General features: G+C 53.7%; 1 protein-coding gene across 1 annotated transcript; it reads right to left on the bottom strand.

Moving 5' to 3' along the window:
- Positions 1-16,741: 16,741 nt before the first annotated feature.
- Positions 16,742-60,505, bottom strand: Tbx5 (T-box transcription factor 5). Its single transcript, XM_047562487.1, has 9 exons — positions 59,902-60,505; positions 58,019-58,203; positions 56,076-56,170; positions 53,903-54,022; positions 52,966-53,113; positions 49,496-49,648; positions 42,694-42,785; positions 28,337-28,563; positions 16,742-17,463 (listed from the first exon to the last, which is right to left on the bottom strand). The coding sequence occupies exons 2-9, from the start codon at positions 58,163-58,165 to the stop codon at positions 16,889-16,891; spliced, it is 1,557 nt and encodes a 518-aa protein (XP_047418443.1). The 5' UTR covers positions 58,166-58,203; positions 59,902-60,505; the 3' UTR covers positions 16,742-16,888.
- Between the last annotated feature and the right edge of the window lie 10,190 nt (positions 60,506-70,695).

The following is a 70,695-nucleotide window of genomic DNA, read 5'->3' as shown; positions in this document are numbered from 1 at the left end:
GCACTTCCTTACAATCCCAGTGCTGGTCAAAGCTCTGCTGGACGGTGGGGCCAGAACCCACGGTGGTGTCTAACCCCTCTGGACCTCTGATGGCGTTCCTCGTCCTCCACTCTGCCCCCTGGGGTCTGGCCACCCCGGCCTGCCTTCAGCAGGAATCTTGGTAGTGGGACTACCCAGAATCCCCCTGGCCCCTGAGATTTCCTCCTGGTCCTTCTGCCCGCCGACGCCAGCCTGCCCCTGGGTTGCAAATCCACTTGCCGACGCCGGATTCAGAGTTGAGCTCAGGCCCCAGTGCAGGACCCCATGGCCGAGGTCCTTAAGCCTGTCCCCACGGTCCCCCACCCCGCTTGACGAGACCTCTCCCTCAACAGCGTCCGATCACGTCTGCTTTCTCACTCAACAAACCCTTCTTGAGCCGAGCGGGCCTCTGCGCCATCTCGGCTCTGGGTGCTGGTGACACGGTCCTGGTCCCAGTTTCTTTCCGATTCTTAGAAAACATCTCCCTAGATGGAAGCCAGCCCCGCCGAGACCTCGGTGACGCCACCTCATCAGTTTGGTCTCGGGAACACCTTATTGTGCCAAGCGCTGACTTGGGTTTTATGGAGGAAGCCAAGAGAAACAGGACCGTGTTTGCTGTTGGTTTTACCATAATGGCATCATCAGGAATGTCCCCAAAGGACTGGGGACCTGGCTCAGCGGCAGAGCACTTACCTGCCGTGCATGAGGCCCTGGGTTCCATCCCAGCACCACCAAAACAAAACAAAACAAGAAGCACCAGAAAATCACGCAGGGTGACATCATCTTCACAAGACCCCCAGGGAGATGTCCTTCCTGGTTTTCAGCAAACATCTCGATTTGTTTGTCTTGTATGAACTTTGCAGACTCTTCTAACTGTCCATAATTCTCTCCTTGTTTGGGCAGCTAGGAAGTCCAGGGCCAGATACGTTTCTGTTAACTTCATAGGATGTTCCAGCACCGAAGGCCGAGAAGCTAAATGTCCTCAAACAGAGCGGATAAACCGCCGCGGGCCGAGCTCCTGGATTCTGCTCCTGGTCTCTGCAGCCCCCACAGAACTGAGGCTGGAAATGGCCTGAAGGCTCCTCCCTCCAGTGGCTGGCGGTGGGTGGTGGCTGGAGACTGGGGCTCTGCTCCTCGGGGTGAGGGTGCTCCGCTGGCTGGCTTGGGCTTCCTCACAGCATGGCGGCTGGGCTTCAAGAGGGAGCGTCCCTGTTGGGAGGTGGCTGGGCAGGAGCGGGTGCACCTGTGGGAGCTAGCCTCAGAAGGTTTGCAGGCTGAGAAGGCAACCTCCTCTCCACCCACGGGTCGCGTTCCACCCCTGCCGATTTTTCTTGCCTTTACTGTTCATGGGGTGCTTGCAGTTTTGCAAGATGCCTCCATTTCTTCATGGAAGCAGGCAGGAGGTGGACCGCTGTGGTCAGTGCCGGTTCTGAGCGTTCCCAATGACGGTTCTCCCCGATGTCACTCACTTAATTCAGACGACCTCTCGCTGATATTTTACAAGTGGAGAAACCAGAGCCCCGGAAGCTGATGACATTGACCAGACCCCGCGTCCCTGAGAACTGGCCCAGGTGGGGTTCAATTCCAGGCCATCCGATGCAGCTCTGCATGGACGGGGTCATCCACACACCCACATTCTTGTCCCCAGAGCCTCGCTGCACGTGTCACACGAAGGCCACACCACATTTAGCCCAGTCTCCCCCAGACATCTCCTCGGACCCCCGAGCGTCCTTACGTGCGACTGGCCCTGGGAAGTCCGAGAGCCTTCGGTGACCTCTGTGCGTCTACGGGATGAACATTCTCTGCGACTTAGGTCAGCCGGCCGGCGGGAATGAGGCAGAAGCGCTCTGAGCACCCGCTTCCTGCCAGGCTCTGAGTCAGCATGCCGGCGTCCACGCCCAGGCTTTCCATGTCCCACTGGACCGGGATCTGCTTGAGGGCAGGGACCTTGCGCCCTGGTCACCCCACGGCAGCCGCCTGGGTCCATCCCAGCGGCGACATCCTGGGAGGAGACGGCTGGGAGCCTCCGTGTGGCCTCACCCCAGGTGGAGATGAGGAGGCTTCCTGTGCACGTCACCGGTGGACAAGGCTTCACGGATCTGGACAGCTGCCCCTTCTGCTCCCAGCTCACAGGCAAGTTTGGGACTGAAGCATGACAAGGAGATCAAAAGCTCAGCCCTTGAAAACAAGACTCGGGGAGCCGCCTGGGTCTTGAGCCCCCAGACTCCAACGAAATGGATGACTGGGGAGAGGGACGAGCCCCTGGGGTCCCTGGTCCCCCTCCCCCGCCTCTGGAAGTAGCAGCCTCAATGCAGGGGGCTGGGAATCGGGGATTTGGTGTTTCAAGATGAATGGAAACCTCTTTTAAGAAAAGCAAACACTATTTTTGTAATCTTTGATCCCCCAAGCCAAGGTCTTGGGGCCAAATGTCAGAGTTGGCAGATCTCACCAAACAGTCCATGGATGGCGCTCAGAGGGGCTCCACCCTGGGCGGACCTGGTCGAGGGAGCAGATGGGAGCAGAGGCCTAGAAGAAGAGGAGGCAGCAGCCCCGGGACCAGGTGTGGCTTTATCTCCCCTGGCCCAATTATCACCAACCTCTAGTTCTATTTTTGACGTAGGATGTGGTGGGTGAGTCAGGAAGAAAATAGAGGCTCATTATTTGGTCTTTGCTAGCTCTTGGAAATATCCAGAATACTTGGCCCTCAAGTCAAACCCCAGTTCTGGGCCTAAAAGCTAAATCCAGATATGTTATATATTTATTCAAGGCAGCAATTGGCCAGGAAACGACTATAAAACACACATTTTGAATAAAAGAGGGAGATTTATGGTGTATTTGCGAATCTGAGTCACATCTCTCGGCCTCCCTCAGGCCTGGGTTCCTTAATCACTAACATACCCCAGCTTGTACACTCGGTGGGTACAGAATTGCTTCCTTCTGGACCCGTCCCAGTTAAAGATGTGGCGGGGATTGTGCTACTTTATCTGACAGTCAGTAAATAAATTGCCAATTCATTCTGGGCTTAGATGGGGGCTGCTTTTTTCCTTGGGAAGAAAAAAAAAAAGTGGGTTCCTTTCATATGTATCTTTGATCAGTTGGAACTTGACAAATTATTTTCCGAGGAATTTCTCTATCCTTAATGCCACAGGGAAAAAATGGATTTACTCTCAAAGAATAGCTTTTATGTTTCAAAAATTAGAGCACCGTAAAAGCTTTTTCCCTGGATTCCCCTCTCTTTCTCTCTCTCTCTCTCTCTCTCTGCCCTCACCCTTCCAACTACACGACAGGTAACAAATACAGCGGAGAAAAGGCATTCACAGGAACTGGGCTTCTGACTGGTTATTCCAAATGCATAAAATTAATAGGAAGGTAAGGCTCAACCCCTGTGTTCAGTCTGTTGAGAAAGCAAAGTTAAAGCCTCTGCCCTGCTCTTCCTGGGAATAGCTGGTTTGGTTTGGTTTGGCTGGTTTTCTCCTTTGAACTCTTGTCTCAGTGGCAAACTTAAAAACTAAAGAACATCCAAGCTGGGCTGGGGTTGTGGCTCAGTGGTGGAGCACTTGCCTAGCATGTGTGAGGTCCTGGGTTGCATCCTCAGCACCATATAAAAATTTAAAAAATAAATTAAATAAAGGCATTGTGTCCATCTACAATATATATATATATATATATATATATATATATATACACACACACACACATTTTTTTTAGATAAAAAAGAATATCTGCACTGTGTGTCAGCAGGATTCAACTTCCCCGCAACTCTCTCCTACCCTTGGCCTTGATGTTCAATTACCTGAAGAAAGAGATCTTGGACAGAAGATCTTTAAGTGATGTCCATACTCAGAAAGAAAAGAATGTATTAAAAATACAGTGGCCCAGGACTGCCGTGAATGGTTGGGCGCACTGTGCACTGCACAACTTCAAAGGTATCAGATAGACCATCCAGGTGAATGACGGTCCCTTAGTGCTGTGCTCTGTGGCACCTTTGGAAGGGAACTCACAGAAAGGAAGGGAAGATCAGAAAACCACAATTATAATAAAGGGACAATCTTGGGGACCTAGGTGGAAGAAATTAAAACAATGTCGTGGTTTTGTTTTGTTTAGGGACTAGAATGAATGAGCCCCAGCAGTTTCAACCTATTTATTTCTCCATTTGAGATTCTCTTCCCGGGAGAGAAAGTTGGTCATGTCTTTGTGGGTCAAGTGCCCCACCCCTTGCCTAAGGGTGGGTACTCTTTGATTGGCACCCGCCTCTCCTTTGGGTTTTCCCCTCAGCAGACTCCGAGACCCCAATCAGGACCCGGCAGTTTCTCTGGGTGAAGGGCGGGATGGGAGGAGCAGGGCAGCTGGGTGGACGCGGGGCCCAGCCCTCCTGGGATGCGCTGAGAGACCACACGGGAAGCTGGCCCACCAAGGGGGACAAGGCCGGGACAGGTACCCACCAACTCCCGTCCCTCGTCCCTCAGGGAGTGCTCACTGGGACTCGGATTGCCTGTGCTGGAGGCCCGGCCTGCTCACAGACACGCCCGTGGCCAGAGAAGGACGCGAGCAGAGGGACGTCCACGCGGGGGCTCTGACGTCATTGGGGTTTGACATCCACTGAAACTGCAGGTGACCTGGAGGGCGGGCATTCGAGGCAGGGCTCGGCCCTGGTGGCATCTGCCACCTCCACCAAGGTCACAGTGATGAGGCAGAAATAAATTCCCTCTACCCGCAAAGTATGGAGGCTGCCACTTCACAGGGGGAGGATCGGATGCCGGAGGTCACAGAGTGCCCGAGGGCCGCGTCCGAGGACTCCAGAATGCCATCCCGCCTCGTCTCCACGCCTCTGGCCTTGGGCAGGCCACCGACTCCACTCTGGGGACACTCGGGCCTCTGTGGAGCCTTAGCAGCTGGCATTCCCAGGGCCCCCCGACCCCGGGGTCAAATCTGGCCTCTTTCTTGGTGTCGCCGAGCGCCCGCTAGACCTGTCAGAAAGGGTGCCAGAGTCCAGGCCACAGCGGGGCTTCGAAGGCACGGACGGGTCGCTGAGGCACAGGGGTTCCCGCAGGGTCGGGGGACACGGGTGCGCCAGGCACGGGGGGGCTGGCACCCAGTGTGCCCATTCTGCGGGCGCTGTCCTCCCTTCTCGGCCTCCCTCTGCCCACACGGTGTGGCCTGCCTTGGGTGCGGACGCAGGCCTTCCTCTTAGGGGTGGCGTCCACGCTGCAGCCCTGCCAGGGACTCTCGTCTGACCTGACACCGACCAGCTCACCCGGCCACTTGGCCAGGTGCCCACCTCCCTAGCTTACCTCGCATCTGGGACAGCCTCGTCCTCTGGAGAGCCCTGAGGGCGGGGCCTCGGCTGCTGGCTTCCGGAGACAGCAGGGACCCCTGTGATCACCTTCCTGTGGTGTCACTTGGCGGTGTTGGGGTCCCCAGCTCTCCAATCCACCGAAGGCATTTTGCGGATGTGATTAAGGTCCCTCACGGGTTGACTTTACGTCACTTTAAGAGAGAACACCCCAGGTGACCTGGAGGTATGAAAGCAGAACCCAGGCCTCTCCAAAGTGAAGGAGGAAATCCTGTCTGTGGGCAGCGGCTTTGGCCACCTGAGCGCTCCAGCCACCAGTTAGGGGTGGAATCCGGCCCCCCACGACCCCAGCAAAATTCATACCCGGAAGACCCAACCCCGAAGGTGACTGCTGCGGCTGGTGTCCCCGGAGCAGGGAGAGACACCAGGACGGATTTCCCTCTCTCCCTGCACACAGGGAAGCAGCGCCTGAGGACACAAGGTGGCCACCCCCAGCCAGGAAGAGAGGCCGTGCCGGAAACCAACCCGGCGGCTCCTGGATCTTGGCCCTCCAGCTTCTGCAACCAGGAGAGGATAAGCTTCCAGGAAGATCCAGGCGGAGGCAGGGATGCGGGGAGCGGGCCAGCCTGGGAGTGCTGGGGAGGGAGACCCAGCCCATTCTGCTGCCTCCTCACAATGCAGCACAATGGACCCTGTGTGGGGGCGCATGTGTAATTATGAGGCCCTAATTAAAATAACCATAATAATCACAGGAGAGAGATCAGTGCAGCCGTGCAAGCAGGCCAGGCAGGGAGAGGGGAGGGAGGGAGGTGCCGGGGAAGGAGGCCCATCCGACCGTGACAGGCGTATATGGATATAGCGTAGTGAATCCCACTATTAAGTATGAATATGATGCACCAAGAAAAGTTCATCAAATTGCCGGGCCCAATGGCGCATGCCTGTCACCTCAGTGGCTCCAGAGGCTGAGGCAGGAGGACCTCGAGTTCAAAGCCAGCCTCAGCAAAAGCGAGACCCTGTCTCTAAATAAAATACAAAATAGGGCTGGGGATGGGGCTCAGTGGTCGAGTGCCCCTGAGTTCAATCCCCAGTATCAGAAAAAGAAAAATTCTGTTGTTTGAGCCACGCAGTCTGGGGTGTTTTGTTATAGTAGCCTGGGCCCTTAAGGCACTGCCCTTTCTGATGCCCACCCTATGGACATCACCAAACCAGCGCCCACAACTGCAGAAGGCAGTCCTTGTCATACGCATCTTATGTATGTACGCACGTACATATGTATGCATCATCTATATCATCTATCACCTATCTAGCCGTCATCTGTCATCTACCTTCCATAATCTACCATCTGTCTATAATCTCTTACCTATCATCTGTCCATCCATCATCCATCTATCATCTATCATCTATCTACTATAATCTGTCTATAGTCTATCATATCTATCATCTATCTTCTATTATCTATCACCTATCTATCCACCTATCATCTATCTTCTATAATCTACCATCTATCTACAGTCTCTTACCTATCATCTGTCCATCTATCATCTATGTTCTATCATCTATCTACCTATCTGTCTATCCATCTATCTATCTATCTGTCTATCCATCTATCTATATGTCTATCCATCTATCTATCCATCTACCTACCTATCATCTGTCTACCGATCTACCTATCCATCTATCTACCTGTCTATCCATCTATCTATCTGTCTATCCATCTATCATCTATCTACCTATCTATCTACCTGTCTATCCATCTCTTGATCTATCTATCCATCTATCTATCTGTCTATCCATCTATCATCTATCTACCTATCTATCTACCTGTCTATCCATCTCTTGATCTATCTATCCATCTATCTATCATCTCTCTACCTATCTGTCTATCCATCTATTGATCTATCTATCCATCTATCTACCATCTATCTACCTATTCTACCTATCTACCTGTCTATCTATCTGTCTATCCATCTATCTGTCTATCCATCTATCTTCCATCTACCTACCTATCTACCTATCTACCTATCTATCTGTCTATCCATCTATCTGTCTATCCATCTATCTATCATCTATCTACCTATCTACCTATCTACCTGTCTATCCATCTATCTATCATCTATCTACCATCTATCTACCTATCTACCTGTCTATCTTTCTATCCATCTATCTACCATCTATCTACCTATCTACCTATCTACCTGTCTGTCTATCCATCTATCATCTATCTACCTATCTACCTGTCTATCTATCCATCTATCTACCATCTATCTACCTATCTACCTACCTATCTACCTGTCTATCTATCTATCTATCCATCTATCTATCCATCTATCTACCAATCTACCTATCTACCTACCTATCTACCTGTCTATCCATCTATCTGTCTATCCATCTATCTACCATCTATCTACCTATTTACCTACCTATCTACCTGTCTGTCTATCCATCTATCTACCAATCTACCTATCTACCTACCTATCTACCTGTCTGTCTATCCATCTATCTGTCTGTCCATCTATCTACCATCTATCTACCTGTCTACCTACCTATCTACCTGTCTATCTATCTGTCTATGCGCTGAGACCAGCTGCGCATGGCCCGGGTCAGCGGGACCAGGTTGCCTCACAGGCTCAGGGTTATTGACACACGCCATCGAGGCTCGGTCGCCATGGTTATGCAGCCTCGCCGCTGGCAGTGCTGGGTCCTGGGTCATCGACGGGGCCTCTCCCAAGAGGCGCTCTCCTGGCGAAGAGAACGCCATCCAGACTCACTTGTCACAGTGGCTAAAAGCTTAATAAAAAGCCATCCCGACATCGGACGCTGGGCAGAGGAGAGGCGGGGCCTCTCCCGCGCTGCTGTTGGCAGGTCAACCGCGGCCGCTCGCTGGAGAACAGGCTGGCCGTCTCTCAAAACAAACGCAACGTGCAGTCACCACACGGCCGGCAATCGCCGCCCTGGGCATTTGTCCCAGAGAAATAAAGCTCGCGCTTGCACAAACACCTGTACACAGACGCTCACAGCCCAAACTGGAAAGGAGCCAGGGGTCTTTTAATAAGAGGGTGATTTATCCAGCCGGTGAAAGACCATGCCGTGGAAGACCATGCAGAGATTCAAAGAATGGAGCGTGGGTGTACTCGGCAACTTGGCCGAATCTCCAGGGAGTTATACCAAGTGGGCGGGAGCCAGTGCCCAAGAGGTGACCTGCTTGTTGGGGGTTAGGGTCCAGCCGGGGGTGCGTGTGGTCATAAAAGAGCAGCATGGGGGGACTCGTGGTTCTGGAAACGTTCCCTATGTCACCGTGCTGGCAGATGCGCAAACCTACCCGTGGGAGGGAATCTTCTAGAACTAAACGCACACAGGCAAAATGAGCGGATGTGAGACAGAGACATCTGCCTAGCACCGGGGGACAGCACCGCTGTCGTCCCCCGGCCGTGACGCTGTCTACTGCTGGTGTCCAGGGGTGAAGGGTTCCCAGGGTGTCCTGTGCCTCTCTCCACTTATCTCCAAAGCCAACGTTCAGGAGAGAGAGTCGGTGAGGCTGGCGAGGCCAGGGCCGTCTGGAGATGCGAAGCCCCTGACTCAGTTTGGGCTCAGGACCAGGAGGATGTGGAAGGCCATCCGAGGGTGGGAGGATGGGAAGAGGAAAAGCCGCGGATTCAGTTCCTGAGCCTGGTTCTGCGTGGGCGGCTGAGGGTCCGCTGGCGAGGTGCATGAACGAGCCTCCTGTCTGGGCCTCCAGAAAACAGGAGGATGGGCTTCTTCCACCAGCTCCCACGCCCACCAGGCTGTGCCTGAGTTCAGGCTGAGGGAGCCGCCCAGCTTCAGAGGAACCCCTGTGGCCAAAACCCAGAGCCTAGAGGAGGATGTCCCCTCTACTATGGCTGAAATCAGAGGCCGGCCAAAGGGGTGCCAGATGTGGCCCGAGGCCTGCATGCCAGCGCCCTTGCCTGGCTGTCCTGCCAGCAAGCAGCATGTCTGCAGGGCCGCTGGTCAAGCCCTTTGCACAGGTGACCGTTAGTGGACGCCTTGCAGGAGCAGCTCGAGGGAGTCTGGAACAGCCCTCCCTCCTGAGAGGAGAGCAGACCTGCACAGAGAGAGGGAGGGAGAGGAAGGACGAGGCTCATGCCAGCTGCCCTGGGGACATCGCTGCCCTGCGGAAGGTGGTCACACGGGAGCAGAGGTGGCCTCTTGGGCCTTAAGAGAGGGCGCCGCGTCTGCCGGGTACTCACGAGGCTCTGGCCTTTGGCGCCATCTCAGGCCCAGGGGCAGATCCCAGAACTCCCATTGCACAGAGGTGGAAACTGAGGCTTCGGGAAGTGGGTGAATCTTCACACGCGCCAGAGCGCGAGCTGGGCTCCGAGACCAGGGAGCCAAGGTCCCCGGGAGGCAGCCAGTCCCCAGCCACCGTCGCGGAGCCTCCTTCAGTTTCCCCCAGGACAAGCCACCCAAGGCAAAGAAAGCTGTGCGGTGCCCTCCAGACTGAGCTCCCTGGTCCTCCGCTCTGCTCCTGGGCCAGTGGGAAGGACGGAGACGCACTGGCCCATCACCCGAGGGAGCCCGGGCAGCGGCCACGGTGGAGGAGTCCTGCGCAGGCTGGCGTGCCCACCGGGTCTCTCCTTTGCTGCCACCTGGTCTACGAGCTCCTCAGATGGAGCTCGTCAGATGGAGCCCTGGTCCCAAGACGGGCTGTCCAGGTGGGCTGCCCGCGTGGGGACACAGCCCACAGCCGGAGACTGAAAGCTCCTGTCACCACTGCCAGGACTCACGTTGATAGCGGGGTGTCGACCAAACATCACGGTGCCAGGAATGGCCATGAGCATGCACACCTGGCTCTCCCAGCCTGACACTCGCGGGTCTAGGGACAGGGGTCCAGGTGCTGAGGTTGCACACTCGTGAGATCGGCACACAGGAACCCGCGGCAGTGGAATGAAAGTGCCTTCTGAGGTCGGAGCACAAAGGGGGCTGGATGGTCAGACTCTGGGTGTGCGAAGCTACTGTCGCCTCGTTGCCACGAAGGGCTGTCGGTCACTTACAGTCACTATTTAAATCGTATTCAAGAAGATGCTGCGTGGGACAGTTGCTTTAATTATTGTTAAGGTGATGGTGGTGAAGATGGTGATGGTGGTGATGGTGGTGATGGTGATGGTGATGGTAGTGATGGTGGTGATGGTGGTGATGGTAGTGATGGTGATGGTGATGGTGGTGATAATGGTGATGGTAATGATGGTGATGGTGATAGTGGTGAAGATGGTGATGGTGGTGAAGTTGGTGATGGTGGTGATGGCGGTGGTGGTGATGGTGGTGATGGTGGTGATGATGATAATGGTGGTGGTGGTGGTGGTGGTGATGATGATGGTGGTGGTGATGGTGATGGTGGTGAAGTTGGTGATGGTGGTGATGGTGGTGGTGGTGATGGTGGTGATGATGATAATGGTGGTGGTGGTGGTGGTGGTGATGGTGATGATGGTGATGGTGGTGATGGTGTTGATGATGGTGGTGGTGGTGATGGTGGTGATGATGGTGGTGGTGATGGTGGTGGTGGTGATGGTGTTGATGATGGTGATGGTGATGGTGGTGATGGTGGTGGTGATGGTGATGGTGATAGTGGTAATGGTGATGGTGAAGGTAATGGTGGTGGTGGTAATGGTGGTGGTGATGGTGATGATGGTGATGGTGGTGATGGTGTTGATGATGGTGGTGGTGATGATGGTGGTGGAGATGATGGTGATAGTGATGGTGGTGATGGTGGTGGTGGTGATGGTGGTGATGGTGGTGATGATGATAATGGTGGTGGTGGTGATGGTGGTGGTGATGATGATGGTGGTGGTGATGGTGGTGGTGATGGTGGTGATGGTGGTGGTGATGGTGATGGTGATGGTGGTAATGGTGATGGTGAAGGTAATGGTGGTGGTGGTAATGGTGGTGGTGATGGTGATGATGGTGATGGTGGTGATGGTGTTGATGGTGGTGGTGATGATGGTGGTGGAGATGGTGGTGATGGTGATGGTGATGGTGGTGATGGTGATGGTAATGGTGGTGGTGGTGATGGTTGTGATGGTGTTCATGATGGTGGTGGTGGTGATGGTGGTGGTGGTGGTGATGGTGATGGTGGTGATAGTGTTCATGATGGTGGTGGTGGTGATGGTGGTGGTGGTGGTGATGGTGATGGTGGTGATGGTGGTAGTGATGGTGGTGGTGATGGTGGTGATGGTGATGGTGGTGGTGATGGTGGTGGTGATGGTGGTGATGGTAATGGTGGTGGTGACAGTGATGGTGGTGATGATGGTGGTGGTGATGGTGGTGATGGTGGTGATGGTGGTGATGGTGATGGTGGTGGTGGTGGTGGTGATGGTGGTGATGGTGATGGTGATGGTGGTGGTGATGGTGGTGGTGATGGTGGTGGTGATGGTGGTGATGGTGGTGATGGTGGTGGTGATGGTGATAGAGATGTGGTGATGGTGACGGTGGTGACAGTGGTGGTGGTGGAGATGATGGTTATGATGGTGAGAATGGTGGAGACGGCAATGTTTTTCTAACTCCCACTGAGTTTAATTCTACCATAGAACTTAAAGAAGTTCAGAGGGCCACATTTCCCAGCAAGAGGAGGAAGAGGAAAGAGAAGGACAAGAAGAATCCACACCGACATCTTTTCCCCAGCCAACAAGTACTGAGCCCTTCTCTCTGCCCAGTCTGCATCAAGCACTTGTGCTCAGGATCTTGTTGAAACCCCACCAGAACCAGGACCCTCTGGGAGGAGGACTCTGGTATCCCCATCCACACAGGAGGAATGGAAGGTCAAAGAGGTGAGTGGACTTGCCCATGGTCTCCGAGGCAGCACGTGGCCAGGTGAACTGATAACCCAGGTCAGAGATCAAGGGAGAGAGAGAAAAGGGCGGACTCTGTGTGCACAGGCTCGTGAGTGTGTGTGTGTGTGTGTGTGTGTGTGAGTGTGTGAGTGTGCATGTGAGTGTGTGTGTGTGTGAAAGAATGTGTGTGGGGGGGGGAGGCATTTATTAACAAGGAAACAACTGCTCACCCAGAACAGCAGCCTCACCCGCCCAGAGCAACAAGCAGCAGCCCAGGAAGCAGGGACGGGGGCGGCCAGGTGTCCCCTTGTCACTGAGGCAGAGCGTTCTGTGACTAGCAGAGTCACAACCCCACCATGGCTGTGACTGGGTTTTCTCTCCTAAGCAGGAATGAAGGACAGCGTGTTCACAGGCTGCCGGGCACACAGTCATGCAGGCTGCTGCTTCTACTTAGGATGCATCTGTGATGCCATCTTTAAGTATTGTTCTCAGTGGTCATGTGACATTCGGTCGTATGGCATATACTAATCTACTGACCCCATAGTATTGGATATTAAGCCTCCGATTTTGCACAGATTAAAAAATTATGTTGAACTTTCTAGAAAACATTTATACACATCCCTGATTAGATCCTTAGGATTGATTCCCCCAAGCAGACTTATCAGGTTAAATAACTAGCAACCTTGTTTAAACTTTTGGTATATTTTGCCAAGTTCTTCTCTCAAAATGTTTATCTAATTTTCATTCCAACCAGAAATTTATGAGATTCCCTATTTTCCCATTAGCAATAAACATCACTGTTTTTAAAATATATATTAAGTCCATGAATAAATAATGCATTTTGTTGATTTAAAGTCTTTCTTTTCAAACACTTATTGAACATTTAGTGTGTTAAATACCTTCCTGGGTGTTTCCACAGATATTATCTCTCTGAGTCGGGCAGAATACCTTCTCTTAATGGAGGAGGAAGCCAAGTCTTGCATAAACTTAGGTTCCAAGCTGAGCTCTTGCTATATAATCATCTGTGTGATCTGGAGGAGATTCCTAACTTCTCTGAGCTCAAGAATACCAACAATCTGTGCTGGCGATATAGCACATCATGTGGAGTGCCTGACTCCCATGCTGGAGGCCCGGGTTCGAGTCCCCAGCATTGTGGGATTGTGGAAATAAGAATACCAACAATCTGATTTGGGAAGTTCTGGTATTCATTCTGGTTCATAATTTTAAGCCCCACACTCAAGCAGACCAAGAAGCTAGGCAGATGCTATAATACTTTTAGCTTCAAAGAAGCCTACCAGCGCACGTAACCAGAACCTGTCCTCCACAGCTGTGGGGGCTAACTGGAAAAGGACCTAACGCAATGAGCAGATCCTCAAAAAGAAAGGACAGTGACCACACACCAAGGGTCCTTAATACATGTTTGTTGAACAAATGAACGAATGTGGACTAGATGAGTTCTATCCTTATTAACCTACATCTCAGTCTTCCACCACCATTTCTGCCCCAGGACCTTTGCATGAACTATTTCCTCTGCCTGAAATAATTTTCCTCCCTTTTTTTTTTTACCTGGATAATTCCTTTTTCCTCTCTAGGGCTCAGCACAAAAGTCACCTCACCCAGACTGTGTTAGGACCCTTGATGGCACTATACACACAGCACTCGACAGTCTTTCCAGCACTACAATTCATTGATAGCAGAGATGATTACTCAAGGGCTGTTTCTCTCACTAAGCCACAAGCCCCAGGAGGACAGGGCCCCTATCACCCTCTTCATCTTTTTGTTCCCAGTACCCACCACGTACCCAGGTCAGAGTGAGCAGCCCTAAATACATTTAAGGAGCATATACCGATGTGTGTCGTACCTCTGGACATCAACCCAAGGATAAAACTACATGAACACTGGGATACTCCCTCCTTATCGCTACCCGCTCAGTGAGAAGGTCCATTAGAACAATCATGTGGAATCCAACCTACATCTATTATGGACAGAGAGTTCCTTTTATGATTCAAGAAGCCTGCGGTGGACGTGTCCTTCTTGATTTTTTTTAATGGTGGCAAGACCGAATAGTGGGTGGGTGTGTCTCCTCAGGACAGACGGAGCATCCCGATTCCGAAAGTCTGAAATCCAAAAGCTCCAAAGTCTGAAAGTTTCTGAGTACTGACCCAACACTACAAGGGGAAAATTTCGTACGAACCTCACCTTCGAAATGCAAGCACACTAAAACCATTGTGTGAAATTAGCTTCAGGCTCATGTATCAGGTGGAAATAAAATAAAAATGAACTTCATGTTCAGACTTGACTAGCTTCCCCCAAGATATCTCATTATGCATGGGCAAATATTTCAAATTTTTTTTAAAAAAAATCCAAAATCTGGTTCCAAGCATTCTGAATAAGAAATATTCATCCTGTGTTCTGATGATTTTTGTCTGAAAGAGTAAGACTGACTGACTGAAGAGTTGGTTTAAAAAAAAAAAAATTAGTGTGGAAGGTAATTTCTTCCAAGGAAAACTTCTTAAAATTAAACCCATCAGAATAAATGTCTATTCAGAGCCCAGTCAGAACTTACTGGTGCAACTGTACTAATTCTGTCCCTTGGGGACAGAAAAGCCATTGACCTAGTTTCTCCATTGCATGTGAGAGAAGCTTAATTGTCATTTCTTTATAATTAATTCACATTTCTCAGGAGCTTTCTGCCTAGGAAAGGGCCCAGGCTGGGAGTGGGGGGCAGGCAGGAGCATTAAATGGATACTTTGTAACCAGCAAGTCAATTGTTCCTGTTTACAGGGGAGGTGACGCACTTAGTGACTCCCCACAATTTGAAGGGTTGTGGCGTGGAAAATCATAAAAACAGAAAAAAAAAGTTGGCGGCACTAAGTTCCTCTGTCCCATGTGGGTTATAGGGGACAGACTCCCAAAGTTGAAGTTCATAGGATGCCTATTAAATACCGGATCCACTGATGCTCTATAAAGCCATTCCCCCGGGACTCCCAAGACACCTGGTTCCGAAGGTGAATTCAGAAATTTGCGGCAGGTATTCCTTGTAGTGGGGTCAACGCCATGCTTAGATCTCTTGAGATTCCTAGAGACATTTCTTGTCCAAAGCCCAAACAAATTCAACCAAGACAAGGGACTTCCTTCCCGGGATGCAGATCGGTGGGTCAATATAGTCAGCAGCATCGGGGACAATGGCTTGGGAATGCCCCCAGATCAGCAGGAGAAAGCAGAGTCGCACATGAGGGGCCAAATGTCCCCTCTGACCAGTAGCAGAAAGAACAGAAAAAAAAAAAGGTATTCAAGTCCCTTCTACTTTCTTAAGCACGTGGCATTTATTAGGCATTAATTGGCACACAAATATAAGGAACAAGTACTTATTCTCACCCTCCCCCCTTAGCAACATAAAAGGACAAAGTCGCGGAGACACTCACGTACAAACATACCCACGCTCACCACCTCTGACGGACTCAGCCTCACAAATTACCCTGTTCTCTTTATTAGGGTTGGTTTAAAAAAAAAAAAAATCAAGAAAGCAAAGCACATTCAGAAGAAAAGGGGAGAAAGAAAATAATAAAAACACCAACTTGGTTTCGAGTATCAATAAAATTAAAAGCTCTTGGTCAGCCTCCCATGCTGGATTCCATGTTATTACTTAATTAGAATTCCTATTTATAAATAAATAGAACCAGTAAAATATTACATCTGGGGACCCCGACGGCAATGTCTTACTTACACACACACTTTTTTTTTTAATACTGTTTTCTACTTTTGATACACACAGTTGAGGGTCAGCCTTTGGTGCTGGTGCGAATTCTTTGGAGCTCGAGGGTGGGCGGATGTCGCCCCTGTGGGACCTGAGGCTTCTGCCCGCCTCCCGCGAGGGCGAGGTGCGGGCCTGGCAGCTCGGGCTGGCTTCGCTGGGCTGGCAGAGAACATCCACGTTGGCTTTTCCTCCGGTCGGCACAGAGCTTGCTCCCTGCTCCTCTCAGTTCTGCCCGCAGGTCCACCAGGGCTTTTTAAGTTTTTCAAAGCAAAATTTCCGGACAGGAAGCTATAGGCCACATTTTTTTTAGCGACAGATGGCGGGAGAGACCCGGGCTGGGGGACAGAGGGCCGCCCGATGGAGCCGGGCCTTGTCCTGAGTCCATCTGTGCAAGTCAAAGGCAGAACCGGGCCCCGGGAGCCGGCAGAGGCGGCGTGGAGACCCAGCCGGGGACGTGGGGGACCGTCTCAGAAACGTCACGTGGCAGAGGTAGGTGCTTTCCTCAGGCAGAAGAGGAGGGCGCAGGTAAGTTTTAGGGCTGGTTTATTCCAGGGGACTCCCGCCAAGTGTCTATTTGGAATCTCCCTCCAATTAGGGACTGGGTCCCAGTAAGAAAATCAGAAGGAAAAAAAATATATTATTATTTATTATATAACAAAGTCGACATTAACACCGAGACAGCGAAAGGGTCCAGAGATCCATCGGGCTGAGACGCTCACTGAGCAGGACGTTCTGGAACCCAAAAGAAGGCGTGGGGAGGACCTGGGGGCGGGTGGGGTCCCGCGGGCAGGGGACTCCGCTCTTGTTTTGAAGTTTTGAAACCAAACGACAGAGTCACATTTTTTGGACGGAGGTGGGCCTGCGAGCTCCGGCGGGGCTGGTGTCCTGGGCCGGGGGCGCAGGCGCAGACGCAGAGCGGGGCGGGACCTCTGGGGTCCTCTTGCCCGTCTCTCCCGTCCCTCCTCCCGCTCTCGCTCGCTCTCTCTCAGCAAATGCCTGCGCGTGACGGGTGCTGCTTCAGCTGTTCTCGCCCCACTCCGGCACCATGCCCACCCCGTGCACGGAGTGGTAGTGCTGGGGGGACAGGGTCCTGGGCACGCCGTGAGAGTACAGGAACTCGGGGGGCTGCAGGCCGCCGGGGGACTGCAGCCCCGTCTGGGGCCCGCACTGCCTGACCACAGGCTGGTGGGCCACGGAGGTCTGGTGCTGGAACATCCCCTCTCCGAGCTGCGGGGAGCCGTGGTTGGCCATGCCGGCCAGCCGGGGGACCAGGGGCCCCGAGGTGAAGTGGGCAGAGAAGTGCTGGTAGGGCAGCCGGTCCACGGGCTGCACCGTGGTGACCGTGCAGCTGCTGTAGGAAGGCACGCTGGGCCACGTGTTGCAGCTGATGTCCTCCAGGCTGGGCACCGGCTCCCCGGGCGGCGCGGAGCTGGCGTACATGCAGGCCTGCCGCTGGGCCGCCTCTGTCCTGTACGAGGCTCCCAGGCCCTGCTGCTGCGGGTAGCTGGGGCGGTAGAAGGGGTCCTCTTCGCTGGGCGGCGTCTCCATGTAGGGCTTCTTGTAGGGGTGGTCTGCGGGCGGGCACTCCTCATCTGCAGAGACAGGGCGAGAGGGATCAGGGGACAGCAGCGGGAGAGGCGGCCGCGTGGTCAGAGGACTGGAGGAGGCGCGTCCCCACCTCCGTCCTGAGGAGAAGAGGGAGCTGGTGTGGTCAAGCGCTTGGAGGCGAAGCGCTAAGCAGCAGCCTGACCCTTCTGGGCTCGGAGTCTGCGTCCGAGAGATGGAAAGCTACGGGGATTCTTCCTACCAAGGGTGGCGGAGAGGACTCCGCGGGAACGTGGGCGAAGCACTGGCTGAAGGAAGCGCTCTTCCCTCCCCCTCAAGCCGGTCAGTCCCACGAAGGTGGGGCAGTGTCTGTCTTCTCCATCACCAGACGCCAGACTGGTTCGGTAATAATGCCATCGATATACGGACGGTAACAACACGCCTAAGCGTTCTCTAGGTGACCAACGGTTTAATCTCCCAGCAACCTGTGAGGCGCTGGCTCTGTGTCAGTCTCACTCTTTAGATGGAAGAAAAGAAGCACAGAGGTTAGAAAACTCGCCCAAGGTCTCAAGTGGCCGATCACGGTGCTAGACTAGACCCACGTAAGCTGACCGCCAAGTCCCTGGTCCCTGCTACATGAAGAAGGAAGGCATGCAATAGATATTTGTGCAGTGGATGGATGGGTGAGTGGATGATGGATTGAGGAGTGGATGGGTTGAGGAGTGGATGGGTGAATGGGTGGGTGGATGGGTGGATGGGTGAATGGATTGAGGAGTGGATGGATGGATGGGTGGGTGGTGGGTGGATAGATGGATTGAGGAGTGGATGGATATATGGATGGATGGATGGATGGATGGATGGATTGAGGAGTGGATGGATATATGGATGGATGAATGGATGGATGGGTGAGTGGATGGATGGATTGAGGAGTGGATGGATTGAGGAGTGGATGGGTGGATGGGTGGATGGATGGGTGGGTGGGTGGATGGATGGATTGAGGAGTGGATGGATGGATGGATGGGTGGGTGGATGGATGGGTGAATGGACGGATGGATGGGTGAGTGGATGGATGGACTGAGGAGTGAATGGATGGATGGGTGAGTGGATAGATGGATGGGTGAATGGGTGGATGGGTGGGTGGATAGATGAATTTAGGACTGGATGATGGATGGATGGATGGATGGATGGATTGAGGAGTGGATGGATGGGTGGGTGGGTGGGTGGATGGATGGGTGAATGGACGGATGGATGGGTGAGTGGATGGATGGACTGAGGAGTGAATGGATGGATGGGTGAGTGGATAGATGGATGGGTGAATGGATGGATGGGTGGGTGGATAGATGAATTGAGGACTGGATGATGGATGGATGGATGGATGGATGGATGGATGGGTGGATGAATTGAGGAGTGGATGGATGGATGGATGGGTGGGTGGATGGATGGGTGAATGGACGGATGGATGGGTGAGTGGATGGATGGACTGAGGAGTGAGTGGATGGATGGGCGAGTGAATAGATGGATGGGTGAATGGATGGATGGGTGGGTGGATAGATGAATTGAGGATTGGATGATGGATGGATGGATGGATGGACAGATGGATTGAGGAGTGGATGGATGGATGGTTGGATGGATGGGTGGGTGGATGGATAGGTGGGTGGATGGATGGATGGATGCATGTATGCATGCATAGATGGATAGATGAATTGAGGGGTAGGTGGGTGGATGAATGGATGAATGGCTGGATAGACAGACAGATGGTCAGACAGATGAATGGACAGACAGAGAGATGGACAGACAGATGGTTGGATGAGGGATGAATGGACAAGCAGATGAAAGGATGGGTGTCTGAATGAATCCCCTGTCCAGCGCCCTGTGTAAGGAGGCTCCCAGGTAGCAGGTACTGAGTTGGTACAAGTTAAATGCTTTCCATGCAGAACCTGCGTGCACTGGTCAGTCCCTGGTGTAAGATGCAGAGACCCTTGTGTCTCTGCAAGAGGGTCCCCCAACCACTGTAGTCCAGGGCCCCTGTGGGAACCAACCAAAGCACTGGGCCAGCCTGGGTGTCATGCTGAAGGACGGAAGTCCGCAGACTGTCACAGTGCAGGCCGGCCCCTTTGACGGCAGCACCATGCACCGTGGTCAAGTGAGAGAACCCGCCCAGGTGTCCGTCCACAGATGAACGGACAAAGAAAATGTGGTGTCGACCCACGAGGGGTTTTATCCAGCTGTAAAGAAGAATGCGACCTGAGCACATTATGTCAGACAAGATGAGCAGACTCAGAGCGCGAAGGGGCCTGTGTGTTCTCTCACATGCAGGCGAGAGAGAAAAAAGGGCGGAAAATGGGGAGGATCTCCTGCAACGAGACGGGAGACGGATGGGACAGAGGAAGGGGACGGGGAGCGAGGAGCGAAATCGACCCGATTGGATCACCACGCTGTGTGCCTGTCACAACAAATGGGCGACTCTTCACACTTGCGTGTGAGTATAAAGCACCGATGTTTAAAAATGCTAGGCCCGACTGTCTCCGAGGAAAATGGAGGGGAAGGGGTGTGGGCGCGGCAGGAGCGGAGTCAGAGGGACGTCACCACCCAGGTACACGCACGCCTGCGTGGCCCGTGTGCTCCTGCCACCCGGACAATCCCGTTTGTGAACCATCTGTCATGTACGACTAGTTAGAACAAATACAAAGTTTAAAAACTACGCTGAAACGTGACACACTGAAAGCGACGCAAAGTCTGCACACAACTCGGGGAGGCTGGGGCCTCCCTAGGAGCAGCCTCCAGGGGAAGGAGCCTCGACCCTTGGTTTTGAATCTGACTCTTGTACGTGATGCTGTCCAGCAGGGCGGCCACCCTCCAGGCTCTCTCGTCATTCCTGAGTGAGCGCTGGTGACACGTACCTCACCGGGGGACCAGGAAAGAGTAAGAGGGAGCCTGGGCTTCCCTGATGGGCACCATCGAGGGCGGCAAGTGCGGGACACGAGCCGTCACCTGGCGGTAGAGCTAACCTACGCCACCACGCTCTGGCTGTCCTCCGTGGGGCAGAACCCTTGGGGACACCTACCCAGGTGTGAGCCTCAAGACGGGCCGTTCCTTTGCTGGAATCTGACCCCCACTAACCCGGGTGTCCCTTTGCTCACCTTTAGATTTCTCCAATCAATAATGGCTAAGGAATCACGTCTGGCTTCCACCCCTGGGAGAAAAGAAAGGGAAAGAAAGAAGAAAGGAAGGAAGGAAGGAAGGAAGGAAGGAAGGAAGGAAGGGAGGGAGGGAGGAAGGAAGGAAGGAAGGAAGGGAGGGAGGGAGGGAGGGAAGGAAGGAAGGAAAAAAGGAAGGAAGAAAGGAAGGAAGGAGGGAAGGAGGGAGGGAAGGAGGGAGGGAGGGAAGGAGAAAAGAAAGAAAGAAAGAGAAAGAAAGAAAGGAGGGAGGGAGACAGGAAGGAGAAAGAGAGAGAGAGAGAAAGAAAATGGGTGGAGGGAGGGAGGAAGAAAGAAAGAAAGGGAGGGAGGGGAGAAAAAGTGTGTGTGTCTGTGTGTGTGTGTGTGTGTGTGTGTGTGTCTGTGTGTGTGTGTGTGTGTCTGTGTGTGTGTGTGTCTGTGTGTGTGTCTGTGTCTGTGTGTCTGTGTGTGTGTGTGTGTGTCTGTGTGTGTGTGTGTGTGTGTGTCTGTGTGTGTGTGTGTGTCTGTGTGTGTGTGTGTGTCTGTGTGTGTGTCTGTGTGTGTGTGTGTGTGTGTGTCTGTGTGTGTGTGTCTGTGTGTGTGTGTGTGTGTGTGTGTGTGTGTAAGGGAAAAGAAAAGAAATCAAGCCTGTCTTTGAGGAAGACAAAAATCAAATGAAACATTCCCTGCCACTCACTGATGGTCACCGGCCACGAGGGCAGGACTCTGGCCTAAACACTGGGAGGAAACAATGGGAGGGTTATTTACTGAGCACCTACTAAGTGAGCCTACTCTGATCTCAGAGTAACTCCTCAACACATGAGTGTCATGCCTGTTTCTCGGAGGCAGACACCGAAGCTCAGAGAAGCGACCTGTCCAAGGTCACACGGCCGAGAGGGAGCAGAGGCCAGGTCGGACTCCCTGGGCCTAGCCACCCTACTTCCAGGTCCCCTGGCTCTCTAACCACTGCGTTGCTCACCCTGGGATGCACCCGATGTGTACCGAGCTCCTACCAAGTGCCAGGGCGGTGCCAGGTGCTGGAGAGGGGAGGTGCCATCCTCCCGCGAGCACATCCCCGGAGCAGCGAGTGGGGAGGACTGAGCCCCGGGACTCAGATGGGGGCGTCAGAGGCAGAGCTTCCGGAACGCCATTCACTTAACAGCAGATGCGGGGCTTTGGAGCGGTGGGTCACACTGCCCCCGACCCAGGCTGGGAGCTGGGGCCTGAGCGGCACCTGACATCTCATTTGTGAGGGTCCTCCGAGAGAGACCCGGGTAGGGCTGTGCCCACGCAGTGGCCAGCGGGTTTACTTTTAGCTCGAGTCTTTCTGGGACACATCTGGGACTCGTAGGATGCCCAAAACATCGTACAAAACGAAGAAAAAAGAAACATGCAGTCCCTCTTGCAGGTGTCCCGTCTGCTTCATGCCAACCACCCAGACGTTTGAAGACATCCAGATGAGCCAGTGGCCACGTCGGTCGCCTTTCAACTGCGTGCATTCTTTTGCAGTCTGGGGGCCACTGTGACCCCCAGCTTGTTTTCGTGCTGGTTCCCGCCTGCCTTCTCTCCCGTCCCCTCCTTTCCTTCCATTCTTCCTTCCACCCACCAGATCCATAAATCTGAATGTTTCCATTGTTACCGGGCTCATAACCTTTGGTTTTTTCACTTAGCCAGGGCGTTCCCCTTTTCAATAATAGAAAGTACAGCTGCGGGGTACCCTTGGCAAGAGAAAAAAAAAAAAAAGCCAGGCCAACTAAGCATCTCGAGTTTCTGATCCCTTTCCAGATTTGTTACAAGTAAAAATAAAAGGGGGGGGGGAATAATAAGAAAAAGCCCGGAACACATTTTGGAAAATCGTAAAATCATACATTCCAGTCTTTAATATCCCCATGATCTGATGCAGAACCCTAAGAAAAACCCCTCTCAATGGAAGCAGGTCCCGCCATGTGGACATTCCACTCAGTCCTCATCGTGATTTAAAGAAATTCCAAGCAAGGATCCAAATTTCAGGTCGGTCATTGTAAGTGGATAGAGATCTGTGTCTACTTTGGTTATGACTTGGTTTCTCTCTGCTTATTGGACAGTCAGGTTTGGCTTCTCTAGTTGGGGAATAAGCTGACATCAAGCATCAAGGCTTCCAACGAGGTCAATCTACGGCTGGACTCCAGAAAATATATGGGGAGTCAGTTATATTGCAACTGTCCTGGACCCAACTGACTGCCTTGGATGAGAGGGAAGTTCTTCCCAATTCTGACCACCCAATAGAGCACTGCATGGTGAAAAACACAGTTCTTTGGATTTTTCTAGATGTTTTTCATAAAGTGGCTTCAGTGATGAATCTGGAGCTCAGATTTTAAGGCACAAAGAGATTGAGACTCACTGGCTAGGTGGCCATGGTTGAGGCACTGGACCATTCCAATCTCAGTTCTTGACTATAAATGGGGACAATACCTGAGCTTCTTATGAGGTTTAATTGAGATGCTACTTAGGCTAATGTGCTTTCTCTCTGTCTTCCTTGCATACGAAGTCAGCACAGAGCTTTGAGATCTCGTGGTTCAAATCTTGTATGTTCAAATAACCCAGTTTTACTTCTTTCTCCTCTTTTCCCTCTTACAAGCCTGGACAGATGGTTCCCTGAAGGTCACCTACTACCTGCAGGTATTTGGGCAGATTCCAGAGCTGGAGACTCACAAAGCTGCTTTCAAATCACTAATCCCACTGAGCGAATAGGGTTACAGGGCCCAAGTGGGTCACTCCCCTTACTGACCAGGCTCATTCACACGAGAGACCTTTGTCTGGTCCTCGTGGCACCTAGAGTTCAAGATTTCTGACTCACAAAACAGTGCTCTTCCTGATGGATGGCCCTGGGCTTTCTGTCTTCATGCAACTCAACATGCTCTGCCAACGTGGAACAGTAGCCACCTGAACCCTCACTGATGGGTGGGGGGTGGGAGGGTGGATGGACAGGTGGGTGGATGGATTGATAGGTGGATGGATGGATTGATAGGTGGATGGATGGATGGATGGATGATAGATGGATTGATAGGTGGATGGATGGATGGATGGATGGATGGATGAATGGACAGGTAGATGGATGGATGGATGGATGGATGGATGGATGAATGGACAGGTAGATGGATGGATGGATGGATGGATGAATGGACAGGTAGATGGATGGATGAATGGACAGGTAGATGGATGGATGGATGGATGGATGAGTGGACAGGTAGATGAATGGATGGACGAATGAATGGATGGATGTACAGATGGATGGATGGAAAGGTGGATGGATGGATTGATAGGTGGATGGATGGATGGATGGATGGAAAGGTGGATGGATGGATTGATAGGTGGATGGATGGATGGATGGATGGATGGATGGACAGATGAATGGACAGGTGGATGGATGGATGGACGAGTGGATTTTGTGTGTGTGTGTGTGTGTGTGTGTGTGTGTCTGCATGCGCGTGCTCCCGTGCACTTAGCACTCAGGTAAAATGAAAAGGATTAGAATGCTACTATAGGAAAATCCTCAACTAATAATCAAAAGACTCAAGTTCAAATGTCACCGTGTCACCACCTGAAATCACTCAATTCATTTGTTGGCCTCATAACTCTCTCCGCCAGTGAGAACAGAAGCTTCCTGAGAGCCAGCCCTTCCTCCAGGTCCTCTGCTTATCGCAAGCACCAGCATCATGCCCAGAACCTAGTAAGTGCTCAATAAATACGTATCTGATGACTTTCTACCCCAGATCTGCCACTCATCAACCACGTGACCGCAGGATCTAACCCTGGCTCTCAGCCCTCTGTTTGCCCCTGTGACATGGGGGCAAGAGCCTCCCTCTAGCCCAGAGGCCGCATGAGGATCCAGTGAAGGAAGGGATGTGGAAACGCTTCTTGGAACACGCATCACTGAGAAAACAGACCTGCAAACCCTCCCCAACAGCTGGTTCCCCTCCAGTTCTCAGTCACTGGCTTCCCTGTGAGTAGCCACTTTGGTCATGTGCTGGGCCACCACCATCTTCATCAGGGTGGCTAAGGGGAGGGCCCAGAATCGGGGTGGGGAAGAGACGAGAGTTCTCGCGAGCCCCCTCCTGGACTGGATTGAGCGGCACGGATGAAAGACCTCCGGCTCTTCCTTCTTTCCCTCTTTCTTTTGCTCAATCCATTGGGAGAGACAGTCTGGAGACAGCCGGGTCCACACACAAGGGAGGCCTCTGGCCCGGCGGGCCCTTTGACCTGTCGCTGGGCCCGGCTCTGGACTGCTTGGAAAGGAGACAGACAATGAGGGGAAGTCAGATAGCGGGGCAGCGGGGCCGGGGAACCACCCCCGGACTTATCACTCCACGGGGATCCCGGACTGGGAAGGAAGCCTCGCTGATTCCTTATCGCGGGACCATGTGGAGGCCGGTGATGAATTGCTATTTGTTGTCTCCCAGGCAGGAGAGACGGAGTTCGTCTGGAATGTTCCCTGTCACCGGGAGCTCCCTTTGAGGGGTAGAGGCAGGCGAGAGGGCAGAGGGTTCTAGAAAGATGGAGGGCCCCCTCCAGGGTGCACGCTAGGTGCCCCCCAAGTCCACGGGCCTTGGCGGGGATAGCGGTTCAGGCCCCTCACTAGCCAAGTGACTTTGAGCAAGTTCCTGAGCTTCGGTTCAGAATCCGAGGAGAAGGGGACCGTCCTTCGCCAGGCCGTCTCCAGCCAGCCACGGAGGCCCGAGGCCACCCGCGCCTCCGGCTTCTCCCACACCCTGCACGAGCCTGCAGCCGCCTCTCGAGAGGTCCCTGGTGTCCATTCCTGTCCCCGGCTGTCACTGAAAACTGACTGCTTCCGGACAAAAAGAAAACCCTCGTCATGGCCGCTCACCCGCCAACAGCTGCCCGCTGCTGCGGGAGCCCACGAAGCCCTGATTAAAATGGGCTGTGGCGGCTGGACTGGCCGGTCCCTGCCGTCCCCTTGGGCCTCACTTCCCACTGCTTTTTCCAGGGCCCCAGACTTTTGGTCACTCCCCAGAGAGGGCAGCTCCCCCCCGAGGGGCTTCGCTTGGGCTTGTCCCTACCTGGGGACACCCGCTGCCCTGCCCCCAGCCCACTCCCCTCAAGAGCTCCGCCTCCGTCCCTCCCGGATCGCCACCCTGGTCGGACACTGCAGTCTGACATTGCTCAGCACCCAGGGCATCTCCCCGACACACCCAGTGAAACTACTCACGATTACATAATGACTGGCATAAACGCTCACCCTCCCGCACCCGTGTGAACCCCGGGACAGCAGGACCGTGCTAAGGAACGTTGACGGGGTGCTCGGGGGTGCCCGGCGCTTTCCTAGGCGCGCTCTACGGCCGATCTCAGCTCGTGCCATCTCGGCCCCGTGGGGTGGACACCCTTGCCATCCTCGTCTCTCACGGGGGGTGGTGGAGGCCCAGAAGGGGAAGCCACCGGCCCGCAGCCGCACAGCTGCAAAAGGCCAGCTCCAGTGATTATTTCTGCAACCAACCAACTGGCCACACTAAGTGGGCCTTGGTTCATCCGAGCGCCTGCAATGCACCCTGGGAAGATCCAGTGCACCCCTAATCAAAGAGGTCTACGGGCCTGGCTCTCAAAGGTTTCTCCCCGTACTCTCGGGGACGCGTGCATAAGGATGCCGCTGTAAATAGTGAACCTAAAATGGGCATCGATTCTTTTTAACTTCTTCCTCCCCTTCTTCTGGTCTGGCATTAATTTAATCAACAGGACTCCCTAATTCAAACCTGGTGAGCCTGAATCGGCGCGTTGGACCCGGTCTCCAGAGCAAGCCTCCAGTGGAGGAGGAAATTCTGAGTGTACCGAGGAGACAGGATGGGGCGGTGGCGAAGCTATGGATCTCCATCTCGGTCCAGGTTGGGGGTCACCTTCTGCCTTCCAGCACCGCTTTCAACCTGCCCCACCGGAGCCTCAGCTTCCCACCCACGAGCTGAGCTCATAACGGCGCCTCCAGACTCGTGTTAAAAGGCTGGTCCTGAGCTGGAGAGAGGAGGCCCTTTGACAGATCACAGAGCAGGACCTCTGCGCGGGTCCCCAGTTGCACGAGACATTCTTAACCTCGGTCCTGTGCTGGAGAGGTGCAGGCGTCTGCAGGCCTCTGGTCCACAGTCCACCCCGCAGCGCATGTGCTGGGAGCTGGGCCAGAGGGGCTGCTGGGTGATACTGTTCAGGCCTCTGAGATGCGAGGATACGGGATGGATTCAGGTCTATCTGGACGTCAGGCCTCCCCCGGCTCCGCTCCCCAGGCCCACACGAGGAGCCCGGCTGCTCTTCCCTCCTTCCAAATGCAAGACGGGTAAACGTCAGACAGCCCGTTACTTTCCTCGTGGGACCACAACTGCAAGGACATCTGCCAAAGTGTCCATTTCTATAGGTGCTTGTAGGTGAGTGGTCGAGTTTTATCCTAAAAGCCCAGAAATGGTCGCAGAACTTCCAGAGGCATTAGGTTGGCTACGGAGGCCGTGGGGTACCCCGGACTGTGCTAAGGACTAAGAGTCGGGCCTTTGAGAGCAAAAAGGCTCCTAGTCGACTGAGTCACTCCGGACTGCACAATGTTATGATGTCTTCATACTAAGCCGAGCGGACAAGCCCGTCCACGAGCTCCGGCCGGCCGAGTCTCATTTTTTTAAAAAGGGAGACGCAGGTTAGGTAGGTCCATATCCACACGAGTTTCCAAATACCAAGTGTGGGGCTCACCCCAATTGCTTCTGGAGACCACAGCTTGCGAGCTCTAGGGTGAGCCGTACCCTCCGGATCCCTCCCTGAAGCCGTCACCTCCGCGGGCACTATCGCCTGGCTTCCTCCTGGAACCGGGTTTCTGGAACGATTCTCTGCCCTTTGTGGCTACCATCTCCTGGGTGCTTGCAGGATATCAGGTGCAAAGTGGGAAACTCTGGCTCAGAGAGGTGACAACATCTTTCCTGAAGTCACATCAGAAGCCACAGGAGGAAGGAGGTTCCAGCCGAGTCTCCCTGGCGTGGCTGCCTGCACCGCCCCACCACACCCATCTGTAGCTCACACCAAGCAAAGGTGTCCACCGGCCCAGTTGGGTCACTAGGCCACGCTCCCTGGGTCAGCCACTGTGATTCTGCTTCCCGGGAGATTTTCTTTTTCGACCTCTGGACTCAGAAGACTCGGGGAGAAGCCATCCATTCCCAAGGAGGGCTTCAGACTCTGGGAGCCACCTGGTTGCTCAGCAGCTGGGATGGCAAGACAAACCCTGCTTGTCCCTTACAGACCACACCGCTTCAGCAGTTAGCAAGAATGGGCAGCTCCGGGACCCCAGGAGGACATCTGAACAGAGCTCAGTGACAGAGCGTGTCCTGACCATGCACGAGGCCCTGGATTCGATCCCCAGCACCAAACACAGACACACACACACCCTCAAGTTTTTGTTTTTAAATGCAAGTTGCAAAATACATGTCCCCTAATGTCGTCTGGGTTGGAGGTTTTCTTTTTGGAAGACTATTTCTCTGCGGAGGTGCGTAGGGCATGCCTACTTGAGTAAATGAACAAAACACATCTGGTTATCTCAAACACGTTTTCTCCAAGGAAAGGAGAACGGCGTGTCTAGCGAGCCTTCAGTTCTACTGGCATGATCTGGATTTCTAAGCCTCTCTGTGCATGTTGGCATACATCTTACACCTTTTTAAATAGATTGATGTTATTGTGCACCCCCCACCCCCACCCCCAAAAGGAAGGGCCGCGGGGAGGAGACGCGCTGGTCACGGGGCTTCGGGCTTACCTTTCCTCTTGGTGCAGTGGTAAATCTGGCTGTGCTCCTGGGGCAGCGGGTACGGGTTGGGTGGGGGCAGCAGGTCCTGGGAGGGGCCGGAGACCCCGTTCTCACACTGGTACTGGGACCCTAGGTTGGACGAGGCGGAGAGGGCACGAGGCTCGCTGCTGAAGGGACTGTGGTTAGAGGCCACTTTTTGCCTCACTGTGCTCCGGGGAACCACGGGATATTCTTTACTGGAAGAGAGGAGACAGGAAATAGCGTTTATCTCAGTGCCTGGGTTCAGATTCCCCTGCTGGCTGAGCCACAGATTAAAGAACCCACCTGAAAGGTCACAGAAAAAAGGAACAAAGGATCTCTCATGAGCAAAGCAGCCCAGTTATGCTGGTGTGCATGGAATTCTGTGCGTCTACATCTGGGCACTAATTTTTCATGCCTTATACATTAGGCGAGTCCATTTGGGAGAAGTTCTCTATGTATCAGAAAGGCAAACGGGCACCCCCAGGCACGAACCCCTCTTTGCCATCAACGAAGCACACAAAGCATTTTGAAATATTTTAACCTACATGACTTCGAATTCCCCAATTCAAGAGCCAGATGAACTGGGTGGTTGCCTACGATCAACCTTGGGGTGTCCATCTTTAAAATGGGACTGAGGTCTTTCTTCATAGCAGAACACCTGGGATGGCCAGGTGTGATCTCGGGTCACTCTAATCTGGACACAGTCCTGCTTAGTGTCTTAGAGTTTCCTTCTGAGCTGTGGCCCTCCTGCCTCTGTAGCCGAAACCCTCCCTTGCGTCTGTAGCGTGGGGAAAATCGGCATCCCCGATTCAAAAGGTGGTTGAAGGAAAAAATGAGCCAAGAGTGAAAAAGATTTAGAAACATGCACGCACCGAGGTGGAGCGGAGAAAGTGGTCACCGCCCTGGTTTTAGGCAGAAAGAGCAGAGGGAGAGAGAACAGAGAGGGCGAGAGAGGCGGCATGGGGTCCAGGTAGATGGAGTCAAGTCCAGGTCTCTCCTGAATCCCTTTGGGACTGGGCACCGGTGAGACACAACCCTGCTCAGCACCAGCGTCCACAGGAAGCTGAGAGTAATAAAAGCCCAGGGGCATCCTGCCAGGTATGAAAGCCAGGTCCTCCTTCCCTGCCTTCAGCCTTCCACTCAGGTATGTCCCTGGGGAACTTCAATAAATGTCCCCTCTGGGAAGGAGGGGGGTGCCCACCAGGAGCCCTAGGGGGAAACTAGACGGGTGGGGGATGGGCTGGGGGGATGCAGGAGAGGTGGGAGGAGGGGGCAGCTCAAGACCAAGGAGAAACAGGACCCTTCCCATGTTTCTTTTTTAGTTGTTTTGAAACATATCACACTGCATCCTCTACATTCCTATAAACGTGTGTCAAATAAAGTTTTTTTAAAAATTAAGTTAAAAAGATAATGAAGAACATGTCCGTAATCCCAGCAGCTCGGGGGGCTGAGGCAGGAGGATCAAGAGCTCAAAAACAGGGCTAGGGATCTAGCTCAGTTGGTAGAGTGCTTGTCTGTCAAGCACGAGGCCCTGGGTTCAATCCCCAGCACCGCACAAAAAAAACAAAAAAAAAAAAACAGTTCTAAATCAGTCACTTAGTGAGGCCCTAAACTCAGCGGGACCCTGTGTCTAAATAAAATATTTTTTAAAGGCCGGGATGTGGCTCAGTGTTTGAGTGCCCCTGGGCTTACTCCCCACCCAATTCAAAAAGAAGATGACGACAATGGATCACCCAAGTGTGTAAAAACATCCCGACTCTTGATATTGCCACACCCAACAGGGAGAGGGGCTTGCCAGCATTTAGGCAGGACATTTATAAAGTGCACATATTCCTGTATCACATTCAAACATATTGCGATAGCTGTTATTTCAACGTGATTGGCTGCGTGTCTTATTCTGTGCACTTAATTATACCATCCTAAGAAGCCATCTGCGAGGCCCACGATGCCAAGCAGGTTAAGAAGCCTGTGCCAGGAAGATTGCACATCAGGAAGCCCTGAGCTTCAGTCGATCACGACTGAACCTCAAACCAAATACTGTTTAACCCAAACACTTTTAAAATTAATTTTTGCTGAGTGCAGTGGCCCACGCCTGTCATCCCAGTGACTCGGGAGGCTGAGGCAGGAGGATCACAAGTTGGAGGCCAGCCTCAGCCACTTAGCAGGACCCTGTCTCAAAATAAAAAAATAAAAAGGGCTGGGGTGTAGCTTAGTGGCAGCCCTGGGTTTATCTTCAGTACCAAAAAAATAGATATATATTTAAATTAATTTGTATTCAATGTTAAGCCCTACTATAAGCAATCATATCTGAAATCATGGGCTTATGGCACCTACAGTTCCTCTAATGCAATTACGACAAATGCTTACTTTAATTAAAATTAAAGAGTACACTTGACTTTGCCTCGTGTGCAAAAAGCTACATGTAGAATAGTCTAAAGGATGGTGCAGAGCCTGGTTCATCTTTACTGTGATCCTGTGACATGGTATCACTTCTGGCCCCATTTCACAGATGAGAAGATCAGACCCTTTGTACCAAGTCACAGAACTAATAGCAGTCGCCACCGGAGTTCCAGCCCAGTCACCCCTCAATTATTTCTACACAGTCTCCAAATGACTTCTTTCAATTTTTACAGCTTTTAGGGAGGAGTCTGGGGCTCCAGCCTCCCTTGTCCCACCCCTGCCTGCCCAGTGCCCCTGCCTTTGTCTGTCCCGGGAAATCACGTCAGAGCATCCAGATGACAGACTGCTCACAACACCCAGGGGTCTGCTTGCCAAACTTCCCGGGAGGGCATGTGCCATCGCAGACCCAAAGCTGGAGCCACCCCGAGTGGCCACTAGTCAGGATCCACCCCTGGGGCCGAGAGGCTGAAAGGAATGAAATTAGCTTTCTAGCTCGGGCTTTGCGGTTCAAGCTACGTAATGGAAAAAGAAGAAGAAGAAGAAGAAGAATCATAATAGAACACTACCAAAGTTGTCACATCTCGCCGGCACGGCTATTTGGGTGAGCTGAGGTCAAGCGCTGGGCTGTCGGGGTGCCAAGAGGAAGGGGGGTGATCTCTTTGGGTTTTATATTTTTAATGAGGATGGTTATTTTTTTTTAATTAAAGAAAATAACCCTTGGAGGAAAAAAAGAAAAAAGTTGGCTGCGGGAATTTACAAGAGAACATATCAATGGACCCGGTGGAATTCTCCAATCCGAGGCTGCCAAATTGCAAATTTGCTCCCTGAAAAGGCCAAACCCTGCTTTTGATTACTAACAGTCCCCGAAGCGCGGAGAGCGACTCCTGCCAGCCACTAGCCCTGCTCAGTGGCTTCTCTCCGAGGGGCCTGAAACGTTTCCCCAGCCATCAGAGCACCTTTGTTAGATGCCTGAAACACAGTCGTTCCAAGTTCACCTGACAGATGTCAACACAGGAGCCTGGAAGGGTGGAGGCCTGACTCAGCCGCTGTGACAGGCCAGAGGCAAAGGGAAGGAGCTGGGGATCCAAGACCCAGCTCAGGGGTGGACCAGAGCAAGGAGCAGAGAAGAGAAGAAGGCCCGTTAGCAGCGCAACCGCAGAAACCTCTCAGGGCCTTGGAGGGAAGATAAGCCACGCTCCTCCACAGCTCACGAGCACCGTGCAGAAGAAGCAAGAGCACAGGAAATAAATCCGGGGTCCAAAAGTCTCTGGGGGTCTGGGCACCCAGGCAGCCATAGGGGACGGCTCTCCGTCATGGTCAACACCGTTTCTTCTTCCTGCTCCTCCAGGGCCTTCCACAAACACTTCCCCTCCTTTGATTCTCGACAGAACCTCATTCCATGCACACGATTAGGCTTGTTTTAGAGATCAGGAAATTCAAGCTCAGAGAGGTTAAGCAACCCGCCCCGATCACACAGCAGAGGCAGGAGAGGTATAGCTGAATGTCCCCCAGGGTCAGTCCTACTCCAAAGCTCCTGCCAACTCACTTGCCTTGATAACAAAGAAGCAGTGCTTGCACACACTGACCGAGTGCCAAACACAACCGTCCTGCCGTCTGAGGCCCTCGGTGATAACGGGGTTGGACCGGCTACGCCCGGGAACTTGGAGGCCTGGCGGAAACCGGGGTTCACCCCGGTGTCCAATCCCAGGCCCTCCACGGTGTGGACCAGCTCTGATCGGTCCGAGCACCTCCCCAGACTCCCTGGGTGTCGCGCCTGCAGACCAGCTCCCCCCTCACACTGGGCTCCACGTGAGCTCTGAATGACGCCATTGTCGCCGGTCTGGTTGTAAAACGTTACAAGGGGATATTGAAATCGGAGGCCAAAGGCCCCCTCTGCCGCGCTAACGATCGCCCGAGAGCCGAGAGCGTTTCCACCGCCGCCGCTGAATCGGCCTTTTCAGGAGCAGGTGGTGGGCGCGGCCGCGGGGGTCGCTTCTGCTCTGCTGTCCGAGGGCGACGCTGACCCAGGTTCTGGCAGCTGCGCTGCCGGCAGGCGCGAGGACGGAACCAGCCCTGTTCCCGGAGCCAACTCCTCTTCAACCTGGCACTTTAAAAGGGGGCAGGTCCGCAGCCCCGGGAGCGCAGTTCCGGATTTTATTAAGCACCTACTACGCCAGGGGACGTGATCCCCATCGCACACGTGGGGACGTGCAGGGACCCCACGGGCGCACCCCAGGCAGCATCTAGCCCGGTGCAAATAAAGAACGACCCGTTCCTTGGAGCCCACAAAGCGCTTCCATAGCTTAACCAGCCGGTTCACCCACCTCAGCAGGCTGCGCAGGACAGGGTCCCATCCGGCCCTGAGAACACAGCGGCACAAAGAGGGCGCACGGCCATGTAAACACCAGCTTGCCAATGAGGCTGCGGTTCTTCCCCTTGGGGGACTCCAGAGGTTCTCCAAAGACCCTCAAAGATGTCCAATCTGGACATCGGTGGGTTTTTCTACACAGGAGTCCATTCTTACATTCAGAAGGGGGTCTGCAAACCCGGAAACGATTTTAGCCAACACCAGGGAGGCAGCTCTCGGATCCTGGGGGAGGAACAGCTGAGCCCTAGCGGTTTGGGTGGCTCCGGACTCCTCCCTCCGTCTCAGTATCTGCATTTGCAGAATGGAGGACACAGGGACCATCTCACAGAACAGGGGCGAGCCCCAAGGCAAAAGCTGGACGGAACACTCTAGATGGAAAAGGTCGATTGGAGCTATTCTTTTTTTTTTTTTTTTAAGCTCAATTTTTGATGAGTTCACACTAAGAGGGGGTCAAATAGCTTTGCTGGGCTTCGAGTTCTGAACTGAACGGCTGGGTACTTTAGTTCAGTCTCTTAAAATGAACAATTTTAGCCCGTTTAACTGTGTCTTTGCTTCATTCCTTTTTGGTTATTTTTCTGGGTTTTGGAGGGATGGTCGGACGGTGGTGGCGAGGCACAGAAGCTAGAAGCCTGGAAGAGCCCGGACTAAATGACCTTTCTCGGACTCCTTCTTGTACCGAAAAGGATGATCTTAAGCCTGGCTTTGCCCTGGGGGAATCATGCCCTTGGTCACGCAGAGTAAGTCAAGGTCCTCTGCTTCCAAGGATGACCTCGGAAACAGCACCCGAAGCCACCACTTGGGACGGATGTCAAATGTTCTGCAGACGAACACAGAAATCCATCCCCTCCTCTAAAGAAAAGCCCCTGCAGAGAATGGACCTGTGGGAAAATAAAACCTTAACGGGAAGATGTGGAGTGGCGGGTGGGGTCGCTGGGAGGCAGGGCCCGGAGAAGGGAAAGTCTCTCCAGGAGGTGACGTCTCCAGCTTGGCTGCCCAGCAGTCACCTGGGGAACCGAACACGCTGACACCCAAGCTTGTCCCCAGAGGGCCTGAGGTCATCGTTCTGGGACGCAGCCTGGACATGACATTTTGGAACACCCCAGGAGAAAAAAAAAAAAATAAGGATGCACTTTGTATGACTGTGTGCATTTGCAATTCTGTAACAGACAGAACTATCCCGTCGTGAGTGGAGGTCAGAACACGCACGGCCTCCGCGGAGAGCAGCAGGCGGGGTGACAGGAGGGAGGAGGGGTGTTCTGGAGGGACGGGAGGGGTCTGTGTTCTGACTGCGCCTTGGGTTTCACGGGGATGTGCTTTGTCACAAAGCGAAGGGTGTTCTTAAGAGTTGCACGTGTCTCACTTTATGTCAGCTTAACCTGAAAGAGAGGATCGTGAGTAAAAGCCAAATCCTAGTGAATGAGCCACATGCTGAAGTGTTCAGGGGTGAGATGAACTCATGTCTGCCACTCAGCTTGAAATGCAGCCACAAAAATCGGAAGGATGGGTGGACGGACGGGCAGAGGGATGGATGGGTGAATGGATATGCGACAGATGAATATATTGCCAAAGGTCAACTGTAGGATCCGAGCAGCATATGTAAGGTGTTCACTGCATAATTTTCCCGTGTTTTCTAGGGGTTTTAAATGTTTCATAATAAAACCCCGAGTGGACACTACAGGTGACCCTACCCTTTAGTCAAAGGTTATCTGTTCTACAAAACAGCCCACAGAGGAACTCGATTTCCAGAAAATAAAGTTGCACTTCCACCTGCTTACTTAGGACCTCCAGCCAAGGCATGACCCAGGACTGATCCAGGGACAAAGCTAGCAGAGTCACCAGAAAGTCCTGGTTAAAGGGCAGCTTCCAACCGGTCCCCAGAGCCACTGGCGCGGCACTCTGAGGGCACGATGCATAAATCTGCTTTCTCACGAGCTGCCCAGCTAAGCCTGATGTCACCCAAAGTTTGCGAGACGCTGCTCAAACGTGAATGAATGAAGTTCACACACCTCGATAGAAAAGAAGAAGAATCCAGTTCTTAAAATGGGTGGGCTTGGGGCGTAGTGCACAGGGTAAAGTACGCGTTGAACACGCTCAAGGCCCTGGCTCAATCCCCAGTACAGCCAAAGTAATACTAATGATAATGATAATGATAATAGTAGTTTAAAATGGACAAGGACCTTCTCAAAAGAAGACATACAAATAGACATTTTAAAAAATGCTCAGCGTCACCATTCATCAGAGAAATGCAGATCAACCCTCAGGGAGATGGTATCTCACACCTGTTAGGACAGCCACCGTCAAAACAATGGAAGATAACAAGCGTTGGCAAGGGTGTGGGGAAAGGGGATCCTGTGCGCTGCTGGTGGAAATGTGACTTTGGCACGGCCATTATGGAAAACATCATGGAGGTTCCTCAAAAATCTAAAAATAGAGCTACCATGTGATCCAGTAATCTCTCTGCTGGGTCTGTAGCCAAAGGAAATGGAATCAGTGTGCTGAAGTGACCTCACCTCCCATGTTCATTGCAACACTCTTCACATCAGCCAAGAAGGGGAAAGAACCTTGATGTAGACAAGAGTAGATGAGTAGAGAAGGAAAATGTGGAGCGCATACAGGATGGAATACTATACAGCCTTGAAAAAGAAAGAGATCCTCATACCGAGACTGCCACAGAAAGAGCCACCTTGCGTGATCTCACTCCCAAGTGGAATGGAAAATAGCCCGACTTTGAGCAGTAGAGAGAAGGATGGGTGTTTCTAGGGGGGAAAGAGGGAAATGGGGAGAAGCTGGTTGAGAGGCACCCAGTTCCAGCTGTGCAAGAGGAACACACTGGAGATGTTCGGTACAGCATGTGACTAGAGTTAACAACACTGCTGTTCGCTTGAACTTTGCTAGGGGGTAGATCTTAAGTGTTGCCGCCACACACACACACTAAGTGCTAGCTGGGTGAGTGATGGAGTGATAATCAGCTGGATCGTGGTGATCTTTCCACAATGTGTCTGCATATCAAAGCATTAAGTCACACACCTTAAGTCTATACCCTTGTGTTCATTTCGTATCTCAATAAAAGTGCAAGACACGTGGCCACGTGAGTACGTGGTTCGCAGCAGGCTCCCTGCGCAGGGGCGGGAGCTGGGGGCCGTAGAGCAGGCGGGGGCTGTCCCGAGCATCCTCGCCTGGACACCAGGCCTGGTGGGATTCCTTCAGACAGACCTCAGCTGTGCAACTTCTCTTGCTTGGGCTCAAAGGCACGCCTCCCTGGAGGGAGCCCTGCGCGGAAGCAAAGTCACAGCAGCCGCAGGCTGAGCGGCGTCTCCAGAACTGCGTCCCGGAAGCCGCTTCCCCTGGAGTGGGTGTTGGGCCGCTCGTAACCCCAAGCATGAGGACGCAAGGTCTTCCATTGGAAAACCCATCGTTTGTGGTCAGGATCTGAAATTTTTGATCAGGAAGGAAGGGGTAAAGGAGGGAAGGGCCCATGAAGGATTTCTTAACCTTGGAGGGGTCCCGGGCTCAGGAATCCCTGGAAATTGTGGAATTTTTCTTTCTATTTATATCTTGTGAACCTTTCCGGGGGGGCTCTGGCTTTGATTGGATTTTTAAGAGGGTCCTATGTCTAGACCAGGAAGCTACCCTAGAGGAACCAGAGAGGGCGCCACAGAGGGCCCCCCGGGGGTGGGTGAGGAAGGTGGGTTCCCAAGGCGGCTGTGTAGACTCCCTCCGGTGTCTAGGGACTGGGCCGCGCAGCAGGGCATTGGTCGAGCTTAGAGGTTCTGGACTCCAGACTTTCCCATCCACTTTCTGATCGGCTGACTCAAAATCCTACATGCTAAAGTGGAGCCCCAGGGACCCCAACTTTGGGTACTGCTCCCTCCAGTGCATCAGCAGCTCAGGAGAAGAGTAAGGAGGTACCGGTAGCTTCATTCCTTCCACGAAGATCTGAGGCCATCAAAGTCCCCCCAGTGATACAGCCGCAATCTGATCCCTGCTCCAGTAATGCTCCAAAAACACAAGATGAGCATCCTGAGCCACAACCCCTAATGCTCCAGAATCCAACTTTTTTCTTTTTTCGATACCAGGGGTTGAACTCAGGGGTCCTCTACCACTGAGCTACATCCCCAGCCCTTTTTATTTTTTTATCTGGAGACACGGCCTCCCTCAGTTGAGACCATCCTCCTGCCTCAGCCTCTCAAGTCACCGGGATTATCAGCATGCACTAGTTACTGCCCTGACTCAAAATCCAAAACTTTCTGGGCACTGACGTGATTCCACAGGAGGGAAGTTCCACACCTGACCTCCTGAGACAGGTTGCCGTCGAAGCGAGGCGCAGGGCTGGGGTGTGGCTCAGTGGCAGAGCGTTGGCCTCGCGTGTGCAGGGGCCTGGCTTCCATCCCCAGCGCTGGACAAACACAGCTACGTGTGCACCCAAACAGTGCATGAGATTAGCATCGGGCTCGGCGGGCGAGAGGTGCAAGAAACACACGCGGAGACCACGTGGAGACTTGGCCTCAGCCCCAGGACATCTCCTTGTGCACAAGCAAATATCCCCAAATCCAACAAAACCCCAAACCTGGAACATGTGGTCCTCAGCATTCCAGAGGGATGCTAAGCCCTACCTACTGCGGGTGGCCAAAAGGCGAGTCATTGCCCGGGGCTTCTGTGGGAAGATGGCCAGGAGGACCCAGGCGAAGCCTTTGCCATGGCTGGTTCCAATTCTGGGTCTGGTTTCTCACTGCGAGGATCAAAGCGGCCCCTGGCATCCTGGAAAGGGGACCCCGTCCACCCCGAAGAAGCCAAGCTCAGAGCCAGGTCCTGCATCTCAGTCAGCTGCGTGGCCCTGAGCAGGCCACATCCTGAGGTCCTGGACACCTGACGGCAGCCGGGTGTCACTCTGGGCCAGGCCTGTGCCCTGTGCCGCGGGGCATGCTGGGGCGTTTTTTATACACCTGGGCCCGTTCTTTGACACTCCCTCCAGGCAGAGGAAGAACCCTTGTCCCTCCTCCTTGAAGGGGGGCCAGCCGAGTGAGTCACACTCCATTAACGAAACAGAGCTAAGTGACATGATGTGGCTTTGGAGGTGAGCTCAGCCGAGGACACGGAAGAAGCCTGAGTACCCCGGGTCCAAACCCCGGGCACAGCCACGTGCCGCTGTGCAGTGGACGTCCAGCCGGGGTTCGGAGCCTGTGGCCTCGGCCGGTCCTTCTCCAGCTCCGTGCCCGGCCGACACCCAGCCCGCGAGTCCTGCCCAGCTGGGTCCACAGAGGCCAGCAAGCCCAGAGTCTCTCAGCACAGGTCACGTGCCTGGGGAGCTAAGGGGCCTACAGACCGCACGCTGGTGACACCTGGGGCCTGGCCTTGGCTCTTCAGGGAAGACGAGCTGGCCTGTCCCACCGGTGCCTTTAGTAGGCTGCAGATGCACCGGGAGAGCTGGGAGACCCAGCCCTGCTCCGTCTGGCCCAGACCTGGAGTCACGTGGAGAGGAGACGGGATAGTCCACTAGTCTCTCAGGCCCGCGAGCCATCTGTCACACTGCGACCGCATTCTACGCACACGCCGTTCCGATATGAGGCCCCAGAGACCATGATATTTCAGAAGGTTGGGTCCCCAGCCTGCGGCCCTATTAAGAGGTGGTGGGACCTTCAAGAGGTGGTCCCGATGGGCAGAAGGGAGGTCACTGGAGGTGCGTCCTCGAAGGGGACGTGCAGCCCCAGCCTGTTCCTTTCTCGGCTTCCCACCAGCCAGGAGGTGAGCGGGGTCTCCCACGCCCTCCCGCCATGGGGTTCTGCTAGAGGCCCAAGCACCGACGCCGGTCCATCGAGACTGAACTCTCTGAAACCACGAGCCCAACACCCTTCCCTCTTTTTAAGAGACTGTCTCGGGTGTTTTCTTACAGCGACGAGAAGCCACGCCTCCTCTCACAGAGCCTCCCCAGCTGGCTTCCTGAGATCTCTGGAATCTGACCCTTTCTCCAGGTCCCTAGGCTTTTCTGGACCCCTGGTTCCTGCCACAGCCCAGGAAGCCCCTCTTCCCAATAGATTCAAAGCCTGGTCTCCAGAAGGCCGACTCTCCCCTCCCCAGAGGCCTCCGGTGGCCCCAGCCCTGCCCTTTGGATGGCTCAGACCAGTCCTGAGCAGCAACATCTATGACATCACAGACCTATGACATCACAACGCCTATGACATCACAACGTCTATGACATCACAACGCCTATGACATCACAATGCCATAACATCACATCACGTCTACCACCATCTCCTTTGTCGCCCGCCTCAGGGGCTACAATCTGGGCAACACCGTTTCAGGAGAGATGTTTTCAGGCACAGATGAGCCTTTCTAAATAACCCTGGCTCGCATTTTCTGGTCGGTAGCTGGAGACAGGATGTTTAAATGGCTTTATTTTCTCTCTTGTGCTTCTCCCACGGCCCTCATTTTTATAAGAAGCAGTGATTGCGCCTGTAACCAGAAACCGTAAATGAATGTTGGAAAATAACTAAGACATCATCTGCATTTTCCAAACAGCGCGCGCGGGGCGAGGAGAGGGAGTGGGCGAGAGCCCAGCCGCTGGCCGGGACTGCAGGGTGGTTCTGGGGGATAACAGCGCACGGCCTCCAAACCCCACCTCCCGCCCCTCTTCCAATTGTCGGAAGAGAGGAAACCTCATCCCTCCTGCTTTTCTGCGAGCCAGCTGTCACCGGGTGTGTGGGGGACGGGAAACAGGATTACAAGATTAACAGTGAGCCTGCCGAGCCTGCCTGGCTGTTATCAAGGCTGACTCCAGAGCCACGGTCCCCACTTGTCGCTACCTAGGGCAACCTGGGGGCTGGGACTGGCACCCGAAATAAATTCTGAACAAGGACAAAACTGACGGGGAGTCTCCCCTGAATCAGGTCAGCTGTCCTGAGCGTGGACCTGGGAGTCGGGCCCTTGAGAGAGGCTTTCCCTGTGGGTTCAGGAGCACCCTGGGAACCGGGCGCTAGACGTATCCAGACCCATCTCTCAGGCGAGGGTGCTGGGGCTCTGTGAGGTCACATCACTTGCCCAGCGTCACCTGCTGATAGACACAGGGCCAGGGTTGACCCGATTCGTCTCCCCCAAGAACATCACCAGAGAGCGGGGTAGGAGATGACCCCATCTACTCCCCGGCCTGGTCAGGGTCAGTGCAACCCTCTGGTTCTGCTATGCTGCCCCTAACATGGCCACAGAGTCACACAGGGCTCTCAAGTGACAGACTGGACCCGACATGTCGACTAGTGCTAACCGGTCACCCCTTCCCTCCGGTCCACCTACACCAAGCCCAGGAGGAGGCCCGGTCCATCTGGGGAACGGTCAGGACAACCCGGCCTGCCCAACCTAGCGTCCCTGCCTGAAGGGCCAAGCAGCGCTGGGTCTCCAACACCTGCATCTCCCCGCCTGTCTCTCCTTTCAGGTCTGATATCTGCCCCCGCCCCTTCCAAACCGCAGGGACCAGGCCTGACTCAGGAAAGCCATAGGAGTGGGGACGAGGCACGTGCTGGGCCTGGGGAGCCGCTCAGGGCTGGAGCGCGCCTGGGTGCCTCCCAGCACCGCAAAAAAAATAAGAAATGGAAAGAAAAGGAAGTGCTGCCACGTAATCTGTGGGTGGAGGAGACCTCCTGGAGGAGGGAAGAGCCTCGGGAGACCCAGCAGAGTCGAGAGAGGCCCGGTGGGAGAGCGGGAGGCAGGCTTAGGGCTTCGCGTGGAGCCCTGGGGCTGTACTTGGGCCAGGATGGCGGATGTGTATCCAGAGGGCTGAAAATAAAGGAAAGAACAGAGCGGGAGCATCCTCTGCAAGTGACCAAAACGGAAGGCAGACCAGCGGGATAGGCTGAGGCCAGGCCTGGTGGGAGGGGCGGCAGCCGTGAGGAACCTGGCCTCGCACTCAGGGGCACGAGGGGCGGCCCTGGCCTGGTGTGGGTCCTGCTGGACGAAGATCTGTCTGGTGGCCACCTGGAGAAGCTCCTGGCAGTGAACAGGACCACAGGCAGGTCCAAATCAGCTGGGCGGCTGTGCGGCCCAGAGGGTGCTGGCCGGAAGGAGCCGCCTGGCAGAAAGAGGGATGGATGCCGAGACCCCTGAAGAAGGTAGAATGGGGGCCGGGCGAGGTCGGGAGCAGGGTGTGAGCTGAGCCCAGCATGCCCGGGCCCTGGGGTCCGTCCCCTCCCAGAACGAAGGAGGATCTGCAGGACGTGGTGGCCAGCTCACCTGGAGAGGTGACCGGTGGCACCTTAAGTCTGTTACCCCTGCCCCTGACCTTGTGGGAAGGCGGGAAGGCCCCCCACAGCCAGCTTGGTCAGGGCTGTGGGGCAGGCCAGCCCCCACCTGCTGGGCCCCGACCTTCGCGGGAAGCCCTGGGACGTGACTGTGGCCATGACGGAGCTGAATTCCGAACGCTGGGGGAGCAGCGTGGCCCTCGGCACTCGAAGGCCACAGACCACCGGACCCCTCTCAGCTAAGACGGGATTTCTGTTGCCACTGTTTCCAGCGAGCCTAGGACTCCACCCAACATGGGTTTCAAAATGGAGATGATCGATACCAAAAAAGGAAAAGAAAAAAAAAAGTGTCAATGGGTGTTGCAAGAAGCTGGCTCTCTGGTCACCAAAAGCACCTTAGGAATCTACCACGGTGACGGAAGCCAGCCAGGAACACAAGAAGGTACAGGAGCCTGCTGTCCGTGGGCACACCGGAAGCTGAGGTCACGGATTTTTTCAAAGCACGCACAACCAGATCTGGGAAGCCCGCTACCTAAGAAGACTTCCCCGCATGCGGGTCTGCGTCCAATGCCGAGGCCACCAAGCCGGGCCTTTCTCCTTCCCTCTCTCTCCTTCGGTGGCTGAAGGAATATGTCTGTCTCACTGCTTGACCCTCCCTTGTCACATCCAGGATGAGGAAAAACATCCTTAATGACCTCATTTTATTTTGAAACACTAACCCCACCAAGAAGAGGGGAAAAAAAAAAAACTTCTCTTGGTCAGAGAGATCGAGATGCGGTTTCTAACTCTCTTGCCATATGGCAAGTTATTCTGGAAGCCCGCCAAGAGCACAGGGAACGTTCCACGAAACCGACCATGCGGGTTCCATCTTTTCAAACCTCTCGCACATGGGCGAGAGGCTCTTGTCTCTGTCATATCAACGCTGAGACCACAGGATATGTAAAAATACCGAGCAATTTTTAGCACCAGCTCCCAATGCTCCCCGTGCCCTGGACGACACATGGTGTCAGGTTCCCACTTCGCCCCCAGGAAATCAAGTCATTAGCTTCTCGCTCATTCACCGTGAGCCGAAGCCAAAAAAAGAAACGCCGACCTCGGCAGGGACTCACTAGGGGGAGAAGACTGTGGGGGGAAAAGGGGACAGAGCTGGCCACACTCCCCTGGTCCATCTCCCGCCTGGAAGGATCACAGTCCAGGTTGCTGCCGGCCTCGATCGCAGGTGACAGTGGTCAGAAAGGGGAACGGAAGGAGTCCTTTCTCCCATCTCTCGGGGCCTGGTGCTCGTGGGTGGGCAGGGAGGCCGCGGCGGGATGGCTTGGGTGGCCACAGGCTCACCTGGGCCGCTTTCCTACCTCTGCATCCTGGACATCCTGTGCAGCTCCATGTCATCGCTGCCCCGGAATCCTTTGGCGAAGGGATTATTCTCGATCTTTAATTGCGTGATCTGAAGGAAGAAGGGAGAAGGTGCCTTTTTACACTTTATTGCTACCAGAATACCTGGGGACAAGAGCTCAGAGTCCGCGCCATGGAAACGTGGCCTGGGGCAACCCAAAGAAGCAAATTAAGCCAGTTCTGTCACCGGAGGACCCACCACCTCATTCCCGCGGAGCCTTTGAAAAATGTCCTAGATCAGACTGCTTTTAGAGAAAAAAAAAACCTGGATTCGGTTTGCCCATTAATTGGAGTCATATTCTACATCATTCCAGCCGGATGCGCGAGTCTGTGAGTGTGTGTGTGTGTGTGTGTGTGTGTGTGTGTGTGTGTGATCTGGGCACTCTGTAGACATCAACATTGGGCCTCCCCACCACGCCCCCGCCCTGGAAAGTCACGCCCGCTGGCACCGGGGCTGTGTATCCGGCGGTGTGGTAATCCCCCCTTCGGAGAAAACATGTCTCCATGATTGCTTTCAAAGATCAAGTCATGCCTCATTTCACGTTAATTTCGGAGTTGCACAGATAGACCTCCCTGGCCCAGGTGGGAAACGGTGCCCAATAACATACACACCCACACGTGTGCAGATCACATCAATGCCAAGGATCCCACAGCCCCCGCTCCGGTGGCTTCCCCTCCGCCTGGAAGAGTGATTGGCAGGGTAGGGAGCAGAGCAACAGAACGTGGGGTCTTTCTGAAGGTTTTGGTTCCAGGCCCAGAACTTTAATTTAAACCATCAACACGTATTATGTTCGTGTGAATGTGCAGTAGCAGATCCAGGTGACGGAGAGCTTCCATATGGAGTTTGCTAGAAGTATTTCCTAAAAGTTATGTGTGAATTGGTTTTTCTTTCTTTCTTTCTTCCAGTGCTGGGAATCGAACCCAGGGCCTTGCACAAGCTAGGTCAGTGCTAACCAAGAATTATACCCCAGCCCAGAATTTTCATATAGAGTCATGTCACCGGCACCAGGGCTTCATGACTCTAGCTTCGGTCCTGAGTCATATCTATATGATCACTGTCTTACTTATAGATCACCTGTACACTGGTTGGCTTGATATTTATATTTAAGTCGAATCCCTTTTTATTGAAATTTATTTTATCCAGAAATATGGTATCACTTCTCTGTATGACAAACTAGAATCGCTTGCTTGTCAATAGGAAGAAAGCGATTATATCAAAATCTCTGTACTAGGACGCACAGAAAGCTCTACACGCAAATCTTGCCTTTCCCTGGTGGCAAGAAGAGATTAGATGCTTTTGCAGAAGTTTTGAACAACAAACACCAACTTGGACTGAATGAAAGCTGTCTCTCTTCTACTGAGAGAAGACTAGAAAGATAACTGGAAAGAAAACTTTCTCCCCATGATTTCAATCATACTTGAGTACCCTGCAGAATATCTCATCTACCCCCACAGGATGTGAACTTCAGGAAACTCTGTGCAAGGAATCATGAATAAATCCACCCTTCTCAGTTGCCCGTTGGAGGTGTTCTGCTACATCCAGCTTTCTGGAAGAAATGACTTACATAGTTTCCTTCTAGCTCCAAGACTTTCTAATGGACATGCAATGACTCTGTGAGGTCTGTAGCTCAGAGATCGAGCTTTTGCTTAGCATGTAGGAGGCCCTGGGTTCAATCCCCAGCACCACAAAGAAAAAAAAAAACTGCTTAATTAAATTGCTCTCTCTATATACACATGAGTGCATTTTCATAACAAAAAATATATAATATTTTTAATATATGGGTCCAACAATATGACATCCAGAGAAAGCAAAATCATGGAGAAGAAAGGTCAGCGGCTGTCCAGGGTCAAGGGATAGGATGACCAGGTAGAACACAGAGTTTTTCAGACATCGAGGAGACCCTGGGATCCCACTGTGCTAGGATCAGTCAGCGGACCTTGGTCCAGACCCACGGAATGTACAGAGCCACACTATAGCTATGGACACTGAGGTGGACGACGGACTTAGGGAGATGGCGATGTGTCAAGGTGGGATCGTCCACGTGACAGACGGACCAGTCTGGCGGGGGAGGCTGAGCACGTGCGGGGGAGGGGTGTGAGAAATCTGCACTTGGCCAGAACCCCCAAAGTGCTCTTTCACACTCATTTAAAAGCATTTTTGAAATATGTGTGTGTACACACATCCGGGCACGGACACATGCCCTTTCCACCTCTCTTATTTTTTTTTTTTATTTTTTGGTTTTGGGAATTGAACCCCACTTTGCCACCAAGTTACACCCCAGCTTTAAAAAATTTTTTTCTTTTTTTTATTTTGACATAGGGTCTCAAGGAAGATGCCCAGGCTGGTCCCGAACTCGGGATCCTCCTGTTCAGCCTCCCGAGTTGCTGGGATTACAGGCATGCGCCACCAAGTCTGGTCTCATTTCTTCTTTCTTTCTTTCTTTTTTTTTTTTAAACTGGACCCATTTCTGCAGCTTTTTATTTTGTCTTGACTCTTCATTGTGAGAAAAAAGAAAAAAGAAAAAAGAAAAAACTCTACAAAATGCTTTCAGAAAATGATCTTCACCACATACACTCCTGTGCAGCTCCTTTTAGGAGTCTAAGATTCCATCACCTACAGGCTTGCTTTCCCACTCAGATTACATGACAATAAATTGCAACTCGATGAATAATAAATCATTTAAAAAAAATAAACTCATAAAAAAGTGAAACAAGATCATTTACACAGAAGAGGATCTCAGTGGCAAGGGAGTCTGTGGTAGGAGGATGGCAAATTTGGAGACCAGCCTCAACAATTGAGCAAGGCCCTAAATCCCTGAGTGAGACCCTGTCTCAAAATTAAAAAATTAAAAGGGCTAAGAATGTGGTTCAGTGGTTAAGTTCAATCTCTAGTAGAAAGAAAGAAAAAGAAAAGAAAGGAATAAAACAAACCAGAGTAGGAAGGAATCCTTTCCCCCAGCCCAACCCCCCTTAGCCACAGAGCCTGGTCCCTGCGGACATTGAGGGCAGTAAGGATGGGGATTCGGGGCTGAATCAGTGTGGCCAATCCATAAAGTCACTGCCCACCCCCCCAAGAATTCAGGGCCCCAAGGTTAAAAAAAAAAAAAAAAAGTTTTATTTTATCTGCAAAAGTCTTTTGCTCAAATCCATTCCTTACACCCCAAACCAGGTCAGTACTACCTAATTCTTAGGCTTTATCGCTATAGCTTAAAAGAAATCTCCACAGTATAGGATGGCGCAGTGCACTAAATACACACTTTTGGAGACTGTAGATGCCTTCCAGAACGTGAGAATTGCCTTTGAGAAAAGTTTACAGGTGAGCTTGTCTGCAAGTGAAAATACCTGTCTCAACGTGTCTGCGTCCACTTGAACTACAACCCTGTCTGTAAAGTTCCCTTCCTAAGAGACTGTGTGTGCTGGCTCAGGGGCACCCAAGCCCATCCACCTGGATGCTCCAGTCCTGCCAAAAGGCTCCCCTGAAACCCACTTCTATTCATCATACAAATGTACTCCCTCCAAAATCAGCATAAAACTGGATATCCGGGGGAGGGGTGGCAGTGGGTGGGGGGGGACAAATATAAATACCGGCTCCAACTGGTGAGACAGAGGTTGTAAAAATTAATGAGAATAATTGTTGTGAATTCTTGCTTTTGAAAAAAAAAGGGGGGGGGGAACTCAGGAGAGCCAAAAATCTTAATTATGTCTCTCTATTAGGGGTTCATTTCCTGGTCCCAACCAGAAAGCTCATACCTCATAAATATGGGCTGCATACACAATGATTTAAGCAGGAGGAAAATGCTTTCTGATGGAAAAGTAAGTTAATATTGGGGGCTAGAACTGCTCGCATACACGGCCATTGTTGCTAAGGGCAGGAAAATGAAATGCCCACGTGACCTTTTTTAACACCTAAATATTTCTAGGGATCGCTCTGGGAGCTGAAAACTGCAGCGAAAACCTTACAAAAACATGTTTCACAGAGTGAAACGTCGCTGGGGAAGATTCGAGTGTTTAAATATCTTTCTCAAGCTGTCAACCATCTGGGGAAATAATTCCCAAATCCAGCTTGGGATCGCAGCTGGACTGAGGAAATATGTCTCGTCATTAGGAGCCCTGCGGTCGCCGGGCATGTGACGGCGGCCTAAGAAATGAACTCTTGTCCAATACCTGCCCCCACCTGGTACCTGCACCCACGTGAAGAAAGATCATCCCGAAAGCACTGAGCCCTAGCACCAACACTTAAAAAAAAAAAAGTGACTTGGATTTTCCCAAATTGTCCTGGCAATTGACTCACGAAGAGTCCTTGAATTGACGACATGATCAGGGAACGAACCAAGGAAACCACAAAGACTAACATTTGTAGTTATTTTTCAACCACAGTCATAAGAACTTATTTAAAATCTGTCTTTCAGATTCTCAAATAGCCAGGGAGTGGTACTGAGGAGGCAGAGTGTTCCGGAATCTGTGTTTGGAACCCAGTCGCCCTCCTACCAGGTCAGCCAAGCCTTGGACCGACGGTTGCATCGCTGTGACTGACACCTGGAGGTAACCTGATGTCAAGCCCTGCTCTGCCCGTCTCCAGGGCCTGTCTCATGTCATCATCGTGATGATCTTACGGGGCAGATGTTCTTATTGTCCCCATTTTACAGACGGAAAAAACGGAGGAAGTCCATTGTCCAAAATCGAATGGATTTGAAACCAAGCAGTCTGCCCCCGGAGTCCGCCCGGCAGGCTACACAGCGTAAGAGCCCAGCTGGATTCCACCCATGAAGTCAGAATTCTCAATACCCGTTCCAGGTGGGACAATAAAGTAAGGAGAACGAGTCCACAAATCACGTGCAACCCCGGCCCGCTTATTTAAATCACACATCGTATATCCATGGGGGAAATGTTTGCAGGGTCTTGGACTTGACTGGAAATGTGTACTGCTTTGGCCTTACTCCTCACAGAGAAAATAGATGCCTAGGGACACTGAGAGTAAGAAGTGAGGGAACAGCCCCAATGGGTAGGAGAACAGAAAGTTGTCTCCTAGGAAATCCTTCTACTGCCTGCCAAGGACTATGTCAAGCTGGCTAAAAAGACCTTTATATGCAGTTCAACTGGACTCCTGGATCCAGGTAAAGAAAAATAAAAAAATTCCTGAATGCAAACCCTGTGTGTGATCACCAAATACACATGTATCTAAATGCACAGTTGAAGATGCACATTTTAGACCCATGAGCATTTAGACAGGAAGCACTTGAAATCCACACGTACGCACCCCACTGGTCGGACACCCATTCACATACACAGATTGCTGAATAGATTTGTGGGGGAAGAAAAATTTTATATAGAAATTTGGGAGGTGTTAGGTGTATTCGTGAGTTCTGCTGATTGTTTTACTGGCACGCACGTGTGTCAATCATGAAGTTGCATATGCTTTGAGGGGCCGGGGTGCAGATTAGTGGAAGAGTGTGTGCTTAGCTTTGTCTAAGGCCCTGAGTTCAATCCCCAGCTCCCCTCAAACAAATAAATAAGTGTGTACTTCCAATATCGCATGTTACGTTATGACATAAATAATGCTGCAAACAGAGAAGGGGAGAGACCTATCCCCAACTGGTGGGTCCTAAGGTCATAACTATACAGAATCTGGAATTTTTCCCCCAGGGACCTGAGCACCCACGTGGTTGTTGGCAGGATGATTTCAAGTGTCTACTTCTTTCTCTATGAACCTGGGCTTTCTTCAGAGAAAGAGAGAGGTTAAAAAAAAAGAGAGAGACCTGAGACAGACTCGGGCCCTGTGTTGGATCTGGGAGCTCCTGAGTATCTCTACATGTGGCCTTCAGCTTCCTTCTTGCCATTTGTCCTGTGACCACCACCACAAGGTTAAACGTGGGTTTGCAACAGCCTTAGAGGAAACAGCTTTCTAGGAGCTAGATGCAAACTGATCTGAAATAGCTCTGCCACTCCCAGGGATTTGAACTTCACCGTGCCTCACTCTTGCTGGTTCGAGAAGAGGAGAGGACTCAGGAAAATCTTCCTTCTCCTTTAAAAAGCAATTGCTTCTTCAAGGGAAGGAGGCTCTCCCAAGGTTCAGAAGGAGCCATCCACCACTGCTTGGCCTGGTCACTGACAACCTGAATTTGGAGACTACCTTCTCACAGTCCTGGCCTCAGTGGGGGGATGATCTGCCACCCACCTGCTCTGGAATGACCTTCATGGGGTGACTGGGGACTGTAGGGTGCTGACCTCCCCTGGCCTCTCCTGCCAGGCTCCATAGCCCTTACAGCTTCCTCCAAAGTAGGGTGGGGACAAAGGCCCCAGGACACTCCCCACATCCATCCAGGTAAGTTGCCCTGTGATCTGCCCTCACTGTCCCCACATGGACCGCCCCCTTGACCCCCAACGTTATCATTGCCTGTCCTCACTTGAAATGCCTCTAAAGGGAGGACGCTGGCCCTAACAGAAAAGGGTGTCCCATGGAAGGTAGCGCTAGCCACTCTCCCCATCAATAAAATGATGCCTTCCGGTGGCATCTGAGTGAGTGGCCATCAAAGTCATGACAAGTTCAGTTCCAACAGGTGACTGTGCATGACGGCCACATCAAGTCTGAGGATACATAGGAACCACTGCCTGCCACACCCTGGGGTAGACCTTGTGGGCACTCATTGCACACCACTCCTGTGGGGAGCCTGCCTCACAGCACAAAGTTGCTGCAGGGACTAGACCGCATATTCACGAAACCAGCAGTCAGCCCCAGGTGCTGGCTGCCGGAGCCCGGCTCACCTTGTGATTCTGATAGGAAGTCACCGCAATAAATGCTGTCTCTGGGAAGACGTGGGTGCAGAACGCCGTATTTTTGGAACCAAATCCATTATTTTCATCTGCTTTCACGATGTGTAATCTGGGCTGGTATTTGTGCATGGAGTTTAGAATAATCTAAAAATAATAAAGAGAATGAGATTGTAAGAAAATCAAAACTCCCTTTGTTTCCAGATAAATCCCTGCCCCCCCACACCAATTAGCCTCCCTCTATAGACTCTAGAAAAAATAGTCATTTTTTTCCCTTCTGTTTTGAAAAGGGGCCAATGATTTCATTAAAAAGAAACATTTCAAAAATGACAATTTCCAACCAAAAAAAGTCAAGGTAATATTCCAGGAATCTACCCAAGGCACACACAGCAGTAAATCAGAATTCTTAATAAAGTTTGCTTAATAAATTAACTCTCTGCATAGGGCACTTCCCACCCCCGACGGGAACCAATGCGTCTGGGTAAGGCTGGCAGCAATTTTGGAATGAGGAGGGTAAAAAACAAACACTCAAATACCCCCGCCCCCACCAGCAGCAAAACCCTCTAGGGATGCAAAGGAAGATACGAGCATTTGCAAAACTAGAATAAAACTCAGATTTTGCTGAGACTTGGACCTCAAATCTTGGCCCTTTGTTTGTGAAACATGCAAACTAGTGTCAATAAAAAGAGAATTTTAGAGGCAGGGAGTGCAGCCTGGCCTCTAAGGGGAGCGAGATATGGACAGGAAGCACCCAGCCACCCACCCATGGAAGCCTTGGAGGCTCCCTTTCTCCGACTCTATCAACACCTCCCCATCCACAGCCCACATCACCTCCAGGCTTGGAGTTGCTGCATCTGCTCTTGGGGGGATATGCTGTCCCCGCTCCTTCCCACCTTCCCCAGCTTTAGGGTTTCTCCGGGAAGAAGTGAGCTCTCTGAGCTGTAGCTTTGTGGGCAGGCAGACCTGCCCGCTGCCCGCTCTTGCTGGAGCCAGGGCGGTTGACGAGAGATGAGCATCGCTTCTAATAAAACCGGGTTTGTTGTCCTGATGACGCCTGGATTTTGATGCTCCCGGACCATGAACACTAATATTTACCAAAACTGTCCTAAGACCGACCCACCCAATGGGCGAATCGCTTGCCTTGAAGGGCCCCCAACTCTGGCCTGCTTTTTCCCCAGGATCGCAATCTGGAGCGACTGGGATTGTCTCAATGTCTTTGATTCTTTGCATTGATGACCCTGGGGCAGGATTTTCGGACAAACCCGGCAGACCGGCAGCCGGGAGGGGGAGGGGCGGCCACTCGCCGCCCTGCGCTCGCGACCCGGCCCAGGCTCTAATCTCCGGCCGCCGGGCCCGGCCGCCTCCCTGGCCGATAGCGACGCCGGCCGACCGGGGCAGCGTGGCGACAGAGAGACGCAGCGGCCCCCGCGGGCCGCCACAGCCCCCGGCCCGGCGCGGCCATCCTCCCGGCTTAGCCAAATTGCCTTGACGGCTGGGGACGGTGTGGAAACATCAACGCCGGGGCGATCTAATGGCTCCTAATTTCATTAGGGAGACTCTGGATTAAAAGTCCCGAGTTTGGGATACAGCGCCTCTGCGCCTTCTCCTGGGTTGCTCAGAAGGACCTGAACCAACTCTGAGAGTGACCCAAACTTGGTGGCAGGGCTGTGCGCCTTGCACATCTCCACCCCAGAGCATCCCCAAAGGCACAGCAGATAAGTACCGGGAAAGTTAGGCGCTGAGGTGGAACTGGGGGACCAGAATGCTTCCACCCCTCCCCCAACCAAGCCCCTGACCAGCCCAGCCAGCCAGGAGATGCACGTGGCACCTTTACAGAATGGTCTCCTTCCTCACAAACACTTGAGACCTAAAATGTCTGTTTGGAACCAGCAGCCAGGCTCCTTACGCGGGGCGTCCACACCCAGGAAAGCTGGAGATCATTTCTGCACAGGGTACCACCAGCAAGAAGCGCTAACACCCAGGTTTAAAGATAAAGGAGGCTCCGCGTTTTGGCCAGACGCACTCGGTATCCCTTGAAGTCCTCCCTGGAGCACAAAGAGGGCAAGGGACTTTCTCCTCTCTGAACAGCAGTTCCATCTCCCCACCACCCACTTTGCAGATCCAGGGAAGCCTCCTCTTTCCACCCCAGAACTCAGCAGGTCTGTGATGAGCCCTAAGACCTGGCCGGAGGAGATTCCGCATTTGATCCTTCACTGCTGTGCTCCCCCATGGCCAAATCCACACCAGCCCCGCTCCTTTCCCTAATCTGGAGACCATGTGTCCCTCTCTGGCCTCTCTCGGGAGAGACAACCTGGTGGGATAAAAGAGTCTCTTTGGAGTTAGAGCTACTCTCAAATCCCTGTTCCCAAATGCAAACTGCATGACCTTGGGCAGGTCACCGGGACTCCCCTTTCCAAAGGCTGTGCCTCTTGTCTTCCTGAGAAGGCTACTGTGAGGAGCAAATGCCCCAGGGAGAAGGAGCCCATTTGCATGATGACATCATCAAACGGGATCCTCAGCGCTGATTCCTAGGCTGTTCTAGCTAACGTTCATTTCCTGCAAAGAGATTTAGGGACATTCTGGCCAACTCCCCTCCCCCCAAAATCAGTGTTTTGTTCTTTGCTTTCTTTTGAGGAAGAGGAGTGACACCCTGCTGAGAAGTCCCTAAAAGCTACACACTGGCAGTGGAGGAGGCAGGACTGCATACTCCATATCCAGCATGTGCCCTCAGGGAATTCACCAGGTGCCCCTCTTGGAACCAACCTAGACTCTTGTGACTTCAGTGGCCACCTGTAGGAGAAGGGGCAGGCAAGCGGGGGTCTCCCTCTCACCCAGGACATTTCAAAACTGAGGCAGGACAGAGAAGTTAAATAGCCCCGTGCGTGGCCTTGAACAGGGTCCCTGCTGGGCCCCAGCATCCATGTTGTTTCAGACTGAAACAGTCCCCACCTCTCACCACCACTGGGACTAAGGCACAGACTGATGTCGCAAGCCCCACCGTCCAGGCCTGGAATAAGCAGCCCCAAGACTCTGGACCCTCAACAAAAGCAGAAAGTCAGGATTTGGTGGCACAGAGGCAACCCCAGGCCAAGGGAACCAGGGGAACCAGGAGCCCTGTCTCCGGCCACCAGGGAAATACAGACCCCGACCTGGCTCACAGGAGGCCAGCAGAGCGTGGGCCCTCTGAGCAGGAGGGTGGTGGACACAGAGGAGGAAGTAGTGACGAGGAAAAGCAAGAAAAGGGAAGTCGAATGGGAGGAGAGAAGTACAGGAGAAGGAAAGAGGAGAGAGAAGGGAGGAAGGGGGGAAGAAAGACAGGCGGAAAGCCGGATCAAAAAGGGAAGAAAGCGACCTGGGAGGGAAAACGGAAGAAGGAAATGGAGGAAAGTGGACCTGAGAAGCTGAGAAGAGTGGGGAGGGAGCGAGCGGACAGAGGAGGCCTGGCCCTGGGACTGGGTACTTACGTGCCCAAACGGGTCCAGGTGGTTGTTGGTGAGCTTCAGCTTCTGGAAGGAGACCAGCTGCCGCATCCAGTGCGCGCCGGTGGCCGGCGAGTCCGGGTGCACGTACAGGCGGCCGGGCATGGCGGGCTCTGCTTTGCCAGTCACGGACCTAAACCAAGGACAGGCATGACCTGGGGGCCTGTGGTGGCAGAGGAAGTACCACGCCAGGTGCCACCATACCAGGCAAGGGCTGCCAAGTACCAGCCGGGGAGATCCGGGAACCCGGGGCCCTCCAATCTGTGAGGCTCCCAGACGCCCCAGGGTGCCTGGCGCCAGCCTCCCGGCCACTCTCCTGGTGGCCTGACTCGCTCTTCTTCCACCTGGATCTTCCCCTAGCGGCCAGGCTGGCCCGGGGTCTTGTGGCCTCTCACGGCCCTCAGCCAGGCGGATTCTGGAAGTCTGAATGTGCAAAAAATCTTGCAAGCTTCTTAAGGGTTTGCAGAGGACTTCCTCTTCAAGCCTCTGCAGGACTGCAGGCGGGGAGCAATCCACCCAAGGAATGGGCCTCTCCTCGCTCGCCTTTTTAACTAAAATGCCAGGGGCCGAGTTTGTAATTTCATAAAAAAGGCATGTTCAAAGCAGGTAACTCATAAAAAATAACTGTAAATGGTTTTTATGCCCCCAGAAATACATCCAGGGCCTGGTAACGATACTTTCTAAAACTCCAGAGCCCATGTGTGCAGCAATCGATAGAGAACCTCGTTTCCTCTGAGCCTCAGTTTTCTGATCTATAAAATGGGAACTAATGGCTGCTGATTGGTTTTCGGGTGGTCAGCAGTATGCAATGGAATAGTCACACACATACCTGGTGCACACAGTAGGAACTAAAAAAATGTTTACTTATGCAAGATAGGGGATTCCAATTCCCTCCCTGCCCCCCTTCCACGCCGGTGCCTACCATTTATTATCTGCGAATTTATATCTGTGGTCATCCGCAGGAACAATGTCCATGAGGAGGATATACTTCGTTTTGGGATTAAGCCCAGTCACCTTTACTTTGTAACTGGGAAACATCCGCCTAGGAGAGAGGGGAGGGAGGAGAGACGGGGGAGGGGACAGAGAGCAAGAGGGAATTGATGTCAATATTCTGAGGAGCCCGTCTGCAAATTTTGATGGAAAAAGCAATTCCTGAGACAAGTAGAACACAGGAAAACTGGCTCCACTCCACTCTCCCTGTGATCCATCCCGGGTTTCCCTTGGAGTTATGGTGTGGGGAGGAGGAGAGCCAAGGGATGGGAAAGGAGGAGGCACCTGGGTACCTGTGGGGACTTCGGAGAAATAGCAACCAGAGGCTGCTTACAGAGAATTTTAAAGAGGCTTGAAAGGAACCCCCTTTCAAATCCTACTACATTCTCCTGGGGACAAAGTTTAGCCAGGTGCTCTGGCCCATTCTTGCATTACTTTACTGCAGAGTCAGTAGACACCAAGGTGTGCGCCCCAGGGACATGCAACTCGTGGGTGTGCCTCTGCCGCCTGTCCTGGCTTTGCTCGACCGCCCCCGGGGGCGGGGATTAGCGGCGGGTCCCGGCTTAACTCGGTTGGTGACCGACTGGGTCTCCAGCAGGAGCTCACTCTTAAACGCCCCACTTCGTCAAGGCTCCTGGCCCTCTTCCTTCGGACAGTCTACACTCGTGGGCCCTCGGCAAAGAAATTCCAAATCTATCCAGATTTGGTTTCGGCAAGAGCTGGGGCCTGACCTGGGGTTGGTGATGGAAAGGCGATGCGCGCAGGCTACCTCTCCGCGCGGGGCGCACTCCACGCTCGCCTCCCGCCTCGTGAGGAGTGCGCCCCAGAAAGCAAGGATTCTCCAGGCTGTACTGGGGCGCAAGGGCCAGATGCTGGACCTGCGCGGGCTCCGCGCTGGCGGGCAGGGGGAGCCGAGGCCTCTAAGCCTCGCGGTGTTTATCTGCCGGAGCTGCGCGCCTGGAGGCGTAGGCGCAGGAGACTTCGCAGGCCTTTTATAGTTACATCCTCGGCGCAGGCGAGGGGGGAAAAGGGTCCCAGCTCGGGCTTTCCTTCCCCCGCGGACTGGGAAGAGGACCTCAGTCCGTTGGTATAAACAGATCGCGCGCCTCCCAGTTCACTCAGGCCTTGGGCCGAGCGGGGGAGCCGACATTGTTTAATTTCAAATAATAATAAATGTCACTGTTGTCAGTTTATTGCGGGAGGCTTGGGCTGGAGAACCGGGGCGTCTGGAGAGTCTGCTCCACCCTCTGCCTTCGCACACTGGGCGGCGTGGGCCTGCCGGCCTCCCTCGCTCCACGCGCGCGCTCTGGGCAGACTCCGGGCCTTCCACCCTTCTCCGCGGGGAGGACCAGAACAGCACCGGGAGGCATGTGTTGAGGATGTCCTCAGGCCTGGGCCTGAGCCCTCTCACACTCAGAGAGCTAGCCACACGACTCTGCCGTCCCCTCCCCCATAAGTCTAGCATTTCCAGCTCAAACTCCGCGAGCTTTGAAGGGGAACTCTGGGGCCAGTCTTGGCCAAGATGCCGTGTTTATCGGTGTCTGCGTATAGAGCTCCACCGAGCCCCGGTTCAGTTTCAAAGGCTTCGCCTGCTTCTATAAACAATGGAAGAGGTAGCGAATACATTCAACAATTCAGAGTTTGGCAATCGGGTGGGACCCTGGAACCACTCCAAGGTCAGGGAGGGTGGGAATGCGGCTGGGGGCGAGGGATCAAGTCCGAGACCTATGAAACCCAAAGCCCTTCTCTGTTTCCCTTTCCCTCTTCTCTCCCTTTCCCCTGCTCTCTCTCTCTCTCACTACTAATCCGTCCAGAGAGCACAGGCTTCCATGCTTTTTATTTCTAAATAGGAGATGGGAGAAATGCCTAGTTTCCAGAGTTGAGTGTTTGGGGTGTATCCCCATCCTCCTGAGGACCCGCAGAAGAATTCTCACTGTGCCTCTTTAATCAGAATTGAGTCAAACAAATATTCTGTCCCCCGCCAACTTAGACTTTCTCTGCACCCCGTCCTCTGCGTCTCCGATCTGTCTTGCTCCCCAACCGCAACCATGCTTCTCGCCTCCCACAACTTTCCTGTGCTCCCTCTGGACTCCCAGCCAGCTCACCTTCCAGCCTTTGTTATGATCATCTCTGTGCCCACTTCGTGAAATTTCAGCCACAGTTCTCTTTCGTGGAGAAACACCTTGATTCCTTCCATGCCCTGCAGGCCCGAGAAAGACTGCAGTGAGAAGCCGTGGGGGCATCATCGGAAATTCTTTGCCCAACTCCAGAACACCTTCTCCCACCGCCTGGCAGCCTGGGGACTCAGAGGGTGAAAAGTGCCTCCACCCGCGGCAGAGTTATCTGGGCTCTGGAGCACCCTACAGCCTCCGCCCAGGAATCCCTGTGCCTGCTCAGCTGGGAGGGGGCTCTCCATGGGCACCTGATTCCACGGTGCCATACAGTGCCCCTAAGGCCATCAACACAAAGCTCGGGAGTCATCAGCAATATCAGGGGTCTCCAGGATGGTGGGGAGGACCCACTGGCCAAATTTCAATTCACTTGATCTGGGAAATGGTGTGTGTGTTGGGGGCGGGGGTCTCAATCTAGGGAAAATATAAAAAAACCACTGAGGACATTCTCCGTAGACAACCTGATATCCACTCCCAAAAAACACGAATATGCAAATCATTTGCTTGTGAATGCTTATTCTCAGTCATGGTAGAACATATTAAGGAATTTTAAATATAAAAATGTATTATATTACGGCTCTAATATATGTAGTTACAGTCCAAAACAAAAAGTCTCAATGTCTATATTGACAATCTTCCCAAGCCCTCCCACCATGCCAGCAATTTTGAATGTGGGGAACAGCTGAAATCAATATTTTCACTTTCAATGAAAAGTTATTTTACAAAATCAATGCAAAAATAGATATGGAGTCTTTATGTAGAAACAATTGGCAATTGTCTAAAGAGTGGATTTGTTTTTCCACAAAAGAAAAAATTCTGAGCCCTGAGCCTATGGTGTACTCCCATAATCCCAGCTACTCAGGGTGGCAAGTTCCAGGCCAGCCTGGGCAATTTATTGAGACCTTGTCCCAAATTTTAAAAAAATTAGTAAATTTAAAAGTCGGTGCAATCCCCTGGGTTCAGTCCCCAGTACCAAAGTAATATTGATGATGATCATTTTGTAAGTTTCCCAAACTGTGCTTGCAGGCTGGTACTTAATAAATATTACACATATTTTCCGAAATATGAAGACAAAAGAGAAAGTCTGAAAAAGCCTGGAAGGACACGGGACTCTAAGGAAGGCTGTAGCTATGTGTACCAGTCTCTTCCGGTCACGTCTACCGCTTCATGGTCTGTGACAACTATTTAAAATCATCTTTGGTCTTCTAGGGCCTTTGGCACCCCGTGAGCCGGGGGTTAGGGCGCAGAGCGCAAGGCAGGGGCTCCTCCCTCCGCTGGGGCCCAGCTTCAAGTCAGGCGAGCCCGCGACTTCCTGTGCCCTCTCTGGCCAGCCTCCTGCGCTCCCCTCGGCCTGCGAGGGCGCGCCAGCCCGCCAGGCCCCGACCGCAAGACAAATGGTGCGGGGCGCGGGTCTCGGCGGCGGCGCGCAGGAGACTGGCAGAGGCGAAGGCTACGGAAGATCTAAAGAAGGTCAAGCCATCGCTCATACCGGCCTGAAGCAGCCGCTGACCCGGCACTTAATAAGGCGCTCAGGGCCAATTCTACACCTAGTGCAGCAGGAAAGGAATTCTCTGGGCCATTGTTTGCTGACCTCAAATAGCCGGATAATTGAGATTTCTCTAACAGTTTAACTAGGTTTCAAAAATCCTCAGGCCATAAAGATAATCGTCACAATAAAGTGCATTGGAATACACTGGTATTTGGGGAGACAGAGCAGAGAACGGCGGAACTGAGTGGGAATGACAAGGAAAAGGGACAATAACAAACCTTCGGCTCCCCACCCCTGCCCTGCACCCTCAGAAGGAATCCAGCAGGGAAGCGGGACTCCAGTCGGCTTTGGTGTCTGCAAAGGGCCTCCAGGTACGAGGTCTGCTTACCTGCTGGGTGAAGGCGGCCTGCGGAGAGGACGGGGACTTGCTGGGGGCCCCTAGTGTGCTCTCAGGTTTTGAATCACAGGACAGGTCTTTTGAGTCAGGCTCCAGAGGCGTGTGCGCCAGGCCAAAGCCCTCATCCGCGTCGGCCATGGTGCGCCCAGGGCCCTGTGCCCGTGCGAGGTTCTGTTCTGAGAAAGAGAGAGAGAGAGAGAGAGAAAGTTGGAGCGTGGAGAGTACAGCTCAGCGTCAGGAGGGAGCGGTTTGACCCCGTTTCCAGCTACCGGCCCCTCGGTTCCCAGCTGAAGGGGACTGCAGAAAGTTCTATTATTATTATTACTATTACTTTCTGACCACGCACAACCTCTTGCGAAAGACCCGCGTCAGACCCGGAGGAGGAGAGGCCCCCATCTCCCCTGCGCAGGCTCTCCACGATAAGCGAGCTGCCCGTCAAATTTGTCTGAACTCCTGAAAGAGCCAATAAAGATAAGGGTCGGTATTTTTGGAAGCCATTGGGTACCAACCAAAAACAAAACAAAACAAAAACCCAGTATCCTTTTTCGAATTTCTTTTCTTCGTCCAATTGCAGGAGGCCATCGGAATTTTTGATTAAACCTCAAGAGAGGAAGAGTTGTCTAAAGCCTGTAACAACCCGCCTCTAGCAAAACCAAACCCTAGGAAGGATGTGCAAATGGAGAGCCCAGGTCCGAAAGAGAATTCGCGTGCATCTTTTTTCAGCTACAGGCCGTACGACGAAAAGTCCTTTTTTAAAAAAAAGTCATCCCTTAGCTCCAACCTTAAGCAAGACTTATTTTAAAAAATAAAGAGTAGTCAGACGGAAGGCCCCGGAAAGAAAGCAACCGCTCGCTCTGGCAGGTCGGAGAGAGGAGAGTACTGAGTGCCAGTAGCCTGCGCTCCGCCGCCGCCGGGGATGCGTGTTCTCCCTGCTTGCTCGGCTCTCTGCTCCGGGCCCGGTATTTTTTCGAGCGTCCAGGCCGAGGGGAGCTTCTCCAAGCTGCAGCCCGGCCTGGCTCGCTGAAACGGCAGGCAGGACTAGCGCTAGGTCGGAGGGGACAAAATCGGTCCCGCATAAATCCGGGGTTGCAGGAGTGGAGCTGATCTCGCCTTCTGCCGCGGCGGCGAGAGCGACCCGGGGCTGCAGCTTCAGAGGACGGACCCCGCAAAATCAGGGCGGCAAGGCCGTTGGAGCCGGGATGAGTCTCTCCTGCTCTCTGATCTCCTTCCAATCTCCTCCACATTTCCAAGTAGGGATTCCCACCACCATCGCCTCCACCCCGCCTCGAATCATCGGCGGGATTTTGGGAAGGGGGTGCGAAGGATGGGCCCCACAATCTTGGCATATGCGTGGGCAAACGGTTGAATTTCCCTGGTCTGTAATGGCCCGAGACCTAAATATGGGACCGAGAAGGCCAGCTTCTGAGGCCCGACCTCCAAACAGCTTCCTTCCCCTCGGCCTGGGGGATTTTGGGGAGGCAGGGAGAGGAGCCCCGGCAGCCTGCTTACAACAAAAGAAAGCAGGGCCGGCGCCCCCGCCCCCGACACGCACGCGCTCCCATTCACTGCGGATCCCCGAGAGAATCCCACCGCGCGCCCCTGCCAGGGTCCGGGCAGCTTGGGGCTGGCGGAGACGAACGAGATGCGGTTTGACAGAACCAGGCCGCGCGTCCTTCAAGCCTCAGCGCCGCTACCCCAGCCGCGGCCGCCTTCCGGGCTGCACTCGCCCGGGATCTCCGGCCGCGCAAAACCTCTGCGAGCCGGGCGCGGCAGAACGCAGGCAAGGCTGGAGTCCGCCATTCGCTCCTCCGCGAGCGGACTCCGCGCCAGCAGGCTCCCTCCCCAGCTTCCCGGGCCATCAGCGGGGACATTACCTCGCTCGGTGAAGCCGGTGCGTTCACCACATCCCCTCTTGCTCTTAGAAGGGAAGCCGGCGGCGAGGTGGGGGTGCAGGCATGGTGACTCCGGGGTTTACGCTGGGGACTGCTGGCCCAGCCTAGCGCCTACTGCTGCCCACAAAGGAGCACCCAGCGCTGGAGTCTCGGCGGCGACTGCCCACCTCCAATACACACCTCCTCGGCGTGCGATCGCCCTCCTAAACGCTTCCAACTTGTCAGGCGCCAGAAGGGCTCCGAAAAACACAAACCAGCAGCTCCGAGAGTGTCCGCAACCATATAACCTCAGTGCCGGAATCCTCCTTTGCAACCCCAGGAGGGAAAGTTGGGAGACCAGAGGGAGCCACGGGGAATTGTCCAAGTCCTTCTCTGAGCACCGCGTTCAGGGTTAAAGTTCCGGAATTCGAGGTAACAGTCTCTCTCTCTCTCTCTCTCTCTCTCTCTCTCTCTCTCTCTCTCTCTCTCTCTCAGAAATACAAGCCAACTTTGCTGAGTGCAGTGACGTTGGATTGCCTTGATGCTTACAAAGTACTGAAATTGCCTATCCAACTAGCTCCCACCGCACACTGCCTGCCCCTTCTCTCTCTCTCTCTCCCTCTCTCTCTCTCTCTCTCTCTCTCTCTCTCTCTCTCTCCCCCCCCCACCCTCCACCCTCCTCCACCACCTTTTCCACTAGATTTCCCAAACATTCAAATCATAACAGGACTCTCAAACCCAGACCTGGCAATGGACCCCTCCTCTCTGCCCCCTCCCCAACTTTCATCCATCTCAGCTGCTCTAGACCAGCAGTGGTTTCAGAAGAAAAAAAATGAAAAAAAAAAAAAAAAAGCCTTCACAAATCATGGTAAACCCAGCCGGCTTCTACCCGGGAAGTACAGGAATCTCAGCGACTGGCCCTGCAGAGAATGGAGTCTGAACACACACACACACACACACACACACACACACACCATGGATGGGCCTCTGAAGCCTGCATCCTCTCTCTAGAGTTGACCTCAGATGGAGAACTGAGTGACCCCACCTGGCTGGACAAGCCCGGGTGGCTGCCCTGACACCTCTCCTCCACGCCCCACTCCTCACCACCACCCTCAACGACTGGGGGTGAGACAGAGAGAAGGTGCATTGGGATAGGGACCAAGATCACAGATGCCAAGACATGGACATCGGTCCCCACCCTCCATCCCCCATCTGCCGGGGTCACCAGACTGCCCTGGCTGGACATGTACATAAGGCAGTGCCCAGTTTTATTAAAGTAATCAAGCAGTCATTGGAAACTGGTTGGGGTCTTCTTCTCTGTGTGCCCGGCCTGTGTTTCCCTCTCTGAAACGTATTATTTTGAGGTTCAGTGGAAGAGGTCAGTAGAAACGTAAACACAAGAGGTCTCCGTGTGAGCAGACCCAGATTGGGCCACCAAATACTGGTGCTTGGAGTCAATGCCAGTAGTTCCAGTTTCTCCATTCTATTTCCCACTCTCAGCTCCTGTGCCTCTGTTCTTCTCTGGGGCTCTAATTAGGGACTCACACCCAGGAAGTCAAGGTCTGGAGAGAAGAATGCAGGGAGCAGAAATGACCTGGAGACCAGCAGTTGTGTGGCCCTCTGTGATTGTTCTGCCAAATTCCCAGGCCAGGTCACCACTGCAAAATTGCAAAGGGGACTGTCCAACGCTAGATGTGGGGCAACTTGGGAGGAAAGCAACTCCACCTTTCAGGTTGGTTTTCAAATAGACCTTGGCTAAGGCGATTTATTTATTTGTGAAAACACCTTCACTCTTCCAAAGTGTCAGCTCAGAGGCTAAGGAGGCAACCTCAGGCCAGGGGTGGACACTAGCTATGGTATCAGAACGAGCTTGAATTTCCACGTCTCTGCTGGAAGGAAGGGGAAATCCAGAAAGATCTCTCCAATCCCTTTAAATTCGTAGAGATTTGCGGATGAAATTAATTCCCATAAATAATCTGTAGGCCCTTCCCAAGAGGGAAAACCTGGATTCCCCCCACGTAATAGCCCAGCCAGATTCACTTAGTTCCTGGAGCTTAGATAGCGCTTGCTGCCTGCCACCAAGCAAAATCCGGATTTTTAAACCTGGCAGCGGGGAATCCATTCTTGCCAGGTGACACCCGGAAGGCTAGAGAGTGTATTCCTGTTTTCCTCTGGAACAGCAGCAGAGCTGGGTGAGGGGATCCAACAAGGCAGAATTTGGGTGGGAAGCCGAGATTCGCCAGCAGAGGAAATTCGGAGAGAAATCAATCCCCCCTCCTTAGGTCTCCGGGTTCACACTCACCTCCAAAAATCCCACCTCTTCTTTCCAGCGCAGAAGCCAGGACTGACGCCTCCCAGAGGCAGGGGCTTAGGTGAAGACCCCCGAAAAAGACGACTTTTAGGCCAAGCCTTCTAGGGTCTGTCAAGAGGAACACGGTACCTCCCAGCTCGAAGTTGGTTTGTGGTCTCCGACAAATTAAATATTACTGTTTATTACCAGGCATACCCCAATAAAATAAAGAGGCAACCAGGCGATACGGACTATCTCACCAGCCGCTGCACCTATAGGACTCGGAGACGTCACGAGTCACGCAACCGGCCCGCGCACTGTCACGCTTGACTGGGGGGCAGCGGCGGGAGGTTAATTTCTCTCCATCTTCGTCTATCAGTCCCGGGTCTGGGAGGCCACAAGTCCCGGACGCCTCGGCCTCGGGGAATAAATAAAGAAATAAACAAATCCCGTGCTCTCCGGGGAAATGGGGGTGGTGACCATAAGACACGAATAGAGCCAAGATCGATTTTCTCAGCGAGGGGGAGATGAGGGAATAGCCAAGCGAGGTGGGAGCGCAGCTCAGCCCCCACTGGAAAGAAATCGAGTCGTTTCGGGGGAAATGAGGGCTCTTGTAGGAGGCGAGGGGTTCCGATCATTTAAAACTATTTATTTTTTCAGAGGAGTTGTTGTCAAATGAATGTCCAGGCGCCTCCCTAGCGGGTCGAGTTTGCTAGGAGAGAGCTGAGTGCCCGGTTGCCGACCTGCCCAGAAGTAATCACCGGGTTAGCACCAGGGGGGACCAGACAGGGAAGTTCGGAGACGGAGAGAGGGTGGCCCGCAATGTGTCTTGCAGAGGGAAAGGAAAGGCCATTCTGCGAAAGCGCCTTTAGCCAGGTCTGGGGATGCAATTTGTCCCAGAGTGGCCCGGCGGGGGCGGGGTGCGAGTGGGTGGTGGGGTGGGGGTGGGGTGGAGAGGGGCGATTTCTGCGAAGAAAAATAATAGCGCCGGGTCCCGCAGAGGGACGAGACACTCTATTTTGTTGTGTAATGACAATTATTTCGAATGTGATCAACGGGCATCGTTTCTAAGACGCGTGGATGTGCGCAAGCCTTTGCAGGCATTTGGAAACCCTCTGCGCTGGGTTGCGAAACGTACCGCGTAGACGCCCCTGGCGGCGCCGCGCGAGGAGCCAGGCCTGCCCCGCGGAGCCAGCGAGCGCCAGGCCTTCCGCACGGGTAAGTTCCCGCCCAGGCCCCGAGGGAGCCGGACGTCTGAATTTCGACTTGTCCCCAGCTTCGGGGTTCGATCCTGGGTTCTGCGCGCCCCAACCCCCAGGGTTTTCGGAAGCGTGGCCTGGCTCCAGGCCGGGTCTGACCCGCACTGGAGCGACCGCGAAATGTGCAGGACGCAGCCGGCGGAGCCGCGGCAGGAGCCAAGGTCAGGCCCTCGGGGAGCGTGGGCAGGGGCTTCTGCGGGCGCCCAGGCCGACCGGGCCGCAGACCTTGGCTGCTTCCAGCGAACCCGATCCGCGTCCCTCCTCTCCGCCAGGCTGTGGTGGCTTCGCTGGGCTTGGCTTTCGTTTCCCAAGTTAGTAACTGTCCCCCAGTCCGAGGCCTGGTGTGGACAACGCTTTCTCCCGGGTGCCAAGAATGGGACCCGAAAGTCTTAGCCCCAACCCGGGTCTGATGAGTTCCTAGTCGACCTCCGGCCGAGGAGGGCCGGGACGAGGCCTAGGCCCCGCGGGGCGGAAAGGGGCAGGCCAACTCCACTGGGGCGCGCTCCTCCGCATTCGGCTCCTTTCTTTTATTTCGGACACAACCACCTGGACCAGGACGAGAAGGTCTCTCCAAGGCCAGCATCACAGCCCCAGATGTTCAGAGCCCGCACGGCAGAGAGAGCGAAGGAAAGGCCGCAAGGAGATTTTCGTCCGGTTCTTTTCCCTGAGCACTTGCACTGTCCGCCCTGATCCCGGTGCGACCCATCTCCCTCCCTTCTTTTGGAAAACCCAGGCTTCCCGGACCTGCCCCCTTCTTCCTTTCAGAAGTGTGTTGTCTGTTCCCTTTTCAAAACCCCTGCCTTGATTTCAACACTGTATGGATGGGAAAGCCCAGGATCCTACTTTAAAATCAAAAACAAAAACCAAACACAGGGGCCGATTGCTGCTGATCTTTTCCTTTAGCTCCGTTTTGAAGAAAGTCGCATTCAAGACTACCACACTGCTTTTCTCTCAAAAGAGAACACACTTAAGAATACAGTCCCTCCCATTTCTCTCCCCAAGGCGTCTCTGTCTCCGACTCTCAGGGGTCCCCAAAGTAGAGAGAAGTGCAGATGGAACTGGGAAAAATTATAACAATTGAAACAAGAACAAAACTCAACTTTGACCAACTCATTTTGCAAGGAAAGGGTCAGGCTGAGGATGGGAAATTCTGTCTTTCCTCCGAAGGTCATTTCCCTCTCCCCCACTGAAATCTGGCTCTATTATATTTTTTTCCAGGACCGCAATCTCTTCTTTCCCAGTATTTCATTCCGCTCCTAGTTTCCCCCGTTTTGACTCGAAGTCTGTGGCGAGAGTACCAACTGTTATTATTCAATATGCAATATTCCCCTCCACTATTTCCACCAAGAAATATTGTTGCTGCTCTCCCTATTTGTGTGCTTAAGAAATATTCCTCCCTGCTCCCCAGGTTGGTGCTTGAGTGTGGTTTTTCCTCCCTGCTAAGGTGTACCGAGATGAAAAATGGAAGCAGGAACTCATTCTAGAGACCCAGCTGCGAGAACCCAGCGCTGGGAATGTGGGCCCTCCCCACGAGCAGAGAAGGCAGCAGTAAGTGGTGCTTGGTAGTGATGGATTCCCTGTTCTTGCCCCCATTTAATGTGGGGCATCACCAGTGGAGAAGGGTGAGGATCTAAGCCAAGAATCCAGAACCTCTGTGGGCTGCAATGAGCCTGAGAACTCCACCTCTGCAGCCAGAACCCACTGAAAATCCTCCGGGTGTAGACATCTTGTCTACACCATTAGCAGCCCCCCAAAGTGTGGTAGGAAATATACCGAATTCCAAGGCTTTGAGTTAGTAAGATGGAGACTTAGGCTACTATGTCGTGCTCTGGGGTGCAGGCGGGAGTCTGTCTGGATACCTCCTCCCTCAACTGAAGGGTGGGATGGAAACTTGGGAGCCCACTGTTCTCCGGGGCTCTGGAAAGACAAATTTTCTTTGGCAAATGGAACAGTGTCGCGCTGTCGACACAGCAGACTATTTTTCTTGTTCCCTTACAGGGTGGGAGGGGGAAAGAAAAGAAAGCAAGAAAGAAAGGGAAATTAAATCCACACGTGTTAAGCTTGCTCAAAGGGCTGGATTCAAAACCAGAGATGAAGCTGAAGGTTCAGTACTGGCGGTCTGCGGGCCTCTTTCCAGCCAGCCTGGTCCCAAAGAGCAGAACGTCCCCACCGGAGAGAATTCGATCCCAAGTTGCATGAAGCACTGTATTTAAGGGGTAGCGGGCGGATACCTCTCTGAGTCAGTCCCAAAGAGGTCCACAACTTATAGGGGCAAAGAAAACAAAGGAGATAGCGATCATGGAATAATCCCTCCTTTTATAAAAGCTCAGCTTGAGATCTCCCAAGGCCACCCAGTGATTCAAAGGCCAAGACAACTAGGCCAGTGAATTCGAAAATTCTCGAAGTCTGATTAGGTTTTCAAATGTGAGCCTACCTTGGTCAAGAGAACCCAAAACACTGCTTCATTGACACTGACTAGCCGGCTCAATCTGCCCGGCTCATCTTTGTGGCCCTGGCTCCTTTTTTCTGGGAGAAATTTGCCAAACAAGAGGGTACCGGCCCCGCTGCCAGAGCAGCACTGACGCGCCAGAGAGGTGGAGACGGCCACCCTGCTGGAGCTGCGAGTGAAAACTCTAGTAATGATCTTGAGGAGGTGAAGGGAGGTGGGTGGGGGTGCGGGTGACGAGGGCGGCCAAACCCCAAAGTGGAAGGATCCGTCACCGAAGGAATTGCTCGGTCGAGACCTCTAATTTTTCTTCCCCATCAGCCCCTGCCTCCAGCGCCCCAGCTGGTCCCCTCTGGCTTCCTGGTGCTGGGTTTCTGGCCTTCGAGAGAGCATCCCGGATAGAAGGATCTGGAAGCGGGAACCCGAGAGGCCTCGCGCTTCTCCTTCCAAATCACACCGGGAAAACAGTGGGTGAAGCTGACAGGCTCGCCGCGGGGTGCAAGGGACCGAGGTTCCCGGTGGAAAAGTTCCTGGTGATTGTTTCCGCAAGGGCACAGGGTTTCCTGGTCACCATGGCAACCCCGGAGTCACATCGAGTGCTCTCAACAATGGGGCGCCGAGCACAATCGCGCACTTGGCCGCGCGTCCTGGGGCCTGAAGGCGCTTCCGCCCGGCGCTCCTGCCTTTCCGGAGCTTCTTGGGTGGGTGCAATGGAACCGTTCTGAACTCTCATCGGATCTCAAAAAGGGGAGAAAATCGAAGCTTAGCGCCCTTGGGTTTCGATCTTGAGCAAAAGCCGCCCTTGAGTTAAGAGCGACGACCTAAGGAACGTGCGCTCGGGGCTGGGATACCTTAGCGGGAACCGAGGCGGGGACACTCAGCCAAGAACCTGGGACTTTGGAGGCGCCGCGAGTCTCCATCGGCGTCCCCCTTGAGTTGGACTCCCGCGTTAGTGCCCAAGTCCCACTGAACGCCAGCCTGGAGTCATTTAACTGGAAATTGGGTCCGCACTGTTTGCAGGGTCGCAGGGAAAGATTAAATGCCACTCCTTTTCCTTTTGGAGAAAAGAATTCCCACTGTGGCTGTAATAGAAATAACATTAAAATAATATGCTTTGTTGCATTCCTTCTTGAATCTCATGGGGTAGGAGTGGAAAGTGGCTTGCCTTCTTTTGTGTGGGGTCAGCAGACGGCACAGGCCAAATCTGCTGTGTCCCGTGTGGAGGCGGCAGGAAACAAGGTGCTGCTTGGCTGTGACTGGGGGACTTGGCAGGAACTAATGATCGGGAAGAGCCTGGGCAGAAGGGAGAAGGGATCCAGGCCCCCGGCCAAGGTGCGGGCAAAGTCCTTGGCCAAGGAGTGGAAGCCACTCCTCTGTGGACCCTGCCTCTCAGCACTGATCGGGAAACACATGGAATGTCGCCCAAGTCCCTGGCTGGCCTGGCTGTGGGTTTCCATCCTGGAGGCCGTCTGCTGAGGTCCTCTTCCCTAACCCTGGACCCCCGTCTTCCTTCTTCCGCAGCATTTCACATGCGTGTTTTCAGAAGAATCCTGCTTTGTCTACACAAGGACGGGGGACACTCTCGGCTCCTGGCTCTGTTAGCACTTGAGGGTCTGTAGGAGCAGGCCAGCAAGAGCCCTGGGGACACGGATTTCACTCACGCATGTGGCTCTAAGTAGCTCTGTGGGAAGGGGCTTCCACCCTCCCTAACTTCACCGAAGAGATTTCTGGGGCTCTCGCCACCCCTAGTCTGGTGGGATTTGAACCCGGGCAGTCCGACTCTGGAGCCCCGTCTCTGCTGAGCCGGGGAAGGGAGCAGGGAGAGGTCTGTGGGTTGCCTGAGGGCAAAGTTCTCTGTTTGGTCCGCAGCTGGGTGGCAGGCTCGGATTCCCCCCATCTCTTCCGTCTCTACCCTCCGCTCCACTCCCACTGAGGAGGTGGAGGAACCCAGAGGAGGGCCGTGGGCAAGGGGCCAGGCTGGTGGGCACTCAGCAGGATGAGATGGAAGGTGGAAGATGTCCTTTCCGAACCTTGGCGTCCTGTCCCCGCGTCCTGACCCATATTCATCACAGCCTCTGAGCCAGTACACAATGTCCCCTGGAGCAGGGAGGGAGACAGGATGGGTGGCTGAGATGGAGAGGGGAGAGGAGACAAGATGTGCTTGACTCCATTTTTGTTTTCGTTTAAGCAAATAATTCCGCTAAGGGAGGAAGAAGACTTGCCCAAGGTCACACAGCCGCGGCTGGAAACGCACCCAGCTCTTCATCGTCCCCTGGTTCTTGAAGCCCTCACGCAGAGCCTGAAAGGGAACCCCAGCTGCTGCCCCAGCTCACGCAGTGAGCACTCTCGTGGTGCCCTGCTGGGGTTGCCCTGGCTCAGGCCTCGTCTCTCCCCTGCACTCGAGGTGGGGAGACTGCTCCAGGCTGGTCCCCCTCTCTGGGCTCTGCTGGCTTTCTGTGGCTGAGCTGCCTCTAGACCCCCAGGCGGGGGTCACAGGAGAGTTCCAGGCCTCCCCAGGGGACCTACTGCCTCCCCAGCCGTGGCCTGGCCATCCTGTTCGGTGTCCTCCTTCCTGCGGCCCTTGGTCCCAGGCAGAGGCTGCCCGGGCCGCAGTGCTGGTGAGTTGGGCATGGAAGACCTTCTTCAGAAAATGGGGGACTCTGAGTCCAATCCGGGAGCAGCCCCTGGAAGGGGAATACAGAGGGCCCGGCTCTGTCTCGTCCTTCTTCAGTCCCTTCCTCACCTGGGAGGCTTCTTCCAGGGACAGCCTTTCCTCGGAGGCTGCTGCATCCCCAGAATTCCAGGCGACCCCCATGCTAGAAGGCAGACACCAGGCTCAGTGTTAGGGGGCGTCTCCAGATTTCTCACACTGCCCAGCTCCTCGCCACCAACAGCCCCACAAGGCCCAATACACCTGGCCCCGACTCTGCGTCCTGCTGAATGCCCAGGAACCAGGCCCATCCAACCACATCCCTGCTGACCTCCAGGGTCCATCCTGTGGCCTCGCTGCAGAGAGGTCTCCCCTGTCTACCTTCCAGGCCGCTGAGTCTGACACCGACCGTGGGTCACCGAGGAGGGACTCGATGTGTTAGTGTGTGTGAGCGTGTGCGTTGTGTGGCGCCCCCTTGAGAGGGGCGTTTCCACCCGCTGTCTGTGAATTTGTTCGGTGTTCCTCCTTTTGTGAGCTCCCGGCGTGAGGGACCCTGTGGGGAGCTGGTGGGGCTCTGTGTCATGGTGGCAGGTCCTGGGCGTGTGTGTGTGTGGAGGGGGTCATCCCAGGGGGCACCGACCACCCCAGCATCACACCGCGGCACACGTGCACCGGGCTTAAACCTGGCGCTCGGCTCCCCTCCATGTTCCTGGGCCACTTGGGTGCTTATTCTTCTTGCCCGCGGCTCCACGCAGAGGCCTGAAGGCCTGGGCCTCTGGGAAGGCCGTTACTGGGCTGCCCAGGGGGCTGTCTAGAGGCAGCCGGGGCCACCAGAGTCTATATTTGGAAACAGATTCCACAGCCGCCTCCTGGGAACTGGGCGAAAGGTGCCTGCGAGTGGAGGGGACAGTGTTGTCAATGCAACCCTGTTCCTGTCCCCAGGGCTTGGGGAAGCCCCACGCTGCTGGCAGGTTCCAAGTATCAGGTACAGGATCTGAAGCGGGTCACAACAGGCAGATGGGCACACACGAGCTGGGGGCGTGGGGGCCGCGGCTACTTCCTCCACCCCCGGGTCCCCACCTCCTGCTTCACACGGCTGCCCGGCCACCCTGCGCCCAATTGCTCACACACTGCTTGCAACCCTGCAGGCCGCCCCTGGACTCTGACTGGCCAGATGCACTTCCTGGGGGTTGGTTCTGAGAGATCTCATGCGCCAGCCAGGTTGCCCCCAAGTGCCCACTCCAAGGCAGCCTTGGTTGGCTCTTGTCCCCCAAGTGTGCAGACGTCAGGGCAAGAGCCACTTGGAGCAAGACTTTCCCGGGGCTGCTCACCCCATTCCTCACCCGTCCTGGGTTGGAAGCGGCTGGGCCACCTCTGTCCTTGACCCCCTCTGCCTGGATGGTGCTGGGAAGAAGCAGGCTTCTCCAGCTCCGAGCAGACAGGCCCCGCAGCCTCCATTCCCGAGGGGTCAAGCAACAGGATGCCCCAGACCCAGCCACATGGATGTCACTTAGGGCTCACCCGACCATGGGTAGCTACCCCTGTGTCCCGAGCACAGCGGCGTGTCCCATGGACATAGCACGCACGACCTGCAGAGTTGCCTCATGTCCAAGTGCAGCAGTTTGGCTGCCCAAAGCAGGCACCGTCCTCAACAGAGCACGTCACATGGACACACACGGAAAACACTCAAGTACACGCACACACACGTGTTCATACACGCAGCGCAGGTGAGTCACAGGCCCTGTCCCTTACAGTCACACAGAGCCACACATACACACCGTGGCCGGGTCACAAATGCGTTACCACCGTGGTCATCTTGCCCAGCAGCACCCCACAGAGAAACACTGGCGCAGTCACACACGCCGCACTCAGTACGCAGGCGCGCACAGGTCAGCCACACGCTCTCAGACCCTCGCTCACACCGACACGCAATGGTGACCGCACACCGCCACCCCAGGCTCAGACCCGTGAGAACGCAGACGGTGATTCAGTCCCCCCCCCCCCCCCACGCACACTCACCAGCTGTCGCGCTTGCATTCACACTTGCCCATTCACACTCGCTCTCAGCCACACTCTGGAGGCACCCCCAGAGATCCCCACGCCTCACGGTCAGGCACACTTGGCACATCACCGTCACGTGCACCCTCGCGGT

Source organism: Sciurus carolinensis, chromosome 8, assembly GCF_902686445.1.
Source record: "Sciurus carolinensis chromosome 8, mSciCar1.2, whole genome shotgun sequence".
Taxonomy (NCBI): domain Eukaryota; kingdom Metazoa; phylum Chordata; class Mammalia; order Rodentia; family Sciuridae; genus Sciurus; species Sciurus carolinensis.
The sequence above is the reverse complement of the archived record's forward strand: the minus strand, read 5'-3'. Positions and strand labels throughout refer to the sequence as shown.

Coding starts and splice junctions, on each gene's coding strand:
- Tbx5 (XM_047562487.1), bottom strand. CDS start 58,165: ATGGCCGACGCGGATGAGGGCTTTGGCCTGGCGCACACGCCTCTGGAG. Junction 54,023..56,075: donor ATCATAACAAAGGCTGGAAG/GTGAGCTGGCTG, acceptor CCTCTCTCCTAG/GCGGATGTTTCCCAGTTACA. Junction 28,564..42,693: donor AGGATGTCCAGGATGCAGAG/GTAGGAAAGCGG, acceptor CCTCTCTTCCAG/TAAAGAATATCCCGTGGTTC.